The sequence below is a fragment of the Muscardinus avellanarius genome (genome assembly GCF_963383645.1).
Source record: "Muscardinus avellanarius genome assembly, chromosome: 5".
NCBI classification, from domain to species: domain Eukaryota; kingdom Metazoa; phylum Chordata; class Mammalia; order Rodentia; family Gliridae; genus Muscardinus; species Muscardinus avellanarius.
The window spans coordinates 138463316-138534989 of NC_137790.1; the positions used below are offsets into that span (position 1 = coordinate 138463316).

The 71674-nt window shown below is 46.9% G+C and overlaps 1 protein-coding gene across 1 annotated transcript; it reads left to right on the forward strand.

Moving 5' to 3' along the window:
• Nucleotides 1–2178: 2178 nt before the first annotated feature.
• Nucleotides 2179–35645, forward strand: MRPL3 (mitochondrial ribosomal protein L3; the record flags this gene model as incomplete). The annotated part of the gene is made up of 9 exons (XM_080696245.1): nucleotides 2179–2264; nucleotides 3785–3876; nucleotides 6693–6791; nucleotides 13736–13835; nucleotides 15618–15678; nucleotides 26999–27107; nucleotides 30068–30145; nucleotides 32140–32217; nucleotides 35493–35645. Exons 2-9 carry the CDS (start codon nucleotides 3823–3825, stop codon nucleotides 35643–35645), a joined length of 732 nt encoding a protein of 243 aa, XP_080552371.1. The 5' UTR covers nucleotides 2179–2264; nucleotides 3785–3822.
• Nucleotides 35646–71674: the final 36029 nt, after the last annotated feature.

Genomic DNA, 71674 nt, shown 5'->3' on the forward strand with positions numbered 1-71674 from the left:
TTTAATACCTATTTTTAATATATGGATGTTCAGGTGGGCATGGTGATGCATGCCTGAATTACCAGTACTTGAGAGACTGAGACAGGAGGATCACAGGCTCAAGGTCAGCCTTAGCAACTCAGCCAAGAGTTCCAAGACAAGGGTAGTAACATATGTTACTTCTCAATCACGCTTTGGTCCAAGTAGTGAGACTCTCATCAACCTAGGGAGACCCTGTTTGAAAATAAAAACGGGAGTGTAGCTAAGAGGAAGAATGCTATGGGCTCCAATTTCCACTAACACACATACGTGAGTTTTATCTCTAGTCTCTTACACACACACACACACACACACACACACACACACACGTGAGTTTAGTCTCACACACAGAGTGATAAGTTTATCTCTAACCTCTCCCTTCTCTCACGCATGCGCACGCACACACACACACACACACACACACACACGAGTTTATTCCCAATTTCTCATCACACACACACACACACACACACACACACACACACACACACACACACACACACACACACACACACACACACACACACACACACACACAGTTATTCCTGCCACTAGACACTCCAGACCCAAAGTAGGATTATTGTGGAGGCGGAACTCAAGTTTCAAGGTTCCGACCGGAGTGCCCGGAACTCATCGGGGGGCCGGACCGGAAGTGGCTCCGGCGGCTCTCTTTGGGTCGCGGAGGCAGCAGCGGACAGCGGCGCGACGGCCGCGGCAGGCTTCCTCCCCGCGCGCGGTGCCCGAGTGCGGACACTTTGGACCCTCGGCGGCGGGTCGCGAGCCGAGCTCTGGCCTCCCCATGCCCGGCTGGAGGCTGCTCGCGCGGCCGGGCGCCCGCGTGCTGGGCTGCGGCGCGGGGAGCAGGTAGGCGTGTGCGGGGCTGCACGGAGGGCCGCTGCCGGACGGCGGGGCCTCAGCTCCAGAGAGCGTCTCTAAGGGGATGAAGGGGCGATTTTTTTTAAGTGTTTATGAGCCAGCCATTAGCTGTGAACATTATCAGTGGCAATAATGCTATCTTGCAGCCCGTGAGCGTGCACTGTGTGCTAGGTGCACTGTTAAGGCTCCTTGGATCATGTAGTTGCCTGTGAGCGAAACTGCTCTGATACCGTTTACGGGATAACGCTGAAACCTGGGGAGGGGAAGTAACTTGCCAAAGGAGTCATTCAGCAGCTAGGAGGAAAATAGGAACGCCAACCTGGATCTACCTGACCACCAAAGGGACTAGACTAAGAAAGCTTTACTTCTGTCCCTCTTACCCCACCCCGTGCAAATATATATATATATATCACACACTCAGAGAATGCCACATTCTGCTACCCTACTAGATATAAAGCTATTAAGGTAGCCAGGCATGGTGGCACTCTCCTGTAATCCAAGTACTTGGCAGGCTGAGATGGGAAGATCATAAGTTCAAGGACAGCCTTGGCAATTAACAGTGATGCCCTCCAGCAACTTAGTGAGACCTTGTTTCAAAAGTAAAATAGGACTAAGGATGCAGCTCAGAGGTAGAATGTCCCTGGACTCAATCTTTAGTAACCTTCCTCTCCCCTAAAAAAGAAACTATTAAGGTACATTCAGATGGGTCAGTGGTCTCTTGTGAGTCTAGTTAGGACTGTTTTGATGGGGATCTGTTTATCCCAGACGAGAAGATGATGAACGTTTCCTTCAGGGTCACCATTCATCCTTAAAATGTAAGCTCCATGACTGCGCTTGCAATCCCAGTACTTGGGAGGCTGAGACAGGAGGATCGCATGTTCATGGACACAGCCTCAGCTACTTAGTGAGGCCCTCTGCAACTTAGTGAGACCCTGTTTCCAAATAAAGAATAAAATAGGGCTGGGTGTGTAGCCCAGAGGGAGAATGCCCTAGGTTCAATCCCCAGCACCACAAAGGGGAAAAAAAAAAGTGAGCGCCACTCTTACAGTACGGATTGTCAGAGAAAAAAGTATACGCAATCCAGACTCTTTCCTGAGGCTGTGTCTGCACTTTCTGACAGTTGTGGCTTCTCTTTTCTACATTAGACAAGAAAATCTTGACCTCAATTGTTTTTCTTTTTTACAGAACAAACATCTGGCTGTGTGTTAGAGGTGTCCGTGGCAAGACCGGCACTTGGTGGGATGAACATCTTTCTGAAGAAAACGTCTCATTTGTTAAGCAGTTGGCCTCTGATGAAGATAAAGCCCAGTTGGCAAGTAAACTGTGTCCTCTGAAAGATGAGCCGTGGCCAGTACATCCCTGGGAGCCAGGTAATTCTTTTGGATTTTGATTTTTTTGATGTGTGTGTGTGTGTGTGTGTGTGTGTGTATTGCTAGAGATTGAACCCAGGGCCATTCTATTTCTGATCTACATCCCTCTCCCTTTTTTATTTTTTTTTTTATTCTGAAACAAGGTCTCACTGAGTTGCAGATGGTCTCGCTCAGTTGCTGAGGCTGGCCTTAAACCTGCGGTCTCCTGTCTCAGCCTCTCAAGTGCTGGGCTGAAAGCTGTGCATCACCACGCTCAGCTGATTGTTTTTTTTTTTTTTTTTTTTAATTCATTGAGTTCCCATCTCCTTATTACTGTGTGGTGGGACACATTTAGTATCACAGTAACTGATAAAAAGTTGTCTTCTCCTGAATTTTTATGCCTCAAGTGTGTCTGTTTCATTGTGACTTGGTTTTCCAGTTTGTTTCTGGCCTCCTAACTAATGGTTAGTGAAAGTCCTCTTGGAGAAGCTGTTTTGTAGGTGAAAGAAAAATCATTCTGTGTACCTTTTCCTTCAGATAAAATGAGTATAAAATAAATTAGGAAAGGCTGGCTGGAAGAGTACATTGTAAATTGTAATGTGTCATGTGGGCGTTTCTTATTGGGTTGCTCTTGCACCCTGCGTCTACCAAGCTAACTGCAGAGTCATTACTTTGCGTTGGGTGAGATACGAAACCCATGTGTGGCTGCACCTTTTCTATTGAATGTGTGGTGTCTGGGTCTGTTTATTTTGATAGTTGAATTGTATAGTGGCCAAAAATTTTTAGTGGAGCATCTTTGTCAGTTTATTTGAGAAATCAAAGTGCTACAATGAAGACTGATGTGTTTTAGCAATAGTTCTACTTGTGACATCTTTATTAAACTTTGAGTGATAAATGTTTTCTAATTAAAAGTTGGAGGCTGGGCCTGGTGGGGTATGGCTATAATCCTATTACTTAGGAGGCCGAATCGGGATCACAGGTTTAAATCCAGCCTTAACAACTTAGCCAGATCCTGTTTCAAAATGTAAAAATAAAAAGGTATGAGAGCGCAGGAAATGGTGGTGCACACCTGTAATTCCAGTACTTGGGAGGCTGAAATAGGAGGATCACAGGTTTGAGGACAGCCTCAGGAGTATAGTGAGTCTCTCATCAACCTAGTGAGACCCTATTTCCAAATAAAAAATAAAATAGGATGGGGAATATAGCTCAGAGTTAGAGTGCACCTGGGTTTAATCCCAACAACACACACAGACACACACACACACACGACACAAATTGATAAAATAAAATATGGTGGATATGTATGCCCTATATTAAAGCTGTTATATATAAACCAACATAAATCAATGTAATCTATTTTCTTCATGGGAGAAAACATGTGTAAGGGGTAGTATGGTTCCGCTGTATGAGCTGTTAGAGCTTATCTCTTACACGCCTGCTCCTTATATTGAAACCTGATTTTTAGATGAGACTGTTGTGTCATGTCATGTCCGCAGATGTTGAAATGCTTTTGTTAAAACCGACTTGGTTTTAATCGCCAGGTTCTTTCAGAGTCGGCCTCGTCGCCGTGAAGCTGGGGATGACGCCCCTGTGGACCAAGGATGGTGAAAAGCACGTGGCCACCTTACTTCAGGTAAGAGACCTGTGAGGGGTCCGTCGGAGTGTTGGGCGAGACGGGTTTGTCCAGACTTTATGGGGCAGTGCTTGCGTCCTGACACGCGTGGCTGTGTGGTGAAGGAAAAGGTGGTGTCAACACAGACAGCAGTGAAGAACGTGACTTGTGATGGCTTCGGAATGTTCCGAGTCTCGCTTGGGCAGGGCCCTGTGCTGTTGGTGCTGGAGTAACTGAGCAGTGCATTGAAGAAATAACCGTGGGACCCCGCTTCTCACCGGCCTACCGGTTTAACTCCTTGCCGTCCTCTCAGCTACAGATGATAATTTTGATCTCTTTGCTATCAAAAACGTGACCAGTGAGCCAGGCATGGTGGCACACACTTGTAATCCCAGTACCTCGGAGGCTGAGGCAGGAGGATCGTGGTTTATGGACAGCTTCAGCTACTTCGTGAGGCCCTTTACCACTCAGATCTGTTTCAAAATAAAAATACAAAATAGGGCTGGGGTTATAGCTCGGAAGTAGAATGCCTCTGGGTTCCATCCCGTATCCCCCCCCACACACACACACATGTAACGAGTGTGCACCATTTCTCCTGTGTGAGTACCTTGGTTCGTTCTCTGAGATGAAGCATATGTGAACGGTTAGCATTGGGGCCCTGGTTGACTCAGCAAGTCCAAGGTGGTATGTTTTGTCTCATGTGGAAGCGAGAAAGGAGGCGTATTTTTATAAAAATAAAAGGAAGATCAGGCCGGGCACTTGGGAGGCAGAAATGGGAGGATCGCGCAGGTTCGAAGCCAGCCACGCTGGCTTAAGACACCCTGTTTCCAAATTTAAAAAGTATAAAAATAAGTCTGGGAGTGTAGCCCAGAGGGTTTCCAGGAACCCCAGTACCACCAAAAAAATAAATAAAATTAAAAAAATAAAATGAAGATCAGTAGAGAGCTGAAGGAAGGAGGGTGATAAAATTGGTCCAGTGTTGTTAGGTGCTTGTACAGATATATCACGATGAGTCCCACCATTTTGTGTGATTTTAAAATACCAGTAAAAAAAGAATGTGCCTCTGGGACCAGAATACCTGAATTGGAATTCTGGCTTCGCACTTACTTTGTTCCTTGGACCACTGTGCCTCACCTGTAAACGATATAGTTCTATTCTGCTAAAAGAGTCATTGTGACTTGCCTCAAAAGATGATGAGCCAGGCATAGTACAACACATGTGATCCCAGTATTTGGGAGACTGAGACAGGAGGATCATCGGTTTGAGGACAGCCTCAGCAAGTAGTGAGGCTCTCACTAACCTGGTGAGACCCTGTTTCAAAATAAAAATAAAATAGGACTGGGGATATAGCTCAGAGGTAGAATGCCTCTGATTGAATCAGTATCACACACATACACAAAGGTTATTGTGAGCGCTGCAGAAGCTAACAAATATCAGGCACTTGACAGTGTTTGGTGTCCATAGGATGTTAGCTCCTATTCCCTTTATAACTGTAGAAAGGGCAGCGAGAGATTGGGGAGCCCGCTCCTCCTCACGTCACTTGGACAGCCCAGTTAACCTTTGGTGATTAGAAATGATTAGAGAAATGATTAGACTGGTGATGGTGATTAAAATAAAAGCTTACACATGTACGTCTTTAGAGCGCTAATAAGGTACAGAGAGCCTGAAAACTACCCATGTTTTTATTGGCTGAGTGACCACGTATAGGACCAGAGTGAGAACTCTGAGGAGCTTCGGGGACCTTCGGTAGTGGCTGGGAGTTTAGATTGGTGCAGCCATTCAGAAAGCACTTGAGCATTGTGTGAGAAAGTTGCATAGGTGAAGCTTGCAGTCCAACAGTCCAACCTTGCAGTCCAGTCCTTCCTGGGATTACTGGAAAAATTGAACGGCGTGTGCAAGCATTCCTTTCAGCACTATTTAGAGCAGCATCACGCGTGACACCCAGAACCGGAAGCACCCCAGATGTCCACGAGTAGGAGGATGGGCAGTCATGATACATCCACACAGTGGAGTGCTGTGCAGTGTTGCAGAGCAGAGACGCACAGCAGTGCAGGTGCACCGTGCACACGCGGCGCGACGTGAAAGGCCTGGGGCCTGGCAGCACATGGTTCAAGCAGGCGGCAGAGATAGAGCAGCAGGCCCGCTGGGAAGACCGAACTAGGGCGGAGTGGGCACCGAGGGTCAGGAGCCTCTCACACTGGAGGGAGCCTCGGGCTCGTCCAGGGGCCGCACAACACAACTGGGCTCCTCTGGTCTGAAACCAGCCTGAGCATTTTTAGCAGCTGTTGTGGGGTGTCTGGGGACCGCCCGCTGAGAGCCCTGCTCTGGGGAACAAGTCAGGGAGGACATCGAGGTGCACGCACAGGCTTTGGGGAGCCCCTGCCTGGCCTGCGGGTGCTCATCGAGCGTCACTCCAGATACTCGTTTTGTTGCATATTTGTATTTTACACTTTCTGTGTGTTGTATTTGACAGTTTTTTAACACTTCTTGTGTGGGGGGGGGTACTGGGGATGGAACACAGGGGCCCTCTACCTCTGGGCTACACTCCCAGACCTATTTTATATTTTATATGGAAACAGGGCCTCTTAAGCCAGCGCGGCTGGCTTCGAACCTGCGCGATCCTCCTGTCTCCGCCTCCCAAGCGCGGGGATTACAAGCGTGCCCACCACACCCGGCTTGAGACTCTTTTAAGATGGCAGCTGATATTAGTGGGGTGGTGAGTTAAGGAGCTTTGGTTAAATTCCTAATTGTCTCGGGACCTCATCATGGCTGGTGTGTAATGTTAAACCATATCTTGGCATGCGTACACAGAGTGGTTTTTTTATTATATTTTTTAGGTACAAGATTGTCATGTCCTAAAATATATTTCAAAGGAAAATCATAATGGAAGAATGGCAGCCCTATCTGTTGGAGGTAAAACCGTGTCACGCTTCTGGGTAGGTTGTGTTTTTATACATCAACCGGGACTTTTCGCTACCTTGGGGTCTGGGCCTTCATGTCTGGAGAGTACTCCATAGCCACAAACTCGTTTATCTGCGAGGCAAGCTGTGCGCTCGGGAAGGCAGGTTCCGGAGCCACCCTGCCCTGGAGCCAGAGAGACTCCGAGTCCGTGCCTGGCCTCCCTTCACCTGGAGCCGGAGCTCTGCCTCTCGATGCTGGAGTGCTTGTACGCCTTCAGAGTGGAGACCAGTGCACTACAGAATGAGTAGTTTTGCCACAGGATTAAACGAGGTTTTTCAGATGTGCCAAGGACATAGCAGACACTCAGACTTGGCTCCTTGGTCATTTTATCCCTTTTTTTTTTTTTTTAAGGAATAGTCTCAACACTTGGCCCCAACAGCATGCGAGGGTCAGTTTTGTGTCCCTACACTGAGCTGCTCCTCAGCCCTTTCATTTTGCAACGAGGTCTTGCTGAATTGCCTGCACTGGCCTCACACCTGCCGTCCTCCTATCTCAGTCCCCCATGGAGGGGGTGCAGGTGTACGCCACTGCACCCAGCAGACTTTTTGGGTATTTTAAAAGAAGCTTTCAGTACTTGGGAGAATCTGGATGAATGCACATCAGATATTTCTTTTACCTAAGTATCTTTTTTGTAAGTAGAATACTAATAGAATGCTGAACTAATAGTTTAAATTAGAAAAAAAAAATCTGTCTAGTTAATATTCTTTATTATATGACTTAAAAAAATACACTTCTACATACAGTGATGATTTTTACTAATGGGTAACAACAGCAACATACACTTATCTCTGAGCAAACATCTTCTTATTGCAAATTGTTTATGAAATGAACGTGGATAAACGTGAGGGTGCGAGCCATACCACCCACCGTCAAAACCAGCTGGCGCCGTGCGCTTACTGTTTGGTTGTCATCATTAACGACTGTTGGCACCGACATCGTGGCCAGGGGAAGATGTGGCAGCCACGGGGAGGCGCGGCCTGTGAACTCCAAGGTGCTTTCGGCATCCCTTCGCCAGTGACCTGATTGTGCTGTTGCCTTGGTTAACTATACTTAGAAGTTTCTGGTTACAGGGGGTACTTTTAGGAAGTCGATAAAAGCTGGTTGAGCCGAGGCAGAGGTCTGAGGACCGGGTGAGAGCAGGGAGGTGCAGGACTCGGGCTTGGCTTCATTTCTCTCTTTTTTTTTTTTTTTTTTTTTTTTTGGTAGTACTGGGGTTCCTGGAAGCCCTTCTATCTCCGGGCTACACTCCCAGACCTATTTTTACATTTTTATTTGGAAACAGGGTCTCCTAAGCCAGCACGCGGGGCTGGCTTCGAACCTGCGCGATCCTCCTGTCTCCGCCTCCCACCAAGCGCGGGGATTACAAGCGTGCCCACCACGCCCGGCTTGGCTTCATTTCTAAGAAAGCACCGGCTCAGTGCTGGATGCCGGGCCCTGGGGAAGGGCAACGGGATGCAAACCTTGGAGGGAAGGCGTCCGTGAGGTGCTCACGGGAAATCCTGCAATACCCTCGAAGTAGCAAGGTGCTGATCGGCCTGTAGGAAGTGGTTGAATCATTTGAGTCTTGTAGGTATCAGAGAAGTTAGCAGTGTATGTAGAAGAGCCCATTTTCTAGAGTCTCCGTGGCATTATCTGTCTTTTTAGTAATTCTTGACAGTTAATTGATTAACAGCTCAGGATTTAAGTCATTAAAGCGTAATGAGATCTTCATGGAAACTTAAAATATCAAAGGTGTGACGTTTGTAATGGTATGAGTGTGTACCAGCCAGCATGTGGCCAGCTCTGGGTCTGGCACACCCACTGCTCTCTAGTAGGTTACTTCTTTGTCTTTGTAATCACTGGTGTCATTTTCATTTCATTTCCCATTTTGTAACTTCGTGATTTTATAACCTTGATGCCGGCCAATCAAGCATCGCGTTAGGTGTAATGTGTTCTGCACCAACAGGTCTGTGAATGCCGCTTCCTCAGAAATGAGAGGCGGTGGGCAGAGAGGGAGATGTGAGCTGGGCCCCAGCCCTGACTTCTGCCCTGACCTCCCCACGGGCCTTTTGAACATCATTTCCTACCCGTGAGACAGGAACAGGCTTGGCCTCCAGGTCCTCTTCCAGCTCTGAAGCCTCATATTGGTTCTCTGGATATTTTAGTTCTCAAGAAACAACAAAAATTCAAAAAAAAAGTGCTTGAGGGCTGGCTGTGATGGCACTGTGCAAGAGAAGTGTGAGCGCAGTGCCGCGAGCGTGCGTGTCAGACCACAGCATAAATGCCTGAAGCCCGCAGGGACCTCTGCGCCGGAACTTTGAGACTCACAGCTTTTCTCATTCTCTGTCTTCACCAGCATCACAGGGAGGGTGCTCTGCTCTGTTCTGGCGCCCACTGCGCTTGACTTGACCTGCTCCTTTTACAGGAACTCCCAACCTATCCACTTCTCTAGCACAGGAAGCACTGCAGAGGTCCTTCTTTCTCAGGGGGGTCTCCAAGATGTAATTTTTATAGAACCAGAGGGTATAAATTACAATGTTAAAAAAAAGTTTTGTTCCCAACACTTTTTTTTTTTTTTTTTTTTTTTTTTTACTTTTTTACTTTTGTGGTATTGGGGATGGAACACTTGGGACATTCTACCTCCGAGCCACACCCCCAGCCCTATATTTATTCCTTATTTTGAAACAGGGTCTCACTGAGATGCAGAGGGCCTCATTAATTAGCTGAGGCTGTCCTCAAACCACGATCCTCCTATCTTAGCCTCCTGAATGCTGGGATTGTAAGTGTGCGTCATCACGCCCGGCTCCCCAACACCATATTTTTTAAAAAATAGGATGTGAGTTTGAAGTTCCCAAATTCTTTATAAGTAAAGCATTTTTGTTTGAAAACAAAGAGATTTTTCCAAACTTATACATCCTTCCTCTTGCATACTTTGGCCCTCATAGAAATTGAAAATAGATTGATTGTAAGAGGGTCTTTGGTTTTTTTGGCATTTTTTTATGTGAGGCCTGTAACTAAAGTATCAAATAGTTAAGCACTCAAAAGATGTTGATGGAATCAGTTTTAGTTACCATCGGGCAAGAACTGATTTAACCTGTGAAAAATTCATACCTCCAAGGAATTAGATTACTTTGCTTCTGCTATTTTTATATCTCATAAATAAAAACTGATGTGGTACACAGTGATTCTGAATAAGGAGGTTAAGTGGCCTAAAGTTGATTAAATCCATTCGTCTTGAGAGCAGGAGCGTTTTCATTGTGGGAAGGATAATTGCAGAGAACTTTGAAGAGGGGGAAAAACGTGGCCTCATCGAGGGGATTACCCAAGCGTGACAGCGCTGTCAGTCTTGTAAATTGCCTTTGAAATCGTTTATTTGGAAATTTTAAAAAGAGAGAAGAAACTCTTACACTGTTTCTAGTTTCAGCTTAATTTGAGCATTTGGTTTTTCTCATGACTGAGGCCTCATTAATCACTAATTATGATTTTAAGTGAAGGAATTAAAATCCTTCATTTTAGTGAAGTTAACAGGTAATTAAGAAGTGTATGGTATCTCCGTTCTTTTCTGTTTTAGGTCCAGATGTCCCTCTGGTGTGTTTTGTATCACTAATCTCAGAAGCCTCCTAGTATAGCTCATTGTCTGACCTTTCAGTGTGCTTGGCTCTAAAGCTACAGGCTCAGATAAATAAAACCCTCCAGGTGCTCAGAGGCCAGCGGGCCAGCTGACATATAAGGAGGGTTGTGCAAAGTGGTTCAGACAGTCACTGGCCGGGTCTCAGGCTGGTGTAGACAGGAGCGGTGTGCTGTGGCAAGGCTGCGTGTACAGAGAGGGATCTGCTCAGAAAGTAGGACTGGAGCTGGGCCCAGAAACATGCTAACAGAGCTCTGATCCGCTCCAGCAATGCAGGCAGGAAGATGACAGCCGAGAGTGGCATTGGAGCCTCGCCAGGACCTGGGAGGCTGAGGCAGGAGGAGTGCAGGCTCAAGGCCAGCCTCAGCAACTCAGTGAGACCCTGTTTCAGAAATAAAAAATAAAAAGCTGGGAGTAGAGCTAGCTCTGGGTGGAACCCCTGGGCTCAACACCCAGGACCGCACGCAGAGAGTGTGGCGGAGGCCGGTGTGGGCATGTGAGGTGGCACCCACTGGGCAGGCCCTTGACTCGGGGCTGGAGGGAGAGCAGGCAGCAGGAAGACAGGCGTGCCTGTGCTGGGTACACTCCGATGAAGGAGGCGCTCTTCGCATCAGAAAATAGAAAACAGCACAACCTTTTTTAACAGGACCTGTAAGCCTTAAAAGTTAACGAAGGGGGAGACCCAGAACATAGAAAGGCAAGAAGACATCCGTGAAGTTACTTTCAAGGACACTGGTCTACAGCAGCAGGCAGGTGGGGCCGGAGGTGCCCAGCAGCCGACCTCATGGGCCTCGAGCTGCAGCAGCAAGGCGCGCTCTGCCTTCAGGAAACCTGGGTATTGGGATTGGAAGAAACCATGGAAAATGTATGTCGGTGCGGTGGAGGGTGGAGATAGCGGCTTTGAAGGGTGACAGATGACAGGAGTGGCGCTCGGGCAGGGCCTTGCAGGAAGGGTATGTTGACACCAGATGCAGGCCTGGTTCGTGAGGGAGCAAGGCGTTCAAATCCGGGTGGAGAGCCAGCAGGCAGAGGAACTGGCCGTGCAGAGGGCCTGAGGCCATTTATTTATTTATTTATTTAGGTGGTACTGGGGTTCCTGGAAGCCCTTCTACCTCTGGGCTACAGTCCCAGACCTATTTTTTTTTTTTTTTTTTTTTTGAAACAGGGTCTCTTAAGCCAGCAAGGCTGGCTTCGAACCTGCGCAATCCTCCTGTCTCCGCCTCCCAAGCACGGGGATTACAAGTGTGCGCCACCACGCCCGGCATTGTTTTTATTTTTGAAACAGGGTCTCGATAAGTTGCTGTGGCTGGCCTGGAACCTGCAGTCCTGTCTCGGCCCCCCAGGTACTAAGATTACAAGCTTGGATGGGTAGGGCATGCTGGAGAGGGAAGTGCAGAGGTCAGTTGGCGTGAAAGAAGCTTGCAACCCGTGGACTAGGACTTGATTTCACCGTGAGCTGGGAGACGCGGCAGGGTTTGAGTGAGGAGCGGAAGCTTGCACCACCAGGAGGCCGTGTAGTGATCCAGGCAGAGGGCGACGGTGTGGGCTCTGGGTTAGACAGAATCTGCAGGACTGTGAGAAGGAATCGGGGTGACCACAGGATGTTTGGCTCAAACCATAGAAGGTGCCATTTACTGAACTTTGGCAGGCCAGGAGAGCGGCGCGGGGCATCCAGCCCCCACAGAAAAGTTATCCTGTTGCCTGGCGTTGCAGTGGTGATAGGTGTGGTTGGGCGTGGATGTCCAGTTAGATGTTGGCGTGGAGGTTAGAAGTGTGCTGCTGTTTGGGTGGATGCGGGCTATGCGGGCTGGGAGGCTGTGACCAGAAGCCCCGCAGACCCGGGGTCTGACCAGGCGGGTCAGCGGTTACCCTGCAGGTACTCCCCATCCCACCTCGGCAAGAGCGTGTGCAGGCGGTGGGTTCAGACAGTGAGGGTCTCAGGGAGCACTGCTGTAAGAGGGGATAAAGCAATCAACCAGAGAACAGGTGAACAAGGGAAAATTTTAACGTCTGGATTATGATTATGTGTTCATACGCAGATAGGAAGTTCCAGTGGAAAGGGAGAGATTGACTTAGAAGTGAAGATAGTTTCAGGAGGTCAGGCCATCAAATAGTTGAGAAGGAGCGAGAGACCAGCGCTTTTAAGAGAAACCCAGACGACTCATCCATCTGTCAACGTGATTTTCAACCTCAGACTCATATGAGGGGCTCAAAAGAAGCACGCTTGTAATCCCAGCATTTGGGAGGCCGAGACAGGAGGACCTCAGATCGTGGACAGCCTCAGCTACTTAGTGAGGTCCTTTGCAACTCAGTGAGACCCTGTTTCAAAATAAGGAATAAAAAATAGGGCTGAGGGTATAGCTCAGAGGTAAAATGCCCCCTGGGTTTTTAACCCCAATACCCCCCGCACACACACACACACACAAAAGGTACCAGAGCCTGGTTCTCATGCCAGCAGCAAAGTGACATCTTCCACGCAGAGGGCCGTGGCGTGGCCAGGAGCAGGGCGGGAGGCCGGGCAGCCGGACCTACTTGGTGATGAGAACAGGAGGACTTCTCTTGACTCTTCTGCTAAACCAGCTCTGAGAGAGGAGGGCACCGCCACAGGTTTAGAAGAGGGCGTAGCACTAGTTTCAGAAACACAGCCAGGGAAGTGGAAGTGGCCGGGCCACGCCTGGCCCTGCTTAGGTTTGTCCTGCCCTTACCCGTGGCTTCAGCCAGGTGCGGGGTGGGCATGTGGTTGGCTCCTGGGGCCCGGCTCTTGTTGCGCTCTGTGGTCAGAATCGGCCCTGGGCAGAGCAGAGGTCTTCACAGGAGCCCTTTGTGAAACTCCCTCATGGCTGGAGTCCATGCAGGAGGCGGGTTCATGGCGTGTGATGGAGTAAAGCCATGAGCCCGTCTCCTGGGGTGGGGGTCAGCGCTCCTCCCCAGAGGGGCAGGGGAGTGCTCTTCACTTTTTCCTTGGGTGGGGTCGGGGTCCTCCTCAGAGGGGCAGGGGAGTGAGCTTCGCTTTTTCCTTGGGTGGGGTCGGTGTCCTCCTCAGAGGGGCAGGGGAGTGAGCTTCGCTTTTTCCTGGGGTGGGGGTCAGCGTCCTCCTCAGAGGGGCAGGGGAGTGTGCTTTGCTTTTTCCTGGGGTGGGAGTCGGTGCTCCTCCTCAGAGGGGAAGGGGAGTGAGCTTCGCTTTTTCCTTGGGTGGGGTCGGCGTCCTCCTCAGAGGGGAAGGGGAGTGTACTTTGCTTTTTCCTGGATGCTGTGCTCCTGGTCCATTTTCAGCGTTTAACGTTTTTCTTCTCTGTACTGTTTTCCCTCTAGAAATCTCCATCTATACTGGAATTTTACCGGGAGCTTGGATTGCCGCCAAAGCAGAAAATTAAAATCTTTGATGTGACAGATAATGCCATAATTAAGCCAGGTAATTTGAGGTCGGAAGAGGGGGGAGGTTAAAAAATACCCAGATATGTGATGTGTTTAATGTCAGCTCATTCAAGCTGAATTCAAGATACAAAGTCCTAGGCACTTCTTTTTTTTTTTTTTTTTTTTTTTTGCAGGTCTGGGGATGGAACCCAGGGGCATTCTAACTCTGAGCTACACCCCCCGCCCAATTTTGTATTCTTTATTTTGAAACAGGGTCTCACGAGTTGCAGAGGGCCTCACTAAGTAGCTGAGGCTGGCTGTGAACTGCAGTCCCCCAGTCTCAGCCTCCCGAGTGCTGGGATCACAAGCGTGCGCCACCACGCCCAGCTGACACTTACTCTTAAATATAAAAGTGTATCTGATTTAGTCAGTAGGAACAAACAAATCTTTGTCTTTTCTAAGTAAAAAAGCTGTAGGGGCTCTTTGTTTTCCATGAGAGGGAGGAACACTAGTTTCTAATGTGGAAAGTGTTTCACATTTGAAAAAGTCATCCCAAATTAAATGCACTGACTTAAAATTTGAGGTTCATTGTTCGCAGGCTGGCATTTTATTCTATAAAGAACAACGGTTCTCCCTTAAATAGGGAGAGAGGCTGGCTGGAGCAAGAGTGTGACCTGCCATAGTGCCTGGATGTTACGGTTCATATTTCAAACTCCCCAAACTCCTTACCCTATCCATGGAATGGCAGAAAGGAACGGCATTGGTTGTATTGGTTCATGCACTTAACAATATATAGCATTTTGATGTCTTATGTGATTTTGGTGGGGTCCTTGCATCTGGTGAAAAGCATAAAGCCCATGTTTCTTTAGACTCGTGCACTGTATCATAGGTAATACCATCACTTTTTCTACATTTTAGTCAAATTTTTACATAAGTGACAAAAATAAACGAGTTAATTAAAATAAGGGTTTTCTTTTTACATGCACCTAGTTTTGTAAATGTTTCTGTGTAGAAGAATTTTTTTTTCTATTCCAAGTATCTGGCCACGTGCTAGGAGAACTCTTTTTTTTTTTTTTTTTTGCTGCAGTAACCAGCACACAAAATCAGATAGTTGTGGGATAACCTTGAACATCGTCCAGACTGCCCAGCACACAAGGGCTGGGTTCACGTCATCAAGTTCCTTTTTTTCCTCCAGTGGGTGATAAAAGACCTGCTCGAGCCTCAACGTGTTTTTAGTTCGTCTTCATTTTCCTCGTATGAAATAATCTAGTTCATTTTATTTATTTGCCACGTAATCAGGAATCATCAAACTTACATGTTTACCGGGAAGAACAGCGTGTTGTCCTGAGAATCACTGGGGGTTGGGAGTTACTGGGGCTTGACTCCAGGGACATTTTACCTGTGAGCTATATCTCCGGCCCCATTTATTTTTATTTGAAACAGGATCTTACTAAGTTGCTGAGGTTGGCCCTGAATCTGGCTCCTTCTCTCTCAACCTCCCAGGTGCTGAGATTACAGGTGTGCGCCCGCGCCTGGCTTAGAGTCGCTTATTTTGACGGGTACTTCGACCTCTTTGGAGGCAGCAGCCTGTTGGCCAGCGTGCTGTGGTGGGGCCTCGCGCCGGGCCACCTTGCTCTTCAGCCTGCGCACAGTCTACTAAAAGTCATGTTTCTTGAGTAACTTCATTATTTGAGTGTTTCTGATTTTATACTTGTGGAAGAGACTCTCTTATTTTTTAAAACTGATAGCTAGAAGGCTTCTTGGACATCGTTTATGTTTAATACAGCTGTTTCTGTGCTGACAGAGTTTGTGCTGATTTTTTCCTCCTCTTTTCACAAAGGCACTCCTCTCTACGCCGCTCACTTCCGTCCAGGACAGTACGTGGACGTCACAGCCAAAACGTAGGTCCTCAGAACCGTCTCTTAACCCTTTGGTTGTCTTCATATGTTAAAAATAAGAAGTAGCATGAATGAAAGTTAGTGTTTGAAGTCAGTGAATCCAGGGCCAGTGTTCTTATTCAGAATTCTAATCGGAGGATCGCTGACTGCCGGCTCTTAAACTGCACTTCGCCATTGTGTGTGGAGAGTCCCCGTCAGGTTACTGCTTTTAGCCTGAGACATGTGCTTCCTGAAACAGAACGAAGAGAAAGGTCCTACTGCTCAGGCGCCCGGCGGTTGGTGGGGAAATGCAGTCTGGTGGGAAAACACAGGAGCATTTCTGGGCAGTTCTGAGACTACCCAGAACTAATTTTTGCCTTTTTTTCCAGTTATAGAAGGTCGTTAAATTAGTAACATTATATACTATTTGTGAAAGTGCCTATTGAGTTTGTCTGTAAGAGTAACTGACGAGCCAGGCGTGGTGGCGCACACTTGTAATCCCCGCGCTTGGGAGGCTGAGACAGGAGGATCACACAGGTTCAAAGCCAGCCTCAGCTACTTAGTAAGGCTCTCAGTAACTTAGTGAGACCCTGTTTCCAAAAATAGGTCTGGGAGTATAAACTGACGATACTTTTGTTATTGTGGTAAAAGCCTATCAGAAAACTAGGTGTGGTGGCTCACAATGTTTTGTCCCAGTACTTGGGAGACTGAGATAGGAAGATCACAGGTTCCAGGCCAGCCACAGCTACTTAGTGAGGTCCTGTGCAACTTAGTGAGACCTGTTTCAGAATAAAGAATAAAAATAGGCCTGGGGTGTAGCTCAGAGGTAGAATGCCCCTGGGTTCCATCCCCAGTACCGCACACACACAAAAGTAAAAAGCCTATCAGAAACTGGAGTAATAGATAACATCACCTTGGGTCTCTTCAGGACCTGGTATCAGTCCTTGGTAATACAGCGGTGTCTCCCTGAGAGCCAGCAGTTTCTGTGCCGTAGCAGAGCTTAACTGATGGAGTCAGCCTTGCCCGCTCTGGGTCGCGCTGAGCCTGGGCAGGGGTGTGTGAGGCCCTGTAGCTCCTTCATGTCTTGCTGTCCCTGCCAGATGGCTCCGTGCGCGCTTCCTAGGTTCCCAAGTGGATGACACCACCCCAGGAAGTGCTGGAGGAAATACAGATGTATCAGAGAATGCAGGTTTGCCGCTGCGTCTCTTTATTAGCTTAAAGACAAGGGAAGGGAAGTACGGTGGATGGGCCTCTGGCGTCATGGTGGACTTCCCTACTTACTGTGGCCCTGAGGTCACTTCTCCTTTCCTCTCCAGAGCTCAAAGTATCGACGCTCTGAAGCTCGATTTGGTTAGTTGTGTGTGTGTGTGTGTGTGTGTGTGTGTGTGTGTGTGTGTGTGTGTTGAATCAGAGTATTTTATTTTTAAATTTCTGAATTATGTGTAGCAAAATACCTGGCAGTAATTGTTAGTTTATTCCACAGTGTGTGATTCCATTTTGTATTCCATAAGATAATAGGGTATTTTGAGGAGCCGTGCGAAGTCCGAGGTCTTATCAGCAGTTTTGTCTGTGGCTTGGTTCGTGACTGGCTTGGAGTAGAGCCTGACTTTGCAAATGCCCATGTTTAGTAAACCCTCCAACCGCACATGCTGCAGTTGAGTTCTTGGCTTCTTTTTGAAAGTCATCCTTTAAAAGATGAACCTTCTCTAGCATAGAGAGGGAAGCTCTTCTGTGGTGTAAGTTCATCCTCCTAGCAACAGGAGGCAGCGGGTGACTGCCCCAACAGGGTCTGCGGCTGTTTTCTCCTGTTCTGGCCCAGCTATGCTTATTGTGATTTGTGGTTAAAAAAGAAGAAATGAGAAGAAAGAAGCAGCAAGTAAAATTCACCCTTGCCTGTCCAGGGGCAGGGCTCCATTTTAGGAGAGCCCCGAGCAGTGTAGTGATGGGCCCTTACCTTGGGCGTGGGGAGGACACTTTGCTGCCCGGTGCCCACCACACCAGACCTTCAACTCAGCACAGGGCATGCCTGCCTCAAGTCGTTGTTTTTTTTGTTTGTTTTTTTTCTGGTAGTTTGGAATTTTTTTATCTATTTAAAACTTGAAGCCTGAGCAGGGTGTGGTGGTGCAGGCTTGTAATCCCAGCATTTAGAAGAATGAGACAAGAGGATCACGGTTTGAGGACAGCCTCAGCCACTTAGTGAGACCCTGTTTCAAAATTAAGAATAAAAAGATAGGGCTGTAGGTGTAGCTCGGAGGTAGCATGCCCCTGGATTTCATCTGCAGTACGGCAAAATTAAAAAAAAAAAAAAAAACTTGAAGCCTGTATCAAAGTCAGAAGACAGATTATTCAGTTACTTAAAACATTGTTTTTTAGCCGTGCATATGCAGGCCTGTAATTTTAGTGATTGGGAGGCTGAGACAAGAGGATCACAGGGTTGAGGCCAGTCTGAAGCGACTTAGGCCCTTTGCAACTCAATGAGACCCTGTTTGAAAATAAAGACTAAAAATCAGGCTGAGGGTGTAGCTCGGAGGTAGAATGGCCCTCGGTTTTTATCCTCAGTACTGCAACAAATAAATAATAAGTATTATAGACTCCTGCTACATCTGGAATGTATAGACTAATGAGGATGCCCTTGAAACAGCTTCATACCTCTTTGACTTGCTGAGCTATTTTTATATTTTTGTTCTGATCTGTTTCTCAGGAGACGGTATGACCTAGGTTGTAAACATGGCCAGCTGCTTCCATCTCCCAGGGGTTCGACCTTGCGCTTGTCTGAATCCAGACTTCAGTGTGTGTGTGTGTGTGTGTGTGTGTGTGTGTGTGTGTGTGTGTGCGTGCACACATGTGCGCCCGCGAGCATGCACACAGGCACACAAGGACTAGCTACTGGAGATTGGACTCAGGCATTCTTACTCTGAGCTACACCCCCAGCCCTATTGTATTTTTATTTTGAAGCAGGGTCTCAGTACGTTACTAATAGTTTAATTTTGGCACAGGGTCTCACTGAGTTGTTGAGAGTCTCACTAAACGCTGAGGCTTGCCTTGAACCTGTGACCCTCCTGTCTTGACCTCTCAAGTACTAGAATTACAGGAGTGTGCCGCCCACCACGCCCAGCAGATTGTATTGTCTTTAACAGGAAAGAGGAGTCTAGGTAGTGTCAAAGCTTTCTTTCTTGGCTTTTAAAATCTGTTTCCTAAAATAATCCCTCAGTTTTCCAAGTGCTGTAACTCACTCTTACCTATCCAGTGAAGAAATGATGCAATAGTGCATGACTGCAGTTTCACAGCACTGGACAGTGAAGAACACTGCATGGTGAAGACCTTCAGGAAACTTGTCCTCTCCTAATGCTGCAGAATTGGTTATTTGAGGTTTTTTTTTAAAGAGCAGCCTTCATTCAGGGTAGCAGATGTGGTGTTCTGGATTTATTTAGGACAGCCAGGAAATCAAAGAAATCACATTTGATCTTTGTACTGTTGAATAAGCTAGCTCTGGCAGCAGAAAAGCTATGCGTAACATACTCAGAGCAGCCTCTGGTTGATGGAAATGTTGCCAGATACTGATGGAAATTTCATCATTGTTGGGCAAAAACCAAGTACCTGTGCTTCGGGTCCCAACCTTGTCTTAGAAGGTTGCAGCCATGTTCACCTGAAAAGTCCAACATGAAACAGCTCATTTGTTCATCACTGATGAGGTGGACCTGCACAGCAGTGCCGCACTGGGCAGAAGAGACTCTCAAGGGTTTCAAGGTCTACAGTAGGGATGCTGTATCTTTGAAATGCATGGAATTACGGGGGTGACATCTGCGCGAGCTGTTGACATACGGAGAAGCTAAAATTAAAGATAAAATGTCAGCCCGGTACAGTGGCACACACCTCTAACCCCAGGACTTGGGAGGCTGACACAGGAGGACTGCAAGTTTAAGTCCAGCCTCCTGGGCAATGTAACAAAACTTTGTCTGAAAATTTAAAAAATAAATTAAAAGGACTGGGTGTGTAGCCCAGAGGCAAACTGACCATGGATTCAATCCCCAGTACCTAAAAAAATAAATAAAAGTAAAATGTTAGCCGGGCGTGGTGGCGAACGCTTGTAAGCTCAGCACTTGGGAGGGTGAGATAGCAGGATCGCATAGGTTGGAAGCCGGCCTCAGCTACTTAGTGAGACCCTGTTTTCAAATAAAATATAAAATAGATCTGGGAGTAGCTATACGGAGGTAGAAAGCCCCTGGGTTTCACCTTTCCCCCAGTACCACTCACACACCAAAAAAAAGTAAAATGTTGGTTCCGTATTAGTTCATCCTGAGCCCAAAACTAACCCTGAAGGCGATAGTGGCTTAGCTCATAAGCCTTTTGTACATGTCTAATTTGTTTTGGCAAAACAAACAAACTCGTTTTTTGTTTATTGGAACATTTGTTGTGTTAAAACTAAGAGCACTTGAACAGTTTCAATCTAAAACATCAGAGCCGATTAAGTCTACTAGTGATTAATGTGTATCCTATGGGAAACTTTTTTTTTTTTTTTTTTTTTTTTTTTTTTGCGAGTCTGAGGATGGAACCCAGGGGCATTTGACCTCTGAACTATAGCCCCTGCCCTATTTTTTTATTCTTTATTTTGAAACCGGGTCTCACTGATTTGCAGAGGGCCTCACTAGGTAGCTGAGGCTGTCCGCGAACCGCGATCCTCAGGTCTCGGCCTCCTGAATGCTGGGATGACAAGCCTGCGCCACCACGCCCGGCTTCTGTGGGAAACTCTTGATGCGGGGCTAGCCACTTTGCTCTTATACCAGCAGTTCTTTCGTAGTTAAAGGTTTCATCTGAACTCTAGTTTGTTGCTGGCGGCTCCTTTAATGAAGAAGAGCCCACTGATCTTGGCACACACAGCAGTGACTGTGAACGTGGCAGAGAAGCTAGCTGAGCCAGCGCCGCCTTCACCTTCCCACCCCGCTTCTCCTTCCTCCGTGAAACAGAACGGAGCCTCTTGTGGCATTGGTGGGGGAGCTGGAGCTCTCTGCATTGGGTACCCACGGGTTTTGAAAAACCATAGATGCTCAAACCCCTTACAGCACAAGTCAACCGAAGAGAGAAAGTTTACACTTCACTTGGCAATGGTACTGACTGAAAAATACAGAAATACAGTATGGCTTTGTGTGTGTTTGTGTGGGTGTGTGTGCATGTGTGGGAGGGGTGCTGGGGACTGCACACAAGTTGTTCTACCCTTGATTTACAACCCCAGCCCAATTTTTTTTTTAAACAGTTTTCTATGTTGCCAAGGCTGGTCTTGAACCTGCAAGCCTCCTGCCTCAGCCTCCCAAGTACTGGGACTAGAGGGAGGGGCCACCGCCCCGGCTCAGTGTGGATTAACAGAATGGAGGGTGTTGCAGGTGAAGCCAACTGGTGATCAGCATGTCTGTACTTCTTGGGTAGCAGCAGCAGGAAGGTAGACGATGAAGTGGGGCTGTGTGAAGCAGAGACAGAATGAGCGGGGCACGCGAGAGGCATTGACAGATGTGGGGTGGCCGCTGCGGCCAGGGTGTGTGGGGTGGCCGCTGCGGCCAGGGTGTGTGGGGTGGCCGCTGCGGCCAGGGTGTGTGGGGTGGCCGCTGCGGCCAGGGTGTGTGGGGTGGCCGCTGCGGCCAGGGTGTGTGGGGTGGCCGCTGCGGCCAGGGTGTGTGGGGTGGCCGCTGCGGCCAGGGTGTGTGGGGTGGCCGCTGCGGCCAGGGTGTGTGGGGTGGCCGCTGCGGCCAGGGTGTGTGGGGTGGCCGCTGCGGCCAGGGTGTGTGGGGTGGCCGCTGCGGCCAGGGTGTGTGGGGTGGCCGCTGCGGCCAGGGTGTGTGGGGTGGCCGCTGCGGCCAGGGTGTGTGGGGTGGCCGCTGCGGCCAGGGTGTGTGGGGTGGCCGCTGCGGCCAGGGTGTGTGGGGTGGCCGCTGCGGCCAGGGTGTGTGGGGTGGCCGCTGCGGCCAGGGTGTGTGGGGTGGCCGCTGTGGCCAGGGTGTGTGGGGTGACCGCTGCGGCCAGGGTGTGTGGCGGGCAGTTTGCAAGGCCGCTGGGCGCGGTTATAAAAGGCCTTGTGTACATGTGCTCCACTGCTCCACGCTAGGAAAGTGCCGAGGAGCAGCTCAGTAAAGGTGGTGTGTTTGCTTGGTTTTTTGCTAAGCAGGGCCAGCTGCTTGATAAGAGGCCGGCTTCGGCTTCTGACCTCTGAACTTGACGACGAGGCACTTCCAGTGGACGTGCGTGGTGCCTTGTGGGATGGCATGGTGGTAGGATTCTGGGCTGGAGAGCCAGCTGTGTGCAACTCCAGCTTATTAGTAATAGCTTTGGGGTGAAAAACTGAAGAGCCACATGTCAGTATCTGGGGCCTGCAGCTGCTCCTTCTGCCCTTACAGCTCCGAAGCAGACACAGCCAGTACATAAATGAGCATGCATTCCTGCATTCCAGTAAAACTCCACTCACAAAAGCAGGCAGCCAGGGCAGACTGTAGACGAGCGCTTCCCAGGCAAGGCTCTGAGATGGTCTTTCTACATGGCGCTGAGAGGGAGAAGGGCTTCTCCGGGAGCATTGAGGGAGCAGGAAGACAGGACGTGGGGACGGGCTGCAGGAGGCCGGGGGCGAGGGCCCGTGGGAGCCTCGGCATCTCACGGCACAGCTGATAGTAAGGAATTACTGAGGGTTTTTTTTTGTTTTGTTTTGTTTTTTGGTGGCACGGGGGTTCCTGGAAACCCTTCTACTCCAGGCTACACTCCCAGACCTATTTTTATACTTTTTTTTTTATTTGGAAACAGGGTCTCTTAAGCCAGCACAGCTGGCTTCGAACCTGCGCCATCCTCCTGTCTCTGCCTCCCCAGCGCGGGGATTACAAGCGTGCCCGCCACGCCTGGCAGGAATTGCTGGCTTTGTAGGTTGTGGTGATGGTGCTGTAATTTTGTTTTTTAAGTGGATCCTGATCTTTTAGTGATCCATGTTGAAATATTTGTGAATGGGCCAGTAGGATGTGTGAAGCTTTCTTCAAAACAATCTGTTGGAGTTGTGGGCTGGGGGACTCCATGAAACACTACCGGCCTTGAGTCAGCTAATCGGTGCTGGGCGATGTGTAGGGCTTCGTTGTACCAGCCTCTCTGTTGTTCACCTCTCAAACTTCCATAGTGAAAAATTATTTTAACAGGAGACTTATTTGGGGATTAGGAGATTTACCTCCAAGTGAGTTCCAAACAGTAATTAGAGAAGAAGATAGATTGCAAGGAGTGGACAGTGGACGTGAGGAGGAGTGGTCACTTCCCAAAGAGGGAGAAAGAGGGGTGCAGAGGAGAAGCCGGCGGGGCAGAGGGCTTGGGGCACTTCTCAGAGGACCCAGAGCAGATGGCATCACAGGAGGTCTGCCTCCCTCTTCTCCCTGGGCTTTCTTTTTTGTCCCCGTCTACAAATCTGCAGAGTCATGCAGTGAATGTATTGTCTACAAAAGGAAGAGATGCCTGAAGGATTTGCTTTAGAACTTGTGTTTGCTGTAGACATTTGGACACTTGTCACAGTGCAGCAAGGCTTGAAATCCCCATAGTAACCTCTGGAGATTTGTAGACTTCATCGTGAAACATTAAGTTTTGCATTTCCTTCTGGAAGATTCTTACAGCCACCCTGTAAGCCCCTCTCCCTCCTGTCCACGCCATCTCTAAATTAAAAGGCACCCCTTATACAACATTTGGAAACAGTAGCACAAAAGACCAGGGATTGCTCCCTGAGCCCAGGACGCAGGGAGAGCGGTGTGGCACCAATGTGGAGCTGGCGTCTCCCTCCTGCAGACGCGCGGGAGACACCGTGTGGTTTTGCTCCTCGTGCGTTCATGGTGTGCTGAGGCTAGATGGGCAGAGGAGAGAGGGCAGTGAGGTCTTCTGCATTACATGATGCCTCTGCGTTTCTTTGGAGGAATCTCTGGTTTAACAAGTATAGCGGTTCTAGGTAAGATACATTTTTATCTTTTCCTTGTTCTCAGATAAATCTCACTGAAGTTGGGGTTTTTAACATTGTGGTTTCTCTGATTTGAATTTTAATGTACTTCTAACCAGTAATTAAAAGCCACGGTGGGTGAAAAGTGAGGTGGATAAAGCATGTTAATGTGTTGTTTACAATTTTCAGTAAAATAAAGCGTTTCCTTTATATGGCCCTGTGGAAACATACTTGAGGTGTTCCTGGGAATGCTGAGTGTAGATTGGTTCTCGTCTTGTTTTTATTTTGTTCTGGAGTCGCCTGGCAGTTGAGGGATGTAATGCTGTGGGTACCTGTACCAGCCCGGACCAACAGGTGCACTCTTCTCCCTGAACTGAGTGAAGCCAGTAATTTGTTATTCCATTTGCATCGTAGCCTTTTGTTTAAAGGTTATTTATCAAAGAGGTTCCCATTGTGCATGGTATAACTACACGATGTATTCTAGAACCAGATTGAAAAAGAATCCGTAATTAGCCAACGATAATTAGCACTTTCGGGATACCACTTTTATCTTATAATCATTTACTTTTAAAATGAGCTCAATTATCTTCTGTAATTTACCTGGCATGCATTTTATTGGTGCTGTCTTTTTCAGGAAGAGATAATGAGTTTGAGAACACAGAGGTGCTAGCTAACTTTCTGTGAAGAGCAGCCAGTGTTTGAGTGTGATATTTTTGAAACACATTTGTGTTAGAGTAGCATAACCAGTCCGTCTCCATTGTTTAAGTATTATTTGCCAGATGAACATAGGTCAAAAAAAGCTCTTTATGTATTTTTAGTTGCCAAACTTTTTACTTACAAGTATGCTCTAAAAGTTGTTAATTGAAGTATGTGTTACATCTCTGAATTATAACGTTAGTATTTGTCTTGGCGTCTCTTCGTGGATATCTCTTTATAAAATTATAGTGCATTTCATTGAGTATATGTTAAATTTTTATTCTAGCTTTGATGAAGAATAAACCCATTTTGAGGTTTTGAGGCAAAGGAGTGATTATAATCTGATGGATTAGACACTCCATCAGAGTGTATAATGACCTAATAAGAGTGTATAGTGACCTAAGCTACTATTTTTTTTTTGAGGAGTGAATAGTTTTATTTCTCCTTTTATTTTTTTATTTTCTAATAAATTTTTATTGGTGCATTATAGTCATACATTCTAAGCTACTTTTATAAACAAATAACTTTTGATGTGTGATTTGAAGATATGTACCTCTTAGGTTCGACACATAATTTTTAACTTTTTATATTGAATTTTTGGTTTATCTAAAACACTGTTTTGCCGGGCGTGGTGGCACATACTTATAATCCCTGCGCTTGGGAGGCAGAGACAGGAGGATCGCGCAGGTTCGAAGCCAGCCGCGCTGGCTTAAGAGACCCTGTTTCCAAATAAAATATAAAAATAGGTCTGGGGGTGTAGCCCAGAGGTAGAAGGGTTTCCAGGAACCCCAGTACCCAAAAAAAAAAATCAAATAAATAAAAAATAAAACTGTTTCATTCTTGTGGGCTTTCTTTAATCCATTCTTTTGATAATTCCATGTTAAATGCATAGCTGAGTCCCTGTGGGGATCGCATGGTTTTCATAATATTTTTCTTTTGTTCCTTTTTGTAATTGGGCTGAGCAATGCACTGTCTGATCACAGCTAGCTCTGCTGAGCTTGGGGAACACGGCACTAAGATGTGGGCATGCTGTCCAGGCACAGTGACAGAACCTCCCTCGTGAGTGGACATAAAGTGTGGCCGGCACGGTGTCTTCTGTCCAGACCCACTTCACACTCTGAGACATACTTTAACATGCTTGAACCTCAGTATGGCCGGCTCTCTGCCTGCATGTTCTCTAGCTAGCACAGTTTGAAAACAAAATGATTTCATTTGAACTTTTTTTTTTTATGTGAAAACAGGGTCTCTTAAGCCAGCGCAGCTGGCTCCGAACCAGCGCCATCCTCCTGTCTCCACCTCCCAAGCACGGGGAATACAAGCGTGCACTACCACGCCCGGCTAATTATTTCATTTTAAAATGAGATTGTAGATTAAAAAGTAATTGTTCTTTGTTTTACTTCTCCGTTAGCTTCCTATTCAACCCTGAAACCAAAATCCATCAGTTAGCATCTAAAATAAAACTTGTTCAGCATTTAGAGCATTTTTTTTAGTGCTCTGTTAAATTATATATTGCCACCTAACACATACTACCCTGAAACATAATAACAAAACAATCAGCCTTACCTCATGGTGTCTGGCCAGAAGCCCCAGTGCAGCTCCCTGCATCTCCGCCTCCGCTCAGGGCCCTCGCAGGGCTGCAGAGGGTCCGCTGCCAGCTCGGGTCCTCCCTCGGCGGCGGTCAGGAGCCTTCCTTGCCACGGGATCCCGTGGGCAGCTTAGGTCACATCAGCCGGCTGCCTGCAAGCCCGGCAGGCAAGGAGAGCAGAGCAGAGCCGCGGGGCGACCCTCGGCACTCTGACCCGCCGGGTTCATCAGAGAAGGAAAACGTGATGGACATACACAGTGGAGCTTCACTCCTCCACAGAGCAGAACAGAATCCAGTCATTTTGAGGAAAATGCATGGAACTAAGCTATGGTGCTGAGCGAGGCGAGCCATGCGCAGGGAGTCAAGGGCCGGTGCTTTCTAGTTGAGGAAACTGGCCTGTGGACTAGAACAGTGGGAGGGGAGGCAGGGGGCAAGAAGAAGATGTAGTTTTTTTTAAAAAGAAAAAAGAGTTCGAATTAAGCTCTACCCTTGTATGAAGGCCTCATTACTAACCTCGTGTGTTCTGTACCTATGTACACACAGGGAGGAGTGGGTACGGCTGGGGCCTGAAGGGAAACACCAGGACCTTTCTGCAGAAGGGAAACACCAGGACCTTTCTGCAGATGTGTTTATGACTTTGAATCTCCCTGTGATGCACAGTTACAACGTGCTAATAAAAATATTTTAAAGAAGGGAACCACTAAGTCTGCCCAGACACGAAGGAGGCGGCCCCGGGAGGGCCTGAATACCAGGAGTGGGGTCCTTGGGGTCCGGCTTCACGGCTGCCTGCCGTCGCTGTAATCGTACTTTGACACTTCTAGAACTTCCCTGCTTTTGCTGTGTCACAGGCTTCGATGCTAAAACTTTCTGTTCAGATAATAAAACACCCCGTACTTAAAAGTGCTGTTGTCTCACACTCTTGAATTAATCATTCTGCGTAGCATTAGGCTCCAGGAAGGGGTGCCAACTAAGAGAAAGCATGCTCACTGCAGCTTTGCCTTCATAGCCTTTTCTAGTTCATTTAGATAAGAGGCTCTGTCAAGAACTCGGGGTATGCGCACCAAAGTTTACGGTCAGGGCTGCTTTGTACTGTTCACGATGTCAATTCTCACGTTCGTTTTGTTCAGCATTGGTAAAGGTTTTCAAGGTGTCATGAAGCGATGGGGATTTAAAGGCCAGCCTGCTACTCACGGGCAGACCAAGACGCACAGGAGACCCGGAGCCATTTCAACTGGCGTGAGTACACTGAGCGGTGCTCTGGCCCGCGCCAGCGCCTGCTGCTCAGCCTCTCCCAGAGGGCGCAGTGCAAGAAGGACGGGGGCTAAATTCTCCCTGAGCAGGTTGTACTGACAAGCTGCTTGTTATTTGTCATAATTTCTAATGAAAAATGAAAAACCCTGCTGGTGTGACTGTCAGGAAGCAGGCCCTCCTGCCGCGCAGTGAGAACACAGGCAGGGCCGCCCTGCAAGGGCACCTGGCAGTGAGACCCCGCGCTCCTCCTCCTAAGAGCTCCGACGAGTCTCCAAAGGGTGCTGCACGCAGTCAGTCACTGCGGTGTTGCTCACAACTGACACGCACACATGTCCGTTCCTGAGGTCGGCTTAGTAACTATGCTTCCTCCACTCTAGAGAGTGTTATGCAGCTTTAACAGGAGAGAGAGCATTTTAAACAGTGATTGTGGAGTAGATGCGTGTTTTCTGCTTATTTTTGCAAAAAATGAGGGCCAGAAGATAGATGACTAAGAGCACTGCCATCAAGGGATGGGTATGAGCAGCCCAGACTTAAGCCCCGGGAATTCTTTTTTATATACTTCTAACTCTGGAATTATGTTAATGTTTTTTCTGTTCATAATAAAAACAATGAGGAGGGGATATAAAAATGGAATATAATTAGAACATAAATCTAGGTGTTTTAAATGAATAGCAGCCACGCTGAAGAGGAAGGAATAAAGCTAAGGCACTTTTGAGCATCCTTAGTCCAAGTTTAGTTCAATGCCTTGATCTAACAAGTGTACTTTGCACAAGTGCTGAACTCCGGTTAGCTTTGTTTCTTCAGTGGTATCAGTGTTTCTGAAGTCGTTTTCTTTGAAGTACAGGATTGAGCAGATAAACATATTGATAATGGAGCCAAGTTTCTTACTATTAGAAGAGGGTGTTAAAGTATGTAAAAAAGTAGAGTTAACTCTGCACTGTTGGATTTGAATTGTAGATACCAGTATGCTTTTTTTTTACTCTGTGTATGTGCCAAGAAAGAGAAATGGATGAAGTTGAGTGTGTTATTGTTTTATCTTTTAAGAGCGACCTAAAAGAGCAGGCCTAGAGCTCAGGTCTTGGTTTCTTTTGATTTTTGTTTTTTGGGGGTTTTTTAGGTACTGGAAGTGGAACCCAGGGGCATTCTACCTCCAAGCTACACCCCCAGCCCTCTTTTTTAGTCTTTATTTTGAAATAAGGTCTCACTAAGTTGCAGAAGGCCTCACTACGTAGCTGAGGCTGGCCTTGAACCCCGATCCTCCCCTCTCAGCCTCCCAAATTCTGGGATTACAAGCGTGGGCCACCACGCCTGGCTTGCTTAGGTCTTGATTTCTAAAAGCTGTTCCCCACTAGAAGGAGCTCATTGAACAATTGGCTTGTTATTGATGCATGGAACACAGATCAAACCCAGAGCATCTGGGCTAGAAACAAGGAAGTACTCACACAATGATGCACACCAAAGAGACGTCAGAGCTTGGCCAGGCCCCGCCCGGCAGAGTACCGAGGCGGGCAAAATCAGCATCCGAGTCACACTGACTTAAACTAAGTGGACAGTAAGCATGACAGAAAGTACAGGGGGAAGAGTGGACAGGTAAGCATGACAGAAAGTACAGGGGGAAGAGTGGACAGATAAGCATGACAGAAAGTACAGGGGGAAGAGTGCTTTTCGGTACAGTATAATAATATAATATAATGTGCTGAGGGGATCGCTGTCAGGCTGCCATTGTAGGAACAGCCCGTTCACGGGGATTAGTAGACGCCGAAACAAATGACGGGAGCTTGCTGGGACTGTGTGTTTACGTGGTTTCCCAGCAAATAATAACCTTAGAGGGACCAACTGAGCTAACACTCCTAACGAGGTAGTCAGGGTTCTTTGTCACCAGTACTTGGACGAGCAGCATAGTTTGCTTTCTGATATGGTTCCTGGAAATGAACATACGGTTCTGCCTTTGTTGATTCCTGCCAAAAGTGCGACCTCCTGAGTCTAATCATGCGGAAATACCAGACAGAACCAAAGTGAGCAATATTCTATAAAGTAATTGGCTTCTACCCCTCAAAAATGCCGAGTCGTGAATGACAAGGAAAGGCCAGCCATCCCAGGTGCAGTGAGGCTGAAGGGGCGTGGTGACGAAGTGTGACTTGTGTGCTCAGGTGGGTCTCGGACTTTAAAAGTAAACATCTTAGTCAGCCGGGCGTGGTGGGCACGCTTGTGAGGATCGCACAGGTTCGAAGCCAGCCTCAGCTACTGAGTGAGGCTCTCAGCAACTTAGTGAGACCCTGTTTCCAAATAAAGTATAAAGTAGGTCTGGGAGTATAGCCTGGAGGTAGAAAAGCCCCTTGGTTCCATCCTCAGTACCACACACACACACACACAAAAGTAAACATCTTATCAATGTTATTGAAGTGGGCGCGATGGCGCATGCCCATAAGCCCAGGGATAGACAAACCCTCTGCTAGTGACTACTTCTGTCCTGCTGCCATTGGGCCAGGGAGGGTAGCATCAAATCAGGGAGCAGCAGGGCCAGACCTCTGCTCTCTTTACTGAGCTTGTCTCTGGTCTGCTTGTCTCTGGTCTGCAGTAATTTTGTCGTGCTGGTTCCTGGGTTCCCAAAGTAAGCAATACCCCCTCCAGGGAAACGGAATAAGGTACATAAAAGGACACAAAATCATCACTCCACTTTCTGTTTAAAAAGGTAAATTTCCAGGAGTAGCGAGCCACTTTTTCTGACAAGGAGGTGGTAAGCAGGTACGTTTTGGAAGCTCTGGAATCTCACTTGGAAAGGAGCTCCTCTAGCAATAGCTGTGTCTACATCCGTATTCAGTTCTCTACTGGTTCTGGCAGAGTGGTGAACAAAGAAGACTTCTTATAACCCCTGTCCTGGTTTGCACTGGGCTTTGATTGGCGCTGCGTGCAACTGAGAAGTATTGACTACGGTTCTCTCATAGGATATTGCCAGAGTCTGGCCTGGGACTAAAATGCCTGGACAGATGGGAAACCAAGACAGAACCATGTATGGACTGAAAGTAAGTCTATCTGCAGCTATGTGGTCTGCGTGGGAGCTGTCGCGAGGGTGCGTCTGACACACGTCTGTGCGCTGCTGTCCCGCCAGGCGTCGCAGTTATGAAGGGGCGGGCGTGTTGGAGCCACGGCCGGCCTGGGGTGGTAGTTTACATTTAATACCCAGGCCATGGGGTGTGAGTCATAGGGTCTACTGTTTGACCTGAAAGATTTTCACATGGTACTGAATGATAAAAGTAGGATCCAGAACATCAGGTGTGATCCTCCAAGACTTCATGCAGGAGCGACCAGGAGCTTCCTGCACCCGCACAAGGCTGTGCTGCTGTGTAATAACAGGAAGAGTGGACAGATGCTTTGGGTTACGTGGCAGAAACTGGGGCCACGGGAGTGGCTGTAGGCAAGGAAGAAGGAAGGAACTCGAAATACAGGGGAGTATCCCTAGGAAAAGGTGGTGGTGTACATTCCTTTTTACTAGTATATATGGATGTGTGTGCGTTGGAGAGGGGGAACCAAGTTCAGTCTCCACTAACCAGAGAAACGCATGTGTATCTAAAGTGTTATCCAACTACACTTACTAAAACAGCCAATGTGTGTGTGTGCTGTGTGCTTCAGAGCAGAGCAAACAGCACCCGTAGGAAGGCCAACGCGGTTCTCACTGCTGTGTGCTAGCGCACGCCCTCCGGTCTCTGCTCTACATAGATACAAGTTTATAGAGCAGAAGTTCTCGTTGTATGTAATCGATCTGTGTTAGGCAGGGTTCTCCCGAGAGGCGGAAACAGTGGACTGGGCAGACAGACGGATAGACCCATAAATAGAAGGACAGACAGAAAGAATACATGCAAGAAAGGCTGTTTGCTAGGGGAAGGGCCTGCACGGCTGTGTATGCGGGCGGGCCCCACCGCGGGCCATCTGTGAGCCGGAGCCCTGGGACACCAGTACTGCAGCTCAGTCCCAGAGCCTCAGATGCAGGGAACCCCGTGGTGTGGGTCTCCGTTTTAGGCACAAGGCCTAATGGCCAGGCAGAAGAAGGGGGTTGTTCGATAGAAATCCCAGAGTCCAGGACACAGAGCCTGGAGTGCTGATGCCCAGGGAGAGGGGAATATTCTCTGCCTTTTGTGGCTGCTTTTATGTTTGACCCAGGGACCCAGCGTTTGGGTAGTGCTTGCCTCCACCGAGCGCAGGTCCTCTCACTCGTCTGGAGGCTCCACTGAGCGCAGGTCCTCCCCACCCATCTGGAGGCTCCACTGAGTGCAGGTCCTCCCCACCCATCTGGAGGCTCCACTGAGCGCAGGTCCTCCCCACCCGTCTGGAGGCTCCCTCATACCCAGAAGAACTGCTTGATCCGAGCTCAGTGCCCCACCAAACAACACCTGACCTAACCTTTGATATATCTAAGGGTTTCCCTTCCGTTACTTTTCTACTTACCAGAGCCCATCTGTTTGTCCCTAGTTTATTTTTATGCCATTTCCGTTTCTATAATATGTACTACTTGGCCATCGTTAGCTATCAGCAGTGAGTGAAACTTGATTTCCCCTCCGAGTATTCTGTTTTCAATCTCTTCCATTGTAAACTTTCCCCCTCTGTGTGAAGAGCATTTTGAAGGCCAACTGCTCAGCCCACTTGTTTTAGAAACTAGAAGCTGTGAAGTGTGTGTTCCGAGGTCCTGGATCCACCAGGCTAGCATCAACTAAAAACGAGGTTGGGTTTCCACCTGCTGTTCTCAGTGGTACCAAAGGGTCCACGGGACATTGTAGTAGTCCTGATCCTGCAGTCCTGATCCTTACATTTCTATTGAAAGTGACCGTTGTCTATTATTTTATGAAGATAGTTTTTGTAGTCTTATAAATCATCAAACAGAATTTGGAGTTTCTCAGTTTTCATTTGATGGAGGAAGTACTAATATGATTAGCTCCTTCCTCAGCTTTTAGTAACACTGTTTTAATACAGTATATTCTCACATTTTTAACTCTTAACACCTTGTTTTTATTTTCTGTTTTAGGTATGGAGAATAAACACGAAGCACAATATCATCTATGTAAATGGCTCTGTGCCTGGACATGAAAATTGCTTAGTAAAGGTGTGTACCACTCTCCTTATTTTCTATGCTCACATATGTGGTTATGTGCCATAAATTCTTTGATCCAAATAAGTGCACTCGACCAAACTTCACCTTAGAAAAACTCAAAAGGAAAGAAAAACAAATGGTACAGGAGGATTTGAAGAAAACCTCTCAAGCTCTGCTGGAAACAGTGGCGCATGCCTGTGATCTCAGTACCCGGGAGACTGAGACAGGAGGGTCACAGGTTCTAGGCCAGTGCATGGTAACTTTTTGAGACCCTATTTCTAAAATAAAAGCTATAAAAAGGGTTTGGGGTATAGCCCAGTGTTAGACTGCACCTGGGTTCACAAAAAAAACTCCACAAAAGTTTTTAATAAAAATAATATGTGGCTTATAACTAGCAACATTTATTATTCATGTTTCCCACCCACTTGAATAAAAAAATTGCTTCTATAACTATCTGATCTCTAAACCGATGATGGGTTTGATGACAGAAAGCACATTAAAGGTAGTTCCAAAAGAGAAGTCTGTCTCTGCACACACATACATACATACATACATACATGCACATGCACGCACGCACACACGCATGCACATACTTCTTTGGTACTGGGGATTGAACCCAAGAGCATTCTGCCTTCAAGCTATACCCCCTTTTTTATATTTGAAACAGGGTTTCACTAAGTTGCTAAGGCTAGCCTTGAACCTGCAGTCCTGTCTCAGCCTCCAAGCGCTGGGATTACAGGCAGGCACCACTGTGCCAGCTGAGTCTAAAGGTCTTTTGAGAGATGATAACACCAGAGAAACATCAGTCCAATTTGAAATGTTACATATATTACCAGCAAACATTTCAATAAAAAAAGAATTCATTAAAAAAAAAAATCTTTGAACTCTGGTGCCTAAATAGCTTCTTCCTGAAACCTTAAACGGGCGTCGTCTTTCACCAGTGGTTCCCCTCACCCCGCGATGGGAGCAGCAGCAGGGAAGTGCGCCGCCGCCTGGGGTGACAGCCGGCCTCCTGCCTCTGCCTCTCCTGCCCCCATAGTCGTGGCTGCAGGGACTTGCTTGTAAGAGTGTAGTTAGTAAGGACAGTCTTGGGGACGGTTGACATGTTTAGCACACCAGTGCTGCATGTGCTAAATGAACTACTGCGTAGCGCAGGGCGTCCTGTAGGGCACTGAATGCTTTTCATCTGCCCTTCTCCCTGTGCCCTGTGCCTCCTTTTATCTTCAGGTCTGCCTGTTGAAGGATGTGCATTGAGTTGCCAATAAACAGGGAGGAGTGAAATAGATAGTTGGGAATCTATTAGAGGCAGGGAAATGATAAAGCCAGGAGAAAGATGACGTGCACAGAAGTACAGACCATAGCGTCCTACACGTTGTTAAAGATGGGCGGGCCATGGGCTTTGGGCTCTCAAGTGTAGAGTCACAAAGACAAAAATAAGTATGTGAGTTAGCACAGATGTGTCTTCAGTGCTTTGACGGTCTGAGATACTCCTCAAGTATTAGAGAGGTATAAAGGCAACTGAGACAGCTATTCCAGTCATTTGTGGCAATTTTGAAATATCAAACTAAAACAGATGTGTTTTATTATTATGCTTTTTTTCTAATTAAGGTTTTAACCAAGATTCATGCACTGGAAACTACTGAACAATTTTATATTCTTCCGGGCAACTCACTGATAATTTCTTGAAACAATTTTAATGAGAGATATTAAAACAGATCTGTTTTTGTATTTAGTTGTTCTTAATAGTTATGTAGTTATTTCAACTAAATTATTCATTTCTTATTGCCAAAGCGAATGTGCCTTATTTTACTCTGTGTACATAATTAGATTTTTAAAAATTTCATGAATAAAGACTATAGAATGAGTCAGAAGCTTCGAAGAACCCAATAATGTTTTCTAAAATAAAACCCAGTATTTTAGGAGGTATCAATATCTATGATAAAATTCCTTGGGCTATGAATTTACAAACATAATTACATTATTTTAGAACTTAAAGAGTTAACAGAGCTGCTATAAAGACATAGGTTTATTGTTTTTGCCAGATAGTATTTTTGAGACAGCGTGGTGATGCATGCTTGTAATCCCAGTACTTGTGAGGCTGAGGCAGAAGGATCATAAGTTCACAGCCAGCCTCAGCTATGTAGGCCCTCTGCAACTTAATGAGATACTGAATAAATATTATTTTGTCTTCAACATCTCTATAAAAATGCTATTTACTAAATGTAAGCTAATTTCCTTAGTAAAAGGTGATATTTTTAGTTATGTGCTCTTAGCGTTAAGACCAACATTAATGCTAGTAAATATTATGTTTTTTAAACCTCAGTTCAAAAAGTTATGTACAAAAAGTCATTGGCATGTACATTTTTTTCTTCCTAGGTAGCTAACTAATCAAAATTAAACTAAAATATCCATTGCAGTTGGGGCATTTCTTTGATAGAAAAAATTACTTAAATGTTGACATTGCTCATGGGGTATCTTGGTTTTCAGAGGTAATTTATGAGTATCTAAATTTGTTAAATTTAATTAAAATAAATGCTTCTTGGGAAAAAATATGCAATTAAAAAGTAGAGAATAAAATAATCAAAATAGATTGAGTAGATAATAAAATGAATAATTAAGTATTAGGCTTTTAGTTTGTATCAGATCTTTGTAATTGAAAATGAATCTAAGTCGGGTACGGTAGGCACGCTTGTAATCCCAGCATTCGGGAGGCTGAGACCGGAGGATCACGGTTTGAGGACAGCCTCAGGTACTGAGTGAGGCCCTTCGCAACTCAGTGAGAACATATTTCAAAATAAAAAATTGGGCAGGGGGAGTGGCTCAAAGGTCAAATGCCTCTGGGTTCCAGCCCAAGCCCCCCCCCAAAAAAAAAGAAAAGAAAATGAGTCCAAGTATAATTGACAATTGATTGATAATTTTAGGATAGGATTTATCCTGTTGGGCGGTTGAAGACATTGCATGTTACTGTGAAATGTACAGAGGTGATGCTCCTCTTGTGAGGCAGCTGATTTTGTTTCTGTCCCCAGATTAATGGCATTTATTGGGATCAGAAGGGCTACTTTGCCTGAGTTCTTGCTCTGTTATGTAGTGCTTGTGTTATTTGTGTTGGGAGAATGCAGCAACAGGTAACGGGCTTCTTTTCTCCCCTAGTGCCGGGCTGGGGCCCAGGACCTCATGCCTGCTAGGCGAGCGGTGTGTCTCTGAGCTCTGCGCCCACACACAGTAGGCCGCCTTTGGGTAATTTCATTGGTAGTGCTTCTTAGTAAGATTTTTGCTTTCTCCCCCAGGTCAGAGATTCTTTGCTGCCCGCCTATAAGGATTTCAGTAAAAATCTGCCATTCCCTACATATTTTCCTGATGGAGATGAAGAGGAACTGCCTGAAGATCTGTATGACGAGGACGTGTGTCAGCCCAGCGCACCTTCTATCACGTTCGCCTGACGCCAGTGCACGTAGCAGGACCTGACATCGTCTGTGACCTTTGATGAGCCAGAGTGGTAACAGGACCAGGAATTCTGGTCTCTTTTGTTGTTACAGCAGTACCACACCTGTCTTCTTTGTCAAAGGACATAAGTACATCACTTATCCCCCAGTGGATTTTGTTAGAAAAATTACCGCTTTCAATAAACCAATTAAGTATATTTACTGAAATTGACAGTTTGCATTTTAGCAAAATATTTGTAATCTGTACAGTTGATTCTATTACATATTTTCAAGCTATTTTAAAGTGCTTATAAGTTTAATTTTTATTAAAATTTGTCATGTTTGTGAAGGGGTGTCTGTGAAACTGTGAAACCATGTAGGGAATGGGTCCCAACCTGTTTGGAGAAAAGAAATCATTTCCTAAAATTCATGTCTTAGCATTCTTCTGTATTTTAGAACATCAGCGGTAGAAAGTGCCAGAAACATGCCTGTTCCAAGGTCTGGACCATGGCAGGCTCAGAGGGAGGCCATGTGGCCTGCTCACCTCCCAGGGCCCGGCAGTACTAGAGCCCAGCCCTCGAGCGGTGCTGGCTGTGGGACGACTCGCCCCGTGGTGCGGCCTCTTGGTTCTGATTGCAGCCTGTACCTCCTCAGCGCCTTCAGCTTTGGCCTTGAAGTGAGGAACCTTTTTGTAACTGACCTTTATTCAAGTCGGACGTGTGTTCCAGCATACTTGGTACTTGCTATGCATAATAAAATAGAGAAAGTACTGAACCTACGTGATTCTTCAGACTCGGGAAGGCTAGCTGATGAGCGATACCTGCTTTAAGAGCTGTCCCGAGTCCTGGCCGCCCTCCTCACCGTCTGTCTCCCCTGGCCTGCTAGCGTAGCCAGAGCTGAAGTGCTAACACTCATCGGCCCTGTATCCACAAGCGCACTGGCCTGGGTAAACTGGGCGATGCCCCTTGTCACAGACCGCCGGGACAAATAATGTCGTCAGAGTAGAATACAGCCTCAGCCTCTCCCAGCACTCGTCTTACAAAATCGCCTGCAGCTGGTGGTGTGCTGTCTTCCTCCCGCCCTCCTCGTTTGCTTTTCCCAGGTAGGAAGAGCGTTACTCTAAAAACGTCCCTTGCTTCCGTTTTCACCTGTGTGTCACCGCTCTGGAAGTCCTCGCGTTCACAGAAGTGTAGGCAGAAAGAGTGAACTCGTGCTGAGGAGCACGTCTCCTCAGATCGATTTAGAGTGGAACCCTTGAGTGGCGAGGCTGGCCATGTCGCTGCTATCGGTTTTGCCCGACTGCTGAATCAAGACCCATTTGGAGACAGAAGTAGGTCATGCCGCCCGGGGCTGCCTTGGGCAGACATCTTCAGGAGCTGGACTGTCCTGTCATTTCGTGGCTGCCTGTGTTCTAGGTAGGAAGGAGCTCCTCACCAAAGACATGTGCCTAGTTTTATTATTGCATCTGTTCTAAGGCCATACCTACCCGCTTGGGAGTGACGGCAGGTTCTCAACGAGGGCCTCATTCAATGTGCCTCACCAGGCGGCTGATGGCGCCTTGCCGATTCTAACCGTAGCCATGGCCCAGGATTCCCTGAGGGGAGAGGGGGCCCGAGTGTTCTTATTTTTCATTGCTGTTTGCAAAGAATGCACAGCAGTCTTGGTCGCACATTGTCTTTCCTCCTTTTTAGATTAATGAGGCTGTCTGTTCAAGGGAGATGGGCCAAATTAATCTTAATGAATGCAGTCCGCACCGCCATGAAAACAGATCAGTGATGTTAACTGGCCAGAGAATCTTCAAGATAGAAGGGGGTTAATTGTTCCTTCTTGGTATGTGGGGGAGCAAGAGTGACAGGTATGATCTTGATTCTCCAAAAGTGGACTTAGTATGACCAAGTATATTTTAGAGCATTGAGAATGTCTGTCGTTTTGAAGAAAAAGAGTAATCCATCCATCAAGTTCTGACATTGCGCTGAATTTGCTTTATTTGGGAAGGAATTAACTAAACACTCCATCACAAAAGTCCTGACAAGGGTTTGTGGATGACGGCGTTAATGGGAGTGTGTCATGATAAATGGCGTTTGTGAGCATCCGACATAAATGTCCTTATCTAAAGCAGTGGTGTGTTTAAATGATGAGGCAGAGATGGCACTGGAGCCATTAGCTGACTTTTATTTATCAAACTGGCTGCAGAAGCATTGAACCTGGTACCTTACCTCTCTGGGACTCAGATCTCCCTCTCTAGGTAGAGAAAGTCTGAGGTTGCTAATAACAACCAGCCTGCTGCTAAAATACACCACCAGTGACAGAGCAGAGGTGGCCGTATCCACAGAGGAAACAGATACCGGGAAAACTTGAATCAAAGGGAAAAGCCCTAAGAAAGCAAGTAAGACAGATGAGCACGCAGCTCATCTCCCCAGGCGGTAAGCAAGGCAGGTGGCCCCGCCACAGAGGGAAAGCAAATGCCATGATCCGAACCATCTTAGGTACCACTGACCACAAAAAGAGAGGCCCACGGTGCTGTGGCCCAGAAGCCACCGCGGCGAGCATGCGTTGGTGAAGTCCAGAGGACGCAGGAAGGGAGCCATCAGGGCTGGGTGATTCCCCCAGCGCTTCACAAAGGCGAGTCACCGTCCCCTGGCCTAGGGCTGCATTCTGCTTCAAGTGGGAACTTCACAGCTTTTAAAACCCCAGCCTGGGGGCCCCAGAGTCTTGGAGTGTACAGATGGGACTCTGACTTGTCTTTAAACCTCCTCAGGTAACCACACAGCCAGAAGGTGAAGGAAGGACCACTGACCTGAGCCACACACGCAGGTGATGGTCCATCTGTGGGCCAGATATCCCCAAGGCACTTCAAGTTGGAGAGCACCTTGAAAAAACTCAGAATAGTATTTTTTATGTGTAGTGGACTTTATTTTCAGATGTTTTATGTTCATGTGGGAGCATTCTCTTGGGGCGTTGTCTGGCATCTCGTTAAACCATGCAAGCGTTTGGTGTCATTGACCCTGTGCGACAACTGAGAGAACCAGTGCACAAAAGGACCAGGGCTTGCTCAGAGCCTCGCTGTAAACAAGGGGCCAGCACAACCTGTACTTATTATCCAGTGTTAATTAATCTCACACAGGTAAGTATCAAACTGTGTTTACTGCTTTAGAAACATACATGATGTCTTGAATCAGTGGTCAAGTTACAAATGAGCGGCTCTGACAGCACACACCTCTAGTCCTAGAACTTGGGAGGCTGGGACAGGAGGAGCTCAGGCAGGTTCGAGGTCAACCTCAGCAACTTAGCAAGAACCTTCAAAAGAAAAAGAAAATGTAAAGAAGAGGGGTGGCAGCTGGGCTGTACCTGAGATGGTAGAATACCTCTGGGTTCAATCCCAAGTACCAAGAAGTGTCACAAGTGAAACAAGCTGTCAATCTTGGCTTGCCTGAAGTTTCAGAGCTAGTATTATTGTCAATATTTGGTCTGGTTTTCTTGTCCTGAATGTGCAACAAATATAAAATTTAGGGAAAAAACTGGAAATGATGGTAGTTTTCTGTATTTAATTTTTCTGCAAATTGGGATAGATCAAGACTACTATTTTCATGGCCAAATACTTCAGTAACATCTTCAGAAAAATTGTGTGGGCACAGAGTCTTGGGCATAGAATAGAGTTGCACCAGCAGATCTTAAGAGCTGACTTAATCACTTTTATCTTCACTTCTCAAACTGAATTTGGCCCCTGAGTGAGCCCAGGAGGTACCAATTTGGAACCTTCGGCATCTCTGGAAAGAGCCAGTTCTCTGGCTGGAGTCCCTAGGCCCTGAGTGAGAGCAGGGAAGATGCAGGTATGCAAATGCACCCGCCACTTCCGCCCCTGGATCTTGGCCAAGTGCACCTGTCCAGAGCTGTCCAGAGCCCTGGGAAGGCGGGAGGACGTGGGCCTCGCAGCCTGGGGGTGGAGGATGGGTTTAGGCTGCCATACTGGAGCAGCAAGTAGACAGCCACAAACGTGTGAAGCTCTGAGGTCCAGAGGGCAGACGTCACAGGCCCCGCTGCTGCGAGGACAGTCGTTACACGGGGCTGCACGATACAGTCCATTAGGGAGTAACGTTGGAAGATCCGTGTCCCTCATGTCAAAAAGGATTATGATTCCTTGACTCGAGTAGACATTGAACCCGTTAATGTGTGTCTGCTTCACTCTGAAAACAGCAAAAGTGTGCACTTTCTCTAGTGATCCAGCTCGGTGGAACCTAGTGTCTAGGTTCACTATCCTCCCCACCCCACACTGTTTTTCCTATCAGCGTTAGGTATGTTTTCAGATATATAGCCTTGCTGTAATGTCACCTTTTACAAGCAAGCAGAGAGGGAGGAAGGCAGGGGCAGAGGCTCTTGTGAGTGGCTAGTCTGAAACTGGACCTGTGACTCTTGGATTCCCTTTCATTTATTTGCCTTTCATTTATCTAGAATGAGTTAGATGGAATAGATGTTTGTTTAAATTGTTTTTACTGAAGATTTAAATTCGGGAGTTAGGAGAACAGTTGAGATAGCCTTTCCCAAATACCTGTGGGCAGCAGAAGAGAAGGCGGGAAGGATGCAAGCAGTCCTGAATCGTGCTGTGGAGCAGATCCAGGGCCAGCACTCTCCGCCAGGCAGGCAAGGCCTGCATCTAAAGGCGGGGGCCTAGTCCACAAGGCTCACTCAGACCACACCCCCAGGCTCCCATCTGCAAGTGTGTGCTGGAACACAAACCAAGGTTTCTATGTAGCCTCAACAGGCTCCTAAAAGTGCTAAAAAGCCAGCTGGTAAAGGATATTAAAAGGAGCTGAGCCGGGCGTGGTGGCGCACGCTTGTAATCCCAGCATTCAGGAGGTTGAAACAGGAGGATTGCAGTTTGAGGACAGCGTCAGCTACTTAGGCCCTTTGCAACTCAGTGAGAGCCTGTTTCAAAATGAAGAATTAAAAAAAAATAGGGCTGGGGGTGTAGCTCAGAGATAGAATGCCCCTGGATTTCATCCCCAGTACCAAAAAAAAAAAGGAGTTGTGTGCATCAGAGGCCCGTTCATTGTACCTCCTAGTGGTATTTGACCATCGTTTTCTGTGTGTGTGTGGTGCCGGGGGTTGAACCCAGGGATATTCTATCTCTGAACTACATCCTCAGCCCTATTTTATTTTTTATTTGAAACAGGGTCTCGCTGTGTTGCCAGGGGCCTCACTAAGGAGCTGAAGCTGGCCGAGAACCTGTGATCCTCCTGTGTCAGCCTCCCAGGTACAGGGGCTGCAGGTGTGCGCCACCACACCTGCTCTGTGTAGTGATCCTAAAGGTGCATTCCAGAGCACAGAGACCAAAGGGCTTCAGGCTTTGGGGGAGGCTGGAGGCCCTGCCCTGCCCAGCAACTCTTTCTGCTGGAGGGAGGGGGCGCGTGGGGGGAATGAAATGCACAAAGTTTTGTTTTGTTAAAGTCAGATTTACTTAACCTTTTTCTGCTTTGTGTTCTTTACTTAGCATAAATAAACCGTTTCCCCAGCCTGTAAATTATCACATTATGAATTAATCATATAACATTTTACCAAATCACATCATCAACACGGATGATTTCCAAACAAGCACTTGAGCGCCTACTGTATTAAGCAGGGCCTCCAGTTTCTCTTCTTCCTGACATCTGATTATTTGATTTGCTCCTCTCTGATCTGGCTTCCCTGTGTCCCCATGTCTAGCACACTGCCCAGCAGGTGACATGTAGAAAATTCCAGAAGGCTTATTGGGTAAGTGAAATGGATGTTGATACATTGAAGATGTTTTTCCTTTTTTTTTTTTTTTTTTGGTTTTCCTGTTTCCTTAATTGTTTCATGTGTTGACTCCAGCACCACAGTGACGTGCTTGTAAAGGTTGAGTTGTTCTAGAGGAACAACACATCTGCGTATCCTGTGTGCTAGCGTCATAGGAGATATGCCGACTAGGAAATGTTCAGTGGTCAGGTTAACACTTGAATACATGGAGAACAGACTTGTTGCTGAGGGAAAAAAAGCACATATCATAAAAAGTACCTGTTATTTGTAAGTTAGTTTGTACGTTCTACGCAGAACCATCGTTGTTCCACAAGGATAGAGGGGGGCCGTGAAGAGAAAATGCATACGGGATGTAATTTTCTAAAAGTGGTTAAATGTCAAGCTCATCTGGAATAATTAATGGAAAGGTTCATCTTTCCAAACTTTAAACCACAGACACCGCTTTGAGAATGCAAAGGTCATATGGTACTGGCACGGTAATACATAGAGGTTTTTTAAAACTGAAAAAATACAGAAGCATTCCTTTAAACGATTTATTAATTTTAAGCAGTTGGAAAATATAAAAATCCCCAGGCCCATATCAAGAGTGATGAAGAAATGAGGAAGACAAGACTGTTAATTACAACACAATGCTGATCAACTGATGATCAGGGGAGGAGTGCCAGAGTTGGAAGACCCAACTGTGTTATTAACTGTGTTATCTCTGTAACCATCACAGCAAAGATTGTTTCAGACAAGAATTATCAATGGATACTAAATTAAGGGGAGAGACATATAGATTTTGTTGGGAAGCAGAATATTTATTTATATGATCTTAAGGTATCCCCCGGCAGATTGCTTATTAATCAAAAGGGAGAAACACTAACCATATAGTGATTACTGGGTGATTTAAATTAGTATGTCCTGGCCAGGCATGGTGGTGCACACTTGTAATCCCAGCATTTGGGAGGCGGAGACAGGAGGATCGTGGGGCCCTCCGCAACTTAGCGAGACCCTGTTTCAAACTAAAGAATAAAAAATAGGGCAGGGGGTGTAGTTCGGAGGTCGAGTGTCCCTGGATTCTATTCCCAGACTCACACACACACACACAAAAAAAATTAGTATGTCCTGTGAGGGACAGATAACCATCATCTGTCACCAGAAATGATACTCCAACACCAGTTATGTCATATACCACCTGGGCATGCATAACCAGAATCTAATCTTTAGAGACCTCAAATCCCATCAGAATGAAAATATGTTCTTCCAAAAAGACATAAAAGGTTAAGTATATAAACCAGAAAAGGCAATTAAAGGCCCTAGGAATTAAATATACACCTGATTCTAGACTAGATCCTGGGGCAGGCCAATTAGTACAATCAGAATAGGAACTTTAGATAAAAATATTGTTTCTGTATTAAACTCACTTAAATTGTAGAGTGTCTATGGTTATGTAAAAGAAATTCTTATTTTAGGAAATGCACCCCAAAGTTTGTAGAGATAAAGAGCCATGGGTGTGCTACTTAACTCTCAAATGTTCAAGAAAAGGTTGAGAACACTGAAGTAAAACGATGAGATATAGATAGATGGTAGATATATACATAATTTTTAAGAGCAAAAGAATTTTTGGTTAATCCCTAGCACCAAAAAATAAAATAAATACATGAAATATGTATACACACAAAGAATTACAAAGAAAACTCATCAATTCATGAGGATAGTACAAAATTTTTACATTTTTATCAGATATACTAAACTGATAGAAAACTGACAAAAATCAATAAGGACCTAGAAGAACTGACAGCCCCAATAAACAAGTTTAATGTAATGAATGTTTTTGGATTCATTCCTGGCAGCGCAAAACTTCCTCTGGACTCTTCCAAGAATTAGTAAAGACTCATCCCAGCACTGCCTTTAATGAGGCTCCTATCATTTCTACCTTGCTTGTACCAATCACAACAGTAGCTCAGATTTACTGAGTCAGTCCAAAGGATAATCACTTTAACTCCTATCTGATTTAATCTTCAAACAATTCTCTGTGGTTATATTTTTCAGTATGGTAGATGCTAGCCACATACATTTTTTTCTTTCTTTTCTTGGCACTTGGGATTGAACCTAGGGGCATTCTACATCTGAGCTATACCCATAGCTCTATTTTTTCTTTATTTTGGAACAGGGTCTCACTAAGTTGGGAAGGTTTTGCAATGTCAACCTAAAATACATGTTGGAGTTCTAAAACAGAACAAAAAGGATCTTGCTCATCGCTTTTCTATTTCTTACATTCGGACATAACTTTTTCCACACCTACACTGGACAGGGCTACTCTGGGGCTGTGACGGCCAAACAAAACCCAAGGCCACCTGAAATTGTGTCCAAGCACAGAGAAGACGAGCCCAGTCCACACCGTGAGAGCCACCGAGCATCCCCTCTCCTGGCTGATGTGAGTGGCTACTTCTTTGTCAACTCCAGCTCTTATCCTGCTTAATTCCTCTTACCTCCTAGATGAAAAAATTACTGAGGTGTAAATAGAATCATTCCCACTTGCAGACTGCTTCCAAGTTGGAGCAAAACCACACTTTCTTGAATTTTCTCCCAAGTCCTCCATCACAAGTTCCTATCCTCTATCAACACCTTCTTAACCTGCTTTCTGAAGCTGGTGCAGTGTACTCCTAACCCCATGCAAGGTGCTTAGCCACACGCCACTACACGAACTGAGCTGTGTTTAACTCTACTGTGTTCCCAATGACCTTGGGCTAGAGGATGTTACCCCTCCTATTTAACAGACAAAAAATAATCACAGAGAGGTCAAATAACTCAAGGTCACGCAAGATACTGAGCTATCCTGGGAGTGCAGCTGGGTGGTAAAGCTATTGCCCAGCATGTGTGAGGCCCTGGGTTCAATCCCCAGTACCTGAAAGGGAAAAAAGAAAATCCCAAATTCTATTTTAGGCACATTGATGTAATTCCACTGGTAATCCCTGCACTTGGAAGGCTAAAACAGGAGGATGGCAAGTTCAGGCCAGTATGGTAACTTAGTGAGACCCTGGGAGGTTTTTTGGTGGTGGTGTTTTGTTTTGTGTGTGTGTGTGTGGTTGTTGTTTTTTGGTTTTTGGGTGTTCTTTGTGATGCTGGGGATTGAACCCAGGGGCATTCTACCTCCCCAGCCATATTATTTTATTTTTTATTTTGAGACAGAGTCTCACTGAGTTGCAAAAGGCCTCACTAAGTAGCTGAAGCTGGCCTCAGATCCAGATCCTCCCATCTCAGCCTCTCGATTACAAGCATGTGCCACCACGCCAGGCTCTAGACCCTGTTTTAAAGTAAAAATAAAAAGGTATGGGGTTGTAACTCAGCAGTAGAATGACCCTGAGTTTAATTCCTAATACTCGAAGGAAAAAAAAAAAAATACTGGGCTGCAGTCAGTGACCCTTGATCCTCGCTGCCCAACAGAGTGTCTGCAGATGGAGCTCAGTATACATATATTTTTAAATCTCCCCCGTGATAGGAAGCCAAGATTGCAAACATAGGTGGTAGCTATAGCCGCACTTGTCCAATTTTAACATCCCTATTGATCGCGTGGGACTCTTGTTAAGATGTTACCTGACTCCGTGTAGACCCTGAGCTCTTGTCTTCCTAACAAGCTCCCAGGCGATACTGCTGGTCCATAGACCACGCTGTGAATAACAGGGTCTGCGGTTCCTTACAGCTCCAAAACACTGCCTTTCTAGAAATGGGCTTTGCTTCTCTCTTTACCAGAAACAATTTATTCATTCATTTATCAAGCATTGATAGTTCATCAAACACTCTACTAAGTACTGAGGATCCAGCAATAAAATAGACAGAAAATGGCTCTGCCCACCGGAGCTTACTCTCTGGGAAGTGGCCCAGCACCCAGGTCAAGCAGGAAGTCAGGCCCTAATCAGGCTGTGCTCCTGAGACCCCGTGATGTCGATGGTTGGACCCTGATATTTTTCTTTCCAGCGTCATTTCATTATTTCTTTCCCAAATAGTATGGTTTTGGGAAGCATTCCTATTTTTTTCTTCCAGAGTATTTGTTTGCTAAAATAACAATAATGTAGTAGGGAAGGAAAACAATATATTCAAAGTCATGAAAAATAGAAAATGTGTTGTTATTAAAAAATCATGCAATGGAATTTAAAAGTAAATTATTTAGCATCCTGGAGATAATCCCCCCTAAAGATTATCACGGTTTTAAAGTAGGTCGGATTCCGGAACTATGTGTCTCTACACTGTGCCTATAATAAATGGAACTCAAAGGTTTTCTCTGCTCTTGCATTCAAACAGCTGACATGAAATTTTAATTACTCTTCAGAAAGCGTTGTGCGTCTGCTGTTGGGAGCCTGGGGGATTTGGTAACCCTTTGTTTTCTGTTTCTCCCAAATGTCAGACAAGCAGAGCCAGTTTATTTGAAGCTGGAATTGCTTTTCCCTTGCTCTCCGGTCGATTGCTTGGGGTGAAACCTTGAAACCAGCCTTGGGCTATCAGCTGACCTGGGTGGGTCAAGACAAAGACCAGACCCCTCTGTACTCACAATCTGAGCTCAGTCAGACCTCCAACCTGCAGAAATGACCCAACGTCCTCTACCCTGACCCATGTGAGTAACGGCTGTTTGCTGGGCACCTCCCTTAGACTTGGCCTCAACTTCCTTCCTCTTATTTTATTTATTTTTATTTTATTATTTTTGTGATATTGGGGGTTGAATCCAAGGGCATTTTACCTCTGAGCTAACACCCCCAGCCCTTTTTTATTTTTTTATTTTTTTAGCTTTTTTGTTTTGTTTTTGTGGTGCTGGGAATTGAACCCGGGACCATTCTACCTCAGAGCAGCACCCTCAGCCCTATTTTTTATTCTTTATTTTTGAAACAGGGTCTCACTAAGTTACAGAGGACCTCACTAAGTAGCTGAGGCTGGCCGTGAACCTGGATCCTCCTGTCTCAGCCTCCCAGGTACTGGGATTACAAGCGTGCACCACCACATCTGGCTTGTTTTTATTTTAAAATAGTGTCTCACCAAGTTGTGGAGGGCCCTGCCAAGTAGTTGAGGCTGGCCACAACCTCTGCTCCTCCTGTCTCAGCCTCCAAGTACTTCTTACCTACTCTGATAAGATTAATTAAGGGACTGGGTCCTGAGGTTCTCGTGGCACTTAGTGGCAGAGTGACAGGGTTTGGATTTAGAATATCCCCTAGGCCTCATGGAGACGCGGCAGCCATGTTGAAGGTGGGCTTGGTTGCTGACGAGGGTGTGGCCTTGGGGAGTATATATAGTCTCCCTCCTCACCTTGAGTTCGTTCTCTCTCCCTCCCTCCCTCCCTCCCTCCCTCCCTCCCTCCCTCCCTCCCTCCCTCTCTCTCTCTCTCTCTCTCTCTCTCTCTCTCTCTCTCTCTCTCTCTCTCCTGGCCTCAATGATGTGAGAGCAGAGCCCTGCACTCTCTTTTCCTCTGCTCCCTGAACTCTGCACACTTCCCGGTTATTTCTGTCCTACTCAAATTTAATGCCACATTTTCCACACATTTTTGTGCTCTTGCTTGCAGTATTGCTACAGAATCAGCACCCAGGTGCAGCGCTGACATGCTGTTTGTGATTCTAAGTATGTGACAGGTGGCCAGGTGCCCCATGGAAGCAAATACGTGTGTTAGATGAGGCTCGCTCAGACATGAACTACAGTGCTGATGGCCATGAGTTCTCCGCTAATCGCTCAGCACCATGTTAGGTGAAGTGCCTTTCAGCAGAAACACACATAAAACAAAGTCGTGTCCTGATTGGTTGAAACATGTTCTCAGGAACCTAACGCTCTATGGTCAGCCATTTGTATTTGACTGCTATCCGTTTGCAGATTCCACCACCAGACACAAAGTATTACATTTCAGTATAAATTATCAAATAATTTCAAATTCTTAAATGATTTGAAAATATTTTTAAATTGCGTCTTTACTGAGCATGTACACTTTGCTTCTCATTATTCCCTGAATAGTACAGCTGCTTACATAGCATTTACCTTATATCAAATATTATAAGTCATTGAGAAATGATTTAAAGTATAAGAGGAAGCCAAGCGCGATGGTGTATGACTGTAATCACAGTACTTGGGAAGCTGAGATTGAAGGATTGCAGGTTTCAGGTCAGCCTCAGCAACTTAGCAAGACCCTATTTCAAAGTAAATAGTAAAAATAAAAGCTAGGGGTTGAGCTCAGAGGTAGAATGCCCTTGTACCATAAGACAGATAGATGATAAGGTAGATGATGATGATAATGATGAGGAGGAGGAAGATAGATAGATAGAAGATGATAGATGATAGGAAAGAAAGAATATGCATTGGCTATATGTAAATGCTATGCCATTTTATAGAAAGAATTTGAGCACCCTTAATTTTGGTATAGAATGGTATGGTTAGATTTAGAATTTCCCCTGAAGAACTCATGTATTAATGTTCAGAATAAATATAATTAAGTCATGAGTACTGTAATCCCATCAGTGGATAAATCCAGTGTATTGGGTTTGCTGGGTGGTGACCTAGATAGGTGGGCTATAGCTGGAGAAGGTGGATATTGGGGGTGTGGCCTAGGGACTGTGGTTTTCTCTTTGATCCCCTGCTCTCTCTCTAGCTTCTGCCCCAAGGTATGAGAGCGGAGCCCTTGCTCTCTCCTTCAGTCTGCTTTCCACTGCCATGCTCTGAGCTCCAGAGACCCAGCCTCACATGGACTGAAACTCTGGAATCTACAAAAGCTGTGAGCAAATAAATAAATAAATCTTCCTTCCTCTCATTTGTGTGGCCAGTTGTTTGGGGTTTTAGCGGGGAACATGTTGACTAAGACTGATGGGGTCTTAGATACAGAGACAGAGGAACAACTGTTTTTCCCTGAGGAACTCTGGTCTTAGTGTTCACTGAGTTCGATGCAGCTTTCTGGAACATGACTATAAAAATAACAAGAATCTACTTTATTTTCAAAAATATTTGCCTGTTATTTTTATACAACTTCCTTAGTACACAAAAGCAGAAAAAGAAAAACTCATCCATGACCCATCCATGACAACCGTGTGTGTGTGTGTACATGCATGTGGTATCACACCAAGCCCAGCTTCAACGTGGTTTTATCATCATACCAACCTGTTTTAAGTCATGATTCTTTTTTTTTTTTTTCTGGGTCTGGGGATGGAACCCAGAGGCATTTGACCTCCAAGCTACACCCCCCAGCCCTATTTTTTATTCTTTATTTTGAAACCGGGTCTCACCGAGTTGCAGAGGGCCTCACTATGTAGCTGAGGCTGTCCGCGAACCGCGATCCTCCGGTCTCAGCCTGCCGAATGCTGGGATGACAAGCGTGCGCCACCACGCCCGGCTTAAGTCATAATTCTGCCACTTACCACCTGTGTGATCTTTGGAAAGTAACTCAGCCTCTCTCTGCTTCTGTATCAACATTACCCAGGACCTAGGAGGACAATTATGAAACACATTTTAGTCTCATGCTGATGGAGTTAGTCTCATGCTGAGGGGTTATTTCATGGTTGAGAATATAAAAGTGTTTGTATAGATGCTGCATGCCCCACATCTGTATACCCACTCACAATGAGCATGCTAAACAAGTGAAGAAGAGATAATAGCCTCCTGCTTTGTTCTTTGTGTATAGTTTTCAAGCACAAAAGGATGTGTGATTCAAATTCAGATGATAGCATTCTGTCCAAACAGTGCTCTACAGCAACAAAAGCAGAATCAAAGAGAGAAAAGGTTACTTGGTTTGTGTCACAACAAGCCTACACCTATGCCTTCTCAGAACTATGATTCAAAGTGCTATTGGCGATGTTACTAGAAAGAGAAGGCGCAAATGTTTGAGCACTAAATTATACCTCTTTCATAGAGAAAACTGCAATCTAAGGTGCTCTTAGCCAGGAATGAGCACAACAGTACCTGGGAGGCTAAGACGGGAGAAGCGCAGGTTTAAGGTCAGCCCCAGCAACTTAGCATGACCCTGTCTAAATATAAAAATAAAGGACCGGGATGTAACTCAGAGGCAGAATACCCCTGGGTTCAATCCCCAGTACAAGAATGAACAAGTAAATAAATCAATTGCTCTTTTCCTAATTGTTTTCCCCTCTGTAACATCCTTACAAATTAAATGAGGGTTACCTCATTTAATCCTAATGACAGTCCCCTAAGTTATAGGTTTCTCAAAATAGCATATCTGTCTTATTAACAGTGCACAGGGTACTTATAGCTTTTTCAGTTAACTTCAAGATTTACATATTTCCCACAAATTTGAGAGAGATCGGCCTAAGAGTGAGAGAACTGGCTTACAGAACTTCAGTATCAGGCTTTTATATTAAAGTTATATTTTCTATCTCTTTTTTTCTCCTCTCCCCATGATACTGGGGATTAAATCCAGAGACATTATGCCTCCAATCTATACCCTCAACTCTTTTTATTATTTATTTATTTATTTATTTATTTTGCGGGTCTGGGGATGGAACCCAGGGGCATTCAACCTCTGAGCTACAGCCCCTGCCCTATTTTTTATTCTTTATTTTGAAACAGGGTCTCACTGAGTTGCAGAGGGCCTCACTAAGTAGCTGAGGCTGTCCGTGAACCGCGATCCTCAGCTCTCAGCCTCCCAAATGCTGGGATTACAAGTGTGAGCCACCACGACCAGCTCCTTTATTTTTATTTTAAAACAGGGTCTTGCTAAGTTGCAAAAGTTCTAAGTTGCTGAGACTGGCTGAAAAACTACGATCCTCCTGTCCCAGCCTCCCAAGGACTAGGATTATATGTACTAGGATTTTAGATGTTCACCACCACACCCGGCTTCTACCTACTTCTCTTATTTTTTCTCTCCTACCTCACCAGGATCCTGGAGGCTTGGTGGGGTTGAGTCTGGTTGACTGGAGACCAGCCGGGTGGCCTCTGCCTGGTGTCTAATGTCCCTGCACTAGCTGAGCCAGGACCCAGGAACTGAAGAGCCCAGAGCCCAGGTCCCTTTCCTAGAAATCCTTTAATCCTAGAGGAGAGACACAGACCCACCCCAGGTTACCTGGGAGCTAGAGAGAGAGGGAAGGAGAGAGAGAGAGAGAGAGAGAGAGAGAGAGAGAGAGAGAGAGAGAGAGAGAGAGAGAGAGAGAGAGAGGAAGAGGAAGAAGAAGAAGGAGGAGGAGGAGGAAAGAGGGAAGAGAGAGAGGAGCATTCTCTAGCAGGAGGCTGGCATTTTCTCCTTCTCCCAGGCTCGTTCCCAGTGCCTTTGAGAACAGAGAGGAGAGCCTCCAAAGAGGCTCAGAGGGCTGGGGGGAGTCCTGCATAGAAATGGGCTCTGCAAGGACCTAACCTTTTCCCTCCTCCCACTGCAGCACAAATAGATGTTCCTAACATCAATACTTAATGAGATAAAGCCCCGCATGCTAATGAGAACCTCTGCAGAACTGCCACCTGGAGGGAGGAAAACAAGGGGAGGCTATTAACTGTCTACCAGACCCCACACAAGTAGCAGCCACTAGACACCTCAGTCTCCTCCCAGGCCTGTGCGCACAGCAGAGTTCTTAAGAAAGAATATTGCAAATGAGCATACCTGGACAGAAATGGTGCTTGGCAGGTGGGAAGTTTACATTTACTTTGAAAGAACGCACCAACTTGCACAGCTTTCTCTTTCCTGTACAGCAATTTAAAAAGGGAGACAGGATGCACAGAATGAGATGCAAAGGAAGGTATTTGTAAGTGTCTACCAAGAATTAGAGAAGGCTGAGGGATTTCCCAAAACAACACAGCAAACTTGTGGGAGATGTACACAGAGTCCAGTCCCCCAGCCCTAACTCAGTGAGTCCTGACTTTCCCAGAATCTCAGGCAGGAAATGCCAAAGAATCTGGTCAAAGTGATTGTATTGGTTGAGGCTCATTAGATGTGCTGGTCAGCCTTCTCACAGCCATAATCTAAAGACCTGACCACATAAGTTAAAGGAAAAAATATGTATTTACTTACAGTTTGGGGTTTAGTCCATGTGAGGCCAGGGACCACAAATCATCTCAGGGCATGGCAAGAGAGAGAGAGAGAGAGAGAGAGAGAGAGAGAGAGAGAGAGAGAGAGAGAGAGAGAGAGAGAGAGAGAAGAGGAGGAGATTCAAAGGAGACTAGACTTTGGGACTTTCGAGTGATGCTACAACTGTTAAGATTGTGGGAATTTTTGGAGAAGAATTAAGTGCATTTTGCATTGTGATTCATCCATGAGTCCTAGGGGGCCAGAGGCAGAGTGTAATGTTTTGGATTCAGAATGCCCCCCTGGCCTTCACAAAAACAACAGTGGAGCAATGTTGAAGAAGGGTTCCTGGGTCTTTACCTCTCTTGCTTCCAACCCCAGCGATGTGAGAACGGGGTCCATACTTTCCCTCTCTCCACTTTGCACCACCAGGCCTTGAGCTCCACAGACTCAGCCTGCCATGAACTGAAACTGAAATCTCCAAAAACTGTGAGCAAATAAATCTACCTTCCTTGAAGTTGCATGGTCAGGCTTAGTGGGTCATACACTGAGAATGTTGATGGAGATAAGAGGAATATGCAAAAAAAAAGCTCAGCCAACATCAGCTTTCCAGCTGCCTAAGTGAAATCCTTTGTCCTTCTTCCCCAGACCTGCTGAAACCAACTTGCTCAGTCCTGGGGGGCAAATCTGGCACTGAGTCCGTTTGGGACCGAGATCCTCAGAAAGATGGACAAGGGCTTAGGTTGCAGTTCTGCAGCCACTTATCTGCAGCGATTTTTTCCCTTTTATGAAATAAACTCCTTTAAGTTCCTGTTCACGGCGCTAAAGGTGGAGATTCCTCTCCGGGAAAAAAAAATCTGAAAAAATAATTGACATGGACACCCGCCTTCTGTGAAATTGACAAAGTTTTAATTTCCATCACCAGTATTTATACCCTATACCCCGTGTAAGCACCAAAGGACAACAGTGAGGCATTAAGTGTAAACAAGATAAGATTCTTCTGGGACTGGGTGATTGAAGTCAGCCCCTTGGCCTTTGTCATTGGAATCAGGTTTCTGGCCTTGGGTGAGCCTTAGGGGGCAAGTTCTGGAGTCTGGAAAGGCATCCGGAACAGGCAGGCATCTGTAAAGGTGGGGGTTCACACCCAAAGTCCGTTTTGGGAAATTCAGTCTTCTAGGATCTCCTTTGATCCTTCCAGAGTCTTTTTGTCTCTAGGGCTTAGTCCAGGCCCTCCTTTATCAAGATCCATGGGCTGCGTTGCAGATTTGTCCGGTCCTGTCTGCTCCGCCATCCCCTATGAGGCAATACTTATATTACAGTTAGTAAAACAGGGCAAAAACATTATAACGCAGGTGATTGGATTTCTATAATTGTTCTTTAATGCATGATTTTGGGGCAGACTTTTGAGTTTTTTACTGTCCTGCTGCTGAGTCCTAACGATAAGCTTGTTAAGGCCAGATAAGAGCTTATTAGCATCTCTTAAGAAGAAAAACAAATGGCCCAGGTTCCAGAGACAGTTTTATAATTCTTTGGGAAATGGAGCAAGAGGTGGGTTTGCAGCTTCCCCTGCTGGCAGAGAGGTGCTGGGAGCTCAAAGGACCTGCCTGCAAGGAAAAAACCGAAAGGAATTTTGCAGCCCCTGAATTCTGGCTGCCCTTTACTAGAAAATTTATCTTTCATGGACTCAATTTCTTCCACAGTCCTAATTCTTGGGATCCTGTTTTAGATCATCGGAGCTTATTAGTGTAGAAATCTAAGAGCAGGGAGTATTTCCGTCAGAGATGACGCCTCCTTCCTTGGGGTGTGGCCTCCTTGGACCTTGCCGATTGATACAAGCGTTTGTCACACTCATATATGCCGAGGGGGGCTGTGGCACAGACCAGCCTTCAGTTGACTATCATCCCAGGTGATGGTTATTCTGGATGGTCAACTGGATCATGAAGCACCTAAGATGAGGTGACTTTGATGTGCTGATGAGATATTCCTTTATGTAATGGCAGATTGAAAGGGGACGTTCTTCCCTGAACATGAGCAGCACAGTTCTGATAGGCCCAAGACTTGGATAAATGAAGGAGAAAGTTGTGTGTGAAGGCATGCCTGGTTCTTCCTGAAGAAAGCTCATTTGCGCTCATCTGGGATATTGGCCTTCAGCTCTTTGAACTGGACCCACACCATTGTTTCTCCAGAGAGTTTTCTAGCTTTTCCATCTTGAATTGGGACTGAATTAGTGTGCTCTCTTATTCTAAGACCATACCTCTTATACCACTCAACCAGATGCTGGTTCTTCCAGCTTTCCATATGCAGTTGGAAACTTGGGACTACACTTGATAAATCCCCTTTTTAGCACATATATGTCCTGGGAGTTCTGTTACTCTAGTGAACCCTGACCAATACACCCCTGATAACATACTTAAAAGATTCCATTTAGCCGGGCGTGGTGGCGCACGCTTGTCATCCCAGCATTTGGGAGGCTGAGACCGGAGGATCGCGGTTCGTGGACAGTCTCAGCTATTTAGTGAAGCCCTCTGCAACTCAGTGAGACCCTGTTTCAAAATAAAGAATAAAAAATAGGGCTGGGGGGTGTAGCTCGAAGGTCAAATGCCTCTGGGTTCCATCCCCAGGACCACACACACACAAAAGAAGATTCCATTCAACAAGATCAGATATTCAGCCAAGCATGGTGTCCCTGTCCTGTAATCTAAGTAGTCAGAGGCTGAGGCAGGAGGACCAGAGGTTTGAGGCCAGTCTCAGCAATGTAACAAGAGCCTCAGCAACTTAGCAAGACCCTGTTTCAAATAAAAAATATATAGCCAGGCATGGTGGTGCATGCTTGTAATTCCAGGGCTTGGGAGGCTGAAATGGGAGAATTGCAGATTCAGCAACTTATTGAAGCCCTCTGTAACTTAGTGAGATCCTGTTTCAAAACAAAGCAAAAAATAAAATAGGGTCAGCAGCATAGCTCAGAGGGTAGGATGCCCCGGGCTCAATCCCCAGTGCCACAGTGAAGGAATTAATGAAGGAATGAATGAGTGGCTGAGGGTTTAGCTCGGAGATAGAATGACCTTGGGTGCAATCCCCAGCCTGCCAAAAATTTTTTTAAATCAGCTATTTAAGAAGCAGGTGCTAAAAGTTTAGAGAGAAGACTGATTTATCCTTCACTTAAGGCAAGTAGCAAGACGTTCTTAAGTGAAGAAAGATTAGGTAAATATGGCCTTCAGTGTTGATTAGGCACCAAGAGTTGAAATAAATAATAAAGAAGTTACTGAGTATCGCTTTCCTGAACATAAAGAACAACAAGTTGGAATTTTAAGGGTCTTATTTTCTTTTCTTTAATTTATTTTACAAACAAGTGTAAAACTCATCAACCCATTAACTAAAAGCTTTGCTGCCCCCAAACATGGCAGTTTCCCAAGCACCAAAAACAGTGATTTACCACGTAAGTAAAGCAATCAGTGTGATGAAAAAAGAATCTTCCAGCAAAATCCACTCCCGAGCGCTGCTGCCCCGGGGAGAAGAGAAACATTTCTGAGCTAAAATTTTGACTGAAAATGAGCTGAGAAATAATCTGGAAATGATCGCCTCTCCCTGGAAACCTGCGGCTAATGTTGCTGATTCTCAGCAAGCAAGGTACAGCTGCATCCAGAATGAGACAGCCATGTGCATCTAAAGAACTACGCCCAGTTCCCTTGATGACATAGTACATGCTTTTTATTTATTTATTTTTATTTATTTATTTATTTATTTTGGTGGTACTGGGGTTCCTGGAAGCCCTTCTACCTCCAGGCTACACTTCCCGACCTATTTTATATTTTTATTTGGAAACAGGGTCTCCTAAGCCAGAGCGCGCGGCTGGCTTCGAACCTGCACGATCCTCCTGTCTCTGCCTCCCAAGCGCGGGGATTACAAGCGTGCGCCACCACGCCTGGCAGTACACGCTTTTTAATTTTTTTCCCTTTTTCCAAACATAAGCCATTTTTTCAAAACAAATGTGAGGCTGACTGCCTTCAGGAGTGGCGGGGAACTTGCTAGAAAATGATTGCAAGACCTTTACTGACTCTGCAAATGACCGATGCCCAAATTTCATATTTCCTCCTCCCTTTTCATTGCTTTTTATTGTTACTAGAGATTAAACCTCTGAGCCTCACCCCAGCCCTTTTTATTTTTTTATTTTGAAACAGCATCTTGCCAAGTTGCTGAAGGTCTCGCTAAGTTGCTGAGACCGACCTCCAACCTGAGAGCCTCCTGTCTCAGCCTCCCAAGGACTGGGATTACCCTGCCTGGTTTTATTGCTTGTCTAAGATTAGGTAAATATGGTCTTCAGTGTTGGTTAGACACCTAGAGTCGAAATAAATAATGAAAGAAGTTATTGCATATCGCTATCCTGAACAACAAGTTGGAATTTTAAGGGTCTTATTTTCTTTTTTTAAATTTATTTTACAAACAAGTGTAAAACTCATCAACCCATTAACTAAAAGCTTTGCTGCCCCCAAACACCGCAATTTCCCAAGCACCAAAATCAGTGATTTGCCACATAAGTAAAGCAATCAGTGTGATGAAAATAGAATCTTCCAGCAAAACCCACTGCCGAGCACATGGCAGTGTTCTGTGAGCAACACCGGGACTCCCTGGGGTCTAGATGCTTCCTTGGTCTGCTTGTATAGCAAGGACATGGTCTGTCCATGGGGGCCACTGTAGGGTCCCTCACGGACTCTAAAGAGACACTGTTTCCCCTTGACCCAAGGCGCAATTTAATTATTATTTAATCTTTATGTAAATACCATCTTCTCAAGGTCAAAACCAGATGCGACGGGACTGCTAACACAGTGCAGCCGTTGCACTAGCCCATGCCGCGGTGCTATTGACATCTCAACTTGTTGGCTTCCCCACTCTCCCGTCCAATTCTAAACAGACACCGCTGGCCTTAATAGTTCTTGTTTCGGAGGGGTTTGGGAGGAAAAATACAAGATGCTTAAAGTCGAAAGCACTTCTTGATCGCTGGAAGCTCTTGAACTCAACAGCGAGCCCAGTCTAAGAAGGGTGAAGAGATCTGTGAGCCAGGCGCCCACACCCTGGTTTGGGGCATCGCCTTTGAAAGGAGAGCTCTCAGAGGAGCCTGGGTATGGAGACTCTCTTTCTCTCCGTCAGGGTGCTGTGGATGGATCCCAGGGTCTTGTGCATGCTAGGCAAATTCTCAGAGTTACATCCCCAGCCCCTGGAGGACTCTCTTTAATGGGACTTATACAAAATAAGGCACAGAGCCGGGTGTGATGGTGCACACTTGTAATCCCAGTACTTGAAAGGCTGAGACAGGAGGATCTGGGTTTGCAGCCAGCCTCAGCTACTTAGTGAGGCCTCTGCAACTCAGTGAGACCTTGTTTCAAAGTAAAGAATAAAAAATAAGTCTGGAGGTGTAGCACTGAGGCAGAATGCCCCTGGGTTCCATCCCTGGTACTTCAAAAAAATCAAATAAATATAAAATAGGGCTGGGAGGTAGCTCAGCAGTGAAATGCTCCTGGGTTCAATCCCCAGTACCCAAAATAATTATGATAAATAATAATAACTAGACCAAATCTATTGAGAGCAGCCTTTTGTGGGATCATAAAGTGTCTTTGCAGACAGTTTACTATCACGAAGCGTAAAGCTGTCAAGAAAAAGGATGCTACGCTTGAAGACAGGAAGGAGAAATCATTGGGTGTTCTCCCAATTCGATGTCCAGAGCGAGCCTTTGAGTCATTATCTATTGACTATACTATTTCACAACGTTGTAGACTGTGAAAATAAGAAATGCAAATGTTGCTTGACAGATGCAAATTTTGTCTGGTTTTGAAGCAATGAGTAAGCCCCAAATTCATGATTTATCATCTGTGGGCTATTCACCAATTAACACCTGCTATCAAATGCATTTCAACCTTGTTTTCCATCTGACTGTATACACTTGCTCCCCAAGTCCTCATTTGAATTACTTTTTTTTTTTTTTTGGTGGGTCTGGGGATGGAAGCCAGGACATTCTACCTCCCAGCTACAGCCCCTGCCCTATTTTTTATTCTTTATTTTGAAACAGGATCTCACTAAGTTGCTGAGGGCCTCACTAAGTAGCTGAGGCTGTTCGCAAACCAGGATCCTCTGGTCTCAGCCTCCTGAATGATGAGATTACAAACGTGTGCCACCACACCCAGCTTTTAATTACTTTAAAAATATCACTAGTTAAGCCGGGCGTGGTGGTGCACGCTTGTAATCCCCGCACTTGGGAGGCTGAGACAGGAGGATCGCACGGGTTCGAAGCCAGCCTCAGCTACTTAGTGAGGCTTTCAGCAACTTAGAGAGACCCTGTTTCCAAATAAGATATAAAAAAGGTCTGGGAGTGTAGCCCGGAGGTAGAAAGCCTCTGGGTTCCACTCCCAGTACCACCAAAATAATAAAAAAATAAAAAAATATATCACTAGTTCCCTAATGGTGGGGAGGGGAACCCAAACCTATCACAGGCTTATTTTGTGTTCGTAGAAGGCCATGTATGTAACCTTTTACAAAGTTGTATTGTTAATGTTTTCTGTACTACTAAGGATTCTACCTCTGAGCTATACCTCCAACATTATTTTATTTTTTATTTTGAAATAGGATTTTAATCAGGTGTGGTAGCACACACTTGTAATCTCAGTACTTGTTGTTACGGTTTGGTGGGAACTATTCCCGGGGACCTCTGTTAGGTTCCCAGAAACTGTTCCTGTAGCCGCAGGTCCTTGTCCTGAACTAGGATAAATATAACACTAGTCAGAACTCTTGCTGACAGCTTAAATTAATTTATTATTACAAAGATAGAAATATAGAAGACATTTTACAGCCCTACACTATCCTGGGATAGTATAGGGGGGGTGGCCCAAAATTAAGTCACCCACAATTCCTGGATACAGAGCACTTTATAGGCAGCCTTCTGACCTGACTAGATCTCCAGGGCAGTGATAAGTAAAATAAAAAAATTATGCAAGTAAAATAAAAAATAATGTGAGTACGGCAGAGTGTGAAAAACACGAGAGGTCCGGTACGCATGGCATGTAAAGTTTTAATTGCACGGCTCTCCCGGGGATCAGGGCGAGGCACCGTGGGGCCGCACGCCTGTCCGAAGCTTGAGGACGCGGGCTCTCCTTTTCAAGGTATGCATCTTGCGAGATGGGGGTTTACTCGCAGGAACACCCAATTCTCGCGGGGGTTTCAGCCCCTCCCTTGCCCTGCAGAGGTCATGTGACACAAAGTCACATGAGTGCAGGACCCAACTTATCATCCTGGCCTTTTGATGGTAGGGATAACGGATGACGATTGGAACCTCTAGCTTCTTCCGGCTGTCAAGGGACGTCGTCAGGGGCCCCAGGCCGGGAGGAGTCGGGAGTCCAGTCCCCCAGAAGGGGGTGCAGGTGGGTGCATAGCTGCAATGCGAATTGGAGGTTACCCTGGACAGCTTAGTGATGTGCGCTTGAGGAGGCTTGAACAAGCAAGGGCTATTAAAAAAAAAAAAAAAATCATGAGATTGAGCAGGCGACCAAAAAGGAGACTGGCTTACTCAGTACCTGGAGAGCTACCCTGAGCTGGCAAAGAGGATGGAGGTTGAGGGATCCAGGAGCCGTCAGTCTTCAGCCAGGCTGAGTAGGGCCAGAGGCGGGGCCTGGTCTGGAAAGGTGCTCCCCCTGTGTTGAGGCACCTGGGGCTCATCGTTTTCCAAGGGCACTGTTCCAGTGGCCCTCCTGGCCACACGCCAGGCACAGTCTGATTGGTGGGTGTGGCTTCGCCCCACTTCAGGCAAGCTCCTGGAGTAGTCGTCGTTGCAGTCCTCCACACCTAGGTGATGCTCCAGAGGGCTGAGCGGCCACCACCAGCCGAAGGGCAGCTACCAGGGATCTGCTTTTTGGCAAAGTCGGAGTGTACGCTCCATCTCCACCTGTTTCTCTCTGGAATTAAAACTTTAGATGCCATGTTAAGGTTCTGTCAGCTGCGACGGACCTACACTCACACACAAAGAGCGCATCCCGGGGCGGGTGTCCGGCGAGAATGGCAATGCAGGCTCCCCACGGGCAGAGGGTGTCACCCCAGCCCCGGCCTGGCATTTCCCGCAGCACCTAGGGCGCGCCCGAGAGGGCTGCCCAGCAAAATTGCAGTCTGGTGCGGGCCAAGATGGTGACTGTGACATCACCAGGCAGCGACTACGCGCCATCACAAAATGGCAGCTGGCGGGAAAATAAATGGAAGCTAATGGGGGAGAGCATTTGGAGGGATACCAGACCACTTATAAAAGTTCCTAACTATTCCTGGGCCACCACAACCCATTTCCCAACTTGTATCAAGGCAGACAGGCACTCAGGGCATCTGCTAGTATAAAGGTTCGACTCCCCATAATTGGTTCGCAGGTGGAAACGAAGAATAGGAAATGGGCATCCCCAATTTCCCTGCTCAATCATTTGGAAACGGAGGTTAAGAGATAGAGAAGAACGTCTTCATCCCTTCTCAAAACCGGAGGATGACCTGGTCATCCGGAGGGTGGTCCCAGTGGACCGGGGGACAATGGGTCACCAAGCGCTTGGATTTTGGGGTCCCAGTGGACCGGAAAACCCAAGTCCGGAACCTGCTAACCAAGGGAAGGAGGCAGTTTACCGGAGTGAAGTGTTGCCAGCCAGTGCTGGCTGCGACAGAAGCGCTGAGAAGCTGCTGGGGGTGCAGTGGAGCTGGGGCACATGGATGCTGGTGGCTGGTGTGGACGGCACTGGTGGCTGGCACAGGCGGGATCAAACGGTGGCACGCAGGCGGCATGGCTTGCCGGGTTTGTTTGTGGAGACAAAATGGCTTCCAAGCACGCAGCAGGCACTGAGGCTGGGCCCCGAGGAGCACCGCCAGTGAGCCTGGCTTGGGCGGGCGAAACGGAGCAGCAGCAGCGAGTAGAGCTACGCCTGGCACGGGTGACTGTGGCGGACACTGAAGCCAGCTGTGTGCCGCCCAATGAGCCTGGCTCGGGGCAGGCAGGGCAAACCGGCCAGAGGTCCCGACGATGACTGGAGCGCCGAGCTGAAACGGCAGTTTTAGGAGGTCCAAGCGGCAGGCAGAGGTCCTGGCCCGTGAAGGAGGTCGGCAGGCAGAGCAGGTGCCAGCATCACCCAAGGAGCCTGGCTCTGGGCAGGTGGAACTGGCAGCCTGGCGGCCGGCGGAGCCTGCACGCCCCGACGGTGGTGGCCGCGGCCACAGTGGCAGTGGAAGATGGCTGTCAGTGCTCCAGAAGAGAGCACGTGGGCGGGAAAAGATGGCCACCGGCTCTCAGCAGAGCGCAGGGCCAGAAAGATGGCCGCAGACTCTCAGCAGAGCACGGGATCAGAAAGATGGCCAACGGCTCTCAGCAGAGCTCAGGGCCGGAAAGATGGCCGTGGACTCTCAGCAGAGCCCGGGGCGGGAAGAAGGCCACCGGCTCTCCCGGAGAGCGTGGGGCTGGGGAAGAAGGCTTACGGTCCAGGCAGGCATGGGGCGTCAGCGGCGGCAGTGGTGGGAGCAACGCCTGCAAGCAGAGCGCTGGTGTGGGACCTCACAGTCGAGATGCTGGCGGGTCAGAGAGTCCGGGGCTCAAAAAGAGAGTAAAAATAAAAAGAGAAAAAAGAAAAAAAAGGAGGGGAGGGACCCAAGAGTTCTCCCGGTTCAGCACCAAATGATAAGTAAAATAAAAAATTATGTGAGTAAAATAAAAAATAATGTGAGTACGGTGGAGGTGGAGTGTGAAAAACACGAGAGAGGTCCGGTACACATGGCATGTAAAGTTTTAATGGCACGGCTCTCCCGGGGATCAGGGCGAGGCACCGTGGGGCCCATGCGCCTGTCTGAAGCTTGAGGACGACGCGGGCTCTCCTTTTCAAGGTATGCATCCCGCGAGATGGGGGTTTACTCGCGGGAACGCCCAATTCTCGCAGGGGTTTCAGCCCCTCCCTTGCCCTGCAGAGGTCATGTGACACAAAGTCACACGAGTGCAGGACCCAACTTATCAGGCAGGTCTTTTGATGTGTAGATGACCTGCTCTGGCTCCAGCACAGAACCCCCACACCTTTTGTTACACTCCAAAATGTGTTGAGTTGCTTATCTAGAGTCTGGGACTCCCCACATCCTTGAGGAAGTTTGCCCTCTTAAAAATGTAAAAAGGTGCTGGGCGTGGTGGCACACGCTTGTAATCCCTGTGCTTGGGAGGCTGAGACAGGAGGATCGCACAGGTTCAAAGCTAGCCTCAGCTACTTAGTGAGGCTCTCAGCAACTTAGTGAGACCCTGTTTCCAAATAAAATAGAAAATAGGTCTGGGAGTATAGCCCAAGGTAGAAAGCCTCTAAGTTCCACCCCCAGTACTATATATATATATATATATATATATATATATATATATATATATATCTCCCTAGTCTTTTGGGGTTCTTCTATTCTCTCCTAATTACCCTTGGCACCTAGAAATCTGCAGCCCTTTTCTTGAAGCTCCTGGATTTTTTTTTAAATACCAAAGATATATTTTGAAAATTGAAAATCTTTCCCAATACTGGTACACTAATACATTTGAAGCCTCTTCCCAATACTGGTATGCAGCCGACTGGCTCAGTCGGGAATAATAAATCCAGTACTGAATAAAGCCACTGAGTCCGCTCGAGATCAATTTTCTCAGAAAGATGTGCAAAGGATTTGGGTGCAGTTCTGCAGCCACTTATCTGCAGCGATTCTTTCCCTTTTATGAAATAAATTCCTTTAAGTTCCTATTCATGGCGCTAAAGGTGAAGATTCCTCTCCGGGAAAGAATCTGACATGGACAAAAGCCTCTTGTGCTATTGACACTTTATTACAAGAACCCAGAAAATTTATATCCTTCACCAGTGAGATTAATAGTAAAAAAAAAAAAAGGAGTGTAATCAACACAAATCAATAGTGAAGGACATGTAAACAAAGTAAAAAAAAAAAAAAAAAGAACTAGTCCGGGCTCCAATTAGCTGCGGATCCTGTGACCAAATCCAGCCCCCTGTCCTTGAGCCCCCTGCCCTTGCAGACAGGCGGCTCCAAAGGGCAAATTCCAGAAGACACAGTCATGCCCAGGGCTTGGAGAATATGGCCTCTCATAGAATCTTCTTTAACTTTTCGGAACTTTCCATTCCTAGGGTTTAGTCCATATGGCAGGCATGGGGAGATATGGCGATCCAGGAGGATGCGATGGAGGTCTCCCAGGTTTCATCTGCATTACCTTCTAAAGTCTGAAAGCTTAAGCAAGTTCACAACACAGTTTAGCAGGTAAACACCAAAAAATAACATGAATTTTTTAGATTTAGTTGTCAGATGTACTTCTCTAGCTGCTGAGCACTTTTCCTCAAACGATAGGCTTATTAGAAGCCTATTCCTCTTTTAATAATCCATATTCCTATCACTGACCCTCTGCAACTTCCTTTTCTTTTCTGATTACCCTGATTCTCTCTTTCCTATTTGGGACAATCTTAGGATAAGCTCTTCTTCATACAAAAATGCTTTCTTATTCTCACCATATTTCCTTTCTTTCACACTTACACATTTATTATATCTGTCCTTTGTTCTGACATATTCATTTCTTAGCCACATGGCACCTCCCTGTTTCGGGAAGCACATACTGGGTGTAAAGGTCAAGAATCTTCCTAGCCTTCGGCTCTATTGTATTGGGCAGTATTAGCTGCTCATCAACTAGGCTGCTTTGATGTCACACACAAAGTTTATCTTCTCTGTATCTAGGTCGGATCACAAGGAGAGGGGGTAAACAGAAGCACAGTTGCCTTCCTTTTAGGGCTGGCTAATGGTTTCAGCTGACTCTTAAGGCTTTTACTGTAAGTTAATGATTAGAATGAAGGTCAGAGATAGAGGAGAAATCTGCATTTGTAATTACTGTGACTGGAATGCTTCCACTGCATCTGAATTCTGACTAGATTTTATTACCATTTGAGCAAAGCCGAGGGTGTTTAGAGGCTTAGACAAATTACTAGAAAATTTATTTTCCACGGACTCAGTTTCTCCCACAGTCCTGATCTTACATCACCAGAGCAATTCGTGTGGAAAGTTAAAAGAATCATTACCAAATGAATAATAGTTATGAAAGAATATCTAAGAGTGGGGGAGTGCTTTGGCCAGAGACAACACTTCCCCTCGGGGCTCTGCCTCCTTTAAGTTTAGCCAATTTCCTGCGTGGGAAATCTTCATGCAGATGCCAAGGAAGAGGAAGTAATCTCGGCACTGGTACACTTGGGAGGCTGAGACAGGAGGATTGCAGTTTGTGGCCAGACCTCAGCTACTTAGTGAGGCCCTCGGCAACTTAGCGATACCCTATTTCAAAATAAAGGATTAAAAATTAGCTCTGGGGATATAGCTTGGAGGTGCAATGACCCTGGGTTCTCTAGTACTGGAAAAAAAGAAAAAGAAAGAAAGAAGGTCTTGCTAATATGCTGGGGCTGGCGTCTAACCGCCTTAAATGCCCGTTGGCCACAACCAGAAATTCTTTTTTTTTTTCAGACTTCCATAGTGTGTGTGTGTGTGTGTGTGTGTGTGTGTGTGTGTGTGTTCCGGAGGATTGAACTCAGGGGCATTCTATTACACTCCCAGCCCTATTTTATTTTTTATTTTGAAACAGGGTCTTGCTAGGCTGTAGAGAGCCTTGATAAGTTATTGAAGCTAGCCACAAAACTGCGACCCTCCTGTCTCAGCCTCCCAGGTACTGGGATTACAAGTGTGCGCCCGCCTGGCTCCTCTAGCCTTTGATCTGCTATCCTTCAATCACATTTCACTTTGGACTTATTCTTTATTAATCTCATAGTCAAAACTAGATGTAAACTGTTTGAAGACAGTGCCTAGCCCAGTATTGCACAAACTGTTAGATGAATTAAGTTTTATTCCAGAAACCCCCCATGAGTTAAGTGTCCATTTTCAGAGAGGCCCTGGTCTGACCAGATAAGCCACCATCCCCACTCCAGCCAGACCTGGTCAGTTACCAGGGAGACTTGCCCTCCCCTGGTGCCTCCTGGCCAATCAGTGAAAGGACATTCCCTGCTGACCCGGGCCAATCACCTGGCTGTATGACCCCTCCCGTGGGACCCAGCCGATTAGTTCAAAAGGCCTTTCTCATGCCGGCCCCTCCAATAAATGTCTTGGCTACAGGGTGGTCTCTGGTGTGGCCTGACTTTGTCCTTTCACAAACGGTAGGTGCCCATTAAATGTTTTATAACACTTATTAATAAATTAATTAATACCACTTACCTAAATGTAATGGTTTGCCTTTTGCTTTTAAGGGGGGTGGTGGAATGAAAGCTATCTCTTATTTTGTGTGTGTGTGTGTGTGTGTGTGTGTGTGTGTGTGTGGTGCTGGGGATGGAACCCAGAGGCTTTCTACCTCTGGGCTACACTCCCAGACCTATTTTCTATTTTATTTGGAAACAGGGTCTCACTAAATTGCTGAGAGCCTCACTAAGTAGCTGAGGCTGGCTTTGAACCTGCGCGATCCTCCTGTCTCCGCCTCCCAAGCGCGGGGATTATAAGCGTGCACCACCACGCCCGGGTTTTATTCTTATATCTCTCATTCTTATTGAAAACTATCTCTTACTTGTATTGAGCTTCCCACCTCAAATATTTTCTTGTTATCTTTGTCTTAATTTCTTCTAGAAGTGGACCATAAATCAAAAAAAATTTTTTCAGCACTAGGGATGGAACCCAGGGGCATTCTACCTCTGAGGTACACCCCCAGACCAATTTTTTATTCTTTATTTTGAAACAGGGTCTCACTGAGTTGCAAAGGGCCTAAGTAGCTGAGGCTGGCCTCAAACCATGATCCTCCTGTCTCAGCCTCCCAAATGCTGGGATGACAAGCGTGCGCCACCACACCCGGCCATAAGTCAAGCTTTCAAGAACAAGTGGTTTTGAGAGGCAAGTTGAGAGCACAGCAGCAAAAGAAAACAGCTCAGAGAAGAGAAAAAAGGAAATAAAGGTGTGTTAGGAAGCTCATCTCCCTGGGGTAACTGGAGCTGCATACTGTCGGTGCTATCAAAGGCTATGCACGAGCCTGCGGAGGGACGTCTGCTATGGGCAAGGATGCTGGGGAATTTAATCTCCCAATCCCTGTCCATCATGGGCTGAGTGGTGCTGCTGCGGATGCTGTCTCCTGAAACTCCTAGACTCTCAAGCAAAGAGCCAATGGGATTGGCACTGCTGCTGCTTTCAGTGTGCCCTGGGAACTTGGAAAGGGCACCTTCAGCCATCTTCAACAGACCGAGAAGCACCCGCCACACGCGGCAATGCACTTCCTCCAGCCAAAGAGGAAAGTCAAGATCCACATCCTGTGGCCTGCCGAGTTTCTTCCCAATCATATCCTAACACTACGAGGTCCCATCACAGTCCTAGATTTAGCATTATGGTTTTAGAATATATTGAAGGGTCTCAGCAGTCTGGTCCCATTACTGCTCAGTCATAAGGAAACAAGATGTCTGTGATTTTTTTTTAACAAAGATTCTCTAATGCCTCAATTGCAAGCGGTAGGAGATCGGGTGAGACTCCTGCTCGCCTCACTGGCTTTCCTTCTCCAAGCACTTCGTGGGCTCCCTCTGGGTGCTGTTGAGCACGCAGGGCACTGTGCTTGGAAGCAGAGGGTGAGCGGCCAAATGCTGGAAACCTGGATCATCCTTGTTAAAAGATAGTCCACATGAAAGGAGAGGAGAGAAGCTCACACAGAAACCAGAATGGAATATAACCTCGGGAGCCCAGCAGATCATGAGGAATTCCAACTGGTGGTAAAATTTAATCACCAAGGCGCAGCAAGGCTGACTCCTGCTTCCAACTGGACCATTATGCTTAAACAAACGCTACTACCCAGAACTGTTACAGTTTAAACTATTATGGTTTTTTGGGGAGAACTGTTCCCAGGGACCTCTGTTAGGCTCCCAGAAACTGTTCCCATAAACGCGGGTCCTCGTCCAGACTTAGGACAGATATATACTAGTCCAGACTCCTTCTGAAGACTTAAATTAGTTTATTATTGCAAAGATAGACGTGCAGGTTCTACCTGTTATGGGACCATTAGAAAGAGGGAAAGCTGGAGCTTAGAGTAAAGCACCACGCCACAGTGACATAGTGGGATGACCCGAAACAAGTCACCGAAGATTCCTGGACACAGTACTTTTATAACCACTCTTCTGACCCGACTAGATCCACTCTTTCTCCGGGGCAGGGGGGCAGGTCTTTTGATAGGCCGGCTCTGTTTCCAGCAGACCCCCACACCTTTTGTTACAGTCCAAAATGTGTTAAGTTGCTTATCTGGAGTCCTGGATTCTCCCACATCCTTGAGGAAGTTGGATTTTCTTAGAAATGTAAAAAGGTCCTAGGCTTTTGACCTCCTATTCTCTTGCTAATTACCCTTGATACCTGGAAATCTGCAGCCCTTTCCTTGAAGCTCCTGGCTTTTTTTTTTTTTTTTTTTTTTTTAACTACCAAAGGTGTATTTTGGAGGGGCCAAGATGGCGGTAGCCATGGTTGCAGTGGCAACCACAGCCACAGCAATGAGAACTGGCAGCAGCCAAATAGGACATGTATTCCTCTGAGAAACCCCAGACATCAGATTTTGGTTTAATATCTGATTGGGGCAACATATACAGACATTTATAGCCAATATTTTCTACCTAAAATATAAGAGAGAAGAGACAGACCAAGATGGTGGAGACGGCGGTGACAGTGGCAGCCAGTATCGGGGAGAGGCAGGTAGATTCATTCTAATCCACCCTGAACTTTTGAGGAAATCTCCCCAAAAGAAGACAGCACCTGCCCCACATGCTCAGGAACTCGGGACAACATACTATGTAAGAAAAATATCCGGGGTGCGTCAGATGGAGCCCCGCATAATTGCATCAGCTGGTGCCACATATCCTGAGAGCCAAGGGCGCTCCTGGCCGCCACGCTCCTCTGCACAGCGCTGGGGCTGGGTGTGCAGCAGAACCCGCTCTCCATGGTGAAGCTGTGGGCCTCTGCTCTTGGCAGGGAGATAAAACACATTGCTACAAAGTACTTGGGACCCCAACTCCTGCAAAAGATACGTACTGTTTTCTTTTATTAAAAAATATTAAAGAGGGAGGAAGATGGCGGCAGCTGCAGCTGCAGCGGCAACCATGGCCACAGCAGTGATGGTTGGAAGCGGCCGAATAGGACATATATCTCTCTGAGAAACCCTAGATAACAGATTTTGATTCAATAGCTTATTGAGACAACACACAGAAACATTTCCAGTCATGACTTCTTATCTGAAATATAGGAGAGAGTGGAAAATGGCAGAATTAGAGGCAAGATGGCAGCGTGGTGCCCACCACTGCAAGAAAAGTGATTTTTGGAGGGATATCCCAGAAGAGATTAGAAAGCAGACTGCTCCTGCCACACATGCACAGGAATACTTAACAACAGCCCGGCGTGGTGGCACAATCTTGTAATCCCTACACTTGGGAGGCTGAGACAGGAGGATCGCACAGGTTCGAAGCCAGCCTCAGCTACTTAATGAGGCTCTCAGCAACTTAGTAAGACCCTGTTCCTAAATAAAGGATAAAATATGTCTGGGAGTACAGCCCAGAGGTTGAAAAGCCCCTGGGTTTCACCCCCAGTACCACCAAAACAAACAAACAAACAAACAAACAAACAAACATATTTAACAACATACTCTAGGAGAGACCAAGAAGGCGGTGCCAATACTGGCACGTTAATACATTTTGACGCCTCTTCACAATAGTGGTACAAGAAGTGTACCAGTATTGGAATGGCCTAGGAAGATTTGGGAAAGCTCTGATTATTAATATATTTCAAAAGAAAATAATTGGTATATTTCAAAATAGTTGTGTCAAAATGGCGGCAGACATGGGTAAAGAAAGGACTTGATTTCTGCCTAAAACAGGCAGCTATTCCAATGTAAATTAACCTAGCTCAAAGTAATTAACCATTCAATAGGAGAGGAGAACTAGGCCTTTATTTAAAGATAGATCTTAAGAGAGGAGAACTAGGCTTTTATCTAAAGACAGATCTGCATGATCTAGGGAGGATGGAGCAGGGTTTGACCTTGCCCTTCATGAAAGAAGACACCTTGCCACACCTTGCTGAGGGAGGTACCTTACAGGGTTAAGGGGAAGTACCTTACAGGGACGTTCACTATGTCAGAGTCATGCAAACAAGATGGAGGTCATGGGTATAAAAGGCCGAGTCCACGGGTAAGCCCTTTGGTGTATTCATTTCGAGTCACCCCTCCATGCTAGTCTGGCATGGAGCTGTATTTCTATTTTCTGTATTACTATCTTTCTAATAAACTTCTTTAAATCTTCAGCAACTGTTCAAGCTATGCATATTTATTCTTAGCTTAGGACAAGAACCTCGGTAATTTTCTGGTTTTGGTCGTTTGGGGTTTTTGTTATGGGTTGGGGGAAAGTGTGTCCGGGACCTTAGCAGGGGTCCCCGGGGAACGGTTTCCCCACCACCATACTCTCCCAATCCATAACAAGAAGGAGCCAGATACTTCCACGTGCCACTGTCTCTCCTCTCCAAAGCCAGCGTGACGCTGCTCTTAGAGGAATGGTCAGCTGTGCGGGTATACGTAAGAACAATGGTTCTCTCACTTAGCCCCATGGGAACCACCTGGAAGGCTTGTTAAAGCACAGGTTGTGTCGGACATGTTGGCACACGCCTATAATCCCAGCACCTGGGAGGCTGAGACAGGAGGATCACAGGTTTGAATCCAGCCTTAGCAACTTAGTAAGATCCTGTTCCAACATAAAAAATAAAAAGGGCTACGTGTACCCTGGAGGTAGAATGCTCCTTATGTTCAATCCCTAGCCCCACACCCCATCCCCAGGCACAGATTGCCTGGCTCTCCACTCCAGAGTTTCCAAATCAGAAGGGCTGGGGTGAGTTTACATTACTAACATGTCTCCAGGTGATACTGACACTCTCTGTAGGGGTGACTGATGGACCAATGAGAGGTGGGAGACAGGAAGGAGGGCTAGGGTGACATCACATTTTGGGCCCTAAGTAACTTGGATGAATCACAATCCTACTTTCTGAGATGGTGAAGTCTGGATTGGGAGTTCAGTTTCAGATCTTTTAAGATTCAGAGTTGAGTGGGAGGCTGATAGTGGAGGATCACAGGTTTGAGGCCTGCCTGAGCAACTTAGCAAAATCCTTAGCAACGTAGTGAGATCCTGCTTCAAAATAAAAAGGGGTGAAAGTGTAACTTAATGGTAGGACACCTCTGGTTCAATCCCTAGTACCAAAAATTAAAAATTAAAAAATATTTTATTTTATTTTTTAAAATTAATTTATTTACTTTTAAATTGGTGCATTGTAGTCATATATCAATCACATTGGAGTACAAGACTTGAGAGGATATACAAGCACACATCATCCAATTAGCCCTCCTCCAGCCCCCATCCCATTCCCTCCCCCTCCCTCCATCCCACGCTTCTTTGGTGATTAACTTTGATGCATTTGTTTATGTACCTCCTGCGTTTTAAAGAGGCTCCGTCCTCCACTATTACATACCCTCTGATTGGTCACATTAGTTGCTTCACTATAGGGCCCTTTCTATAGCTCAACCTCTTCCTGTTGCCCCTTTCCTCCTAGTTATTGCTGATTAAGAGAAGCATCTGATTTATATTTTCTGCGATATTTCTCTGTGCATACTGCGTTGCAAGTACCGATCCCACTCTTGACGGCCCCAGTAGTGGCCTGGCTACTCAGTGGACTGATCCAGACCTCGCTGGCTCAATCAGCAGCCTTGCCTCATGGGAGGCCCCGGTTCTGGTCTCGCTGGCCCCTACACTGGCCTAACCCCTCAGCTGGCTTCGGTCCTGGCCTTGGAGGCCACAGGAGTGGCCTTGCCTCACGGCAGGCTCCAATGCTGGCCATTGGCCCCTGCACCGGCCTAACCCCTTGGCAGGATTCCAATCCCGGCCTCAGAGGCCCCATCACTGACCTAGCCTCACAGCAGGCTCCAATGCCGGCCTCGTTGGCCCCAGAACTGGCCTAACCCCTCGGCAGGTTCTGCTCCCGGCCTAGGAAGCCCCAGCACTGGCCATGCCTCACGGCAGGCTCCGATGCTGGCCTCACCTCACGGCAGGCTCCGATGCTAGCCTCGCTGGCCCCAGCACTGGCCTAACCCTTTGGCAGGCTGTTATCCTGGCCTCGGAGGCCCCAGTACCGGCCTTGCCTCAAGATAGGCTCCGATCCTGGCCTCGGAGGCCTCAGCACCGGCCTTGCCTCACAGCAGGCTCCAATGCCAGCCTCACTGGCCCCAGATCCGGCCTAACCCCTCGGCAGGCTCCAATCCCGGACTCGGAGGCCCCAGTACCGGCCTTGCCTCATGGCAGGCTCCAGTGCTGGCCTCGCTGGCCCCAGCACCAGCCTAACCCCTTGGCAGCCTCCGATCCTGGCCTCGGAGGCCCCAGCACCGGCCATGCCTCACGGCAGGCTCCAATGCCGGCCTCGCTGTCCCCAGCACCAGCCTAACCCCTCGGCAGGCTGTTATCCTGGCCTCGGAGGCCCCAGTACCGGCCTTGCCTCAAGGCAGGTTCCAATCCCAGTCTCAGAGGCCCCAGCACCGGCCTTGCCTCATGGCAGGCTCCGGTGCTGGCCTCGCTGGCCCCAGCATTGGCCTAACCCCTCGGCAGGCTCTTATCCCGGCCTTGGAGGCCCCAGTACCAGCCATGCCTCACGGCAGGCTCCAATGCCGGCCTCGCTGGCCCCAGCACTGGCCTAACCCCTCGGCAGGCTCTTATCCTGGCCTTGGAGGCCCCAGTACCGGCCCTGCCTCAAGGCAGGCTCCGATCCCAGTCTCGGAGGCCCCAGCACCGGCCTTGCCTCATGGCAGGCTCCGATGCCAGCCTCACTGGCCCCAGCTCCGGTCTAACCCCTCGGCAGGCTCCAATCCCGACCTCGGAGGCCCCAGTACCAGCTTTGCCTCATAGAAGGCTCTGATGCCGGCCTCGCTGGGCCCAGCACCAGCCTAACCCCTCGGCAGGCTCCAATCCTGGCCTGGGGGCCCCAGCACCAGCCATGCCTCAAGGCAGGCTCCGATGCTGGCTTCGCTGCCCCCAGCATTGGCCTAACCCCTCAGCAGGCTCTTATCCTGGCCTCGGAGGCCCCAGAACAGGCCTTGCCTCATGGTAGGCTCTGATGCCGGCCTCGCTGGCCCCAGCACCGGCCTAACCCCTCAGCAGGCTCTTATCCCAGCCTCGGAGGCCCCAGCACCGGCCTTGCCTCATGGCAGGCTCCAATGCCGGCCTCACTGGCCCCAGCACCAGCCTAACCCCTCAGC